Source organism: Panthera pardus, unplaced genomic scaffold (genome assembly GCF_024362965.1).
Source record: "Panthera pardus isolate Hobbes unplaced genomic scaffold, ASM2436296v1 HiC_scaffold_27, whole genome shotgun sequence".
NCBI classification, from domain to species: Eukaryota; Metazoa; Chordata; class Mammalia; order Carnivora; family Felidae; genus Panthera; species Panthera pardus.
In genome coordinates, this window is record NW_026526843.1 from 110,897,925 (window position 1) to 110,970,013 (window position 72,089).

Below are 72,089 nucleotides of genomic sequence, written 5' to 3' on the forward strand. Positions count from 1 at the left end.
AAAAGAGTGTAGGTACTGAACTCATACAAGCATGGTCCTGGTTCCACAACTGACTAGCTGTGTATCCTTAAGAGATTTAACTTGCCTCTCTGTGCTTAGTTTCTCATGTGGAAAATGAAGGAGAGCTATGGGATTTAGATAAAACCCATTTGTTCATTCCTTTATAGTCCACAAATATATTTGAGCACCTATAATGTGCCAGACACTGTCTAGGCCCAGCAATAAGGGAGATAGATAAGGTTCCTCCTCTCATGGAACATTCTAGTGAGTAGAACAGACAAGGAACAAGTAAGGCATCTTAAATCAGGTTCCCTGGAAACAGATTGTGATGGAGACCTGCATACAGGAAGTTTATTATGCCCTTAGGGATGACACTGGTTGGCAAATGAGGGAAGAGAGACTGAGCAAACACTGGTGGGGAGAGGTGGGTGTTGCACAGGCTCTGGCCCACCCCACAGAAGCTCTGGGACCAGCATAGTCCTCCAGAGTTGCCCCCAGGCAAGGCAAGTACGTGGGCCTTTATACTCCCACTTAAACTGTGAGGAAATGCAGGATGCCCCAGGGGAGGGGTGTGATCAAAGGACAATTCTTGAAGGGACACTCAGCTGAGAACACTCAGCAGCCATCACTCCCACTACCTGGAGGAGTGAGAACCATAGTCTTGAAAGGAAGATCTGGAGAGCACAACAAAGCATCTGTTACATAAATAAATACCTGAACATGATAATCACAGCTAGCAATAGGTGCAATGACGAGAACAAAACTGGGTAATGTGATAGATGGGGGAGTGGTCCATTTACATTAGATTAGGTGGTTAAATAAGGCTGTGGCACATCCTAACTGCTTAATAAGAATCGGTTTCATTGCCATCCCTTTTATTTTGTTGATAATGGTGGACACATGGACATCAACCCGTCATGAGAAATATGTGGTGCTATTTCTCTGGATGAGGCAGACTCCTAGATGCTGTGGAGGTTGCAGAAAAGTAAGGCATTATCTCTGACCCCAAGGAGCTTACAATGTAGTTGAGGAAGATAAGGGATATAGAAAATTAGCAAGCAATACCAGGTCATATAGCACTACTGTCGACAAATGGTGCAAGCAAGCAAGGATAGAAGTGTCCAGATCCTTTTAGCCTATGTGAAATTTCACAGGTGAGAAAGAGCCGGGGTGGGGGGATGGTGCTAGTTTTGGTCAAGAAGAATAACTGGAGCAAAAACCAGTGATCTAAGAATGGGCATGCAGTGTTGATGTGTTTTATTGGTGGACTGGGCTCAGCAGAGCCACGCTGTTGTCCTTTTGCATTGGCCTGTGATGTTACTGAGTTTGTCCAAAGGCAGATGATCACTAAAAGCCATTTCTTGGAGACATGAGATCTTGCAGTGCTTTGGTGAGTGGTGGCTGTGTGGGATGGGAATGACAGACTGGGACCAGACAGTTCCAGGAGCTTCTTGATAAGGAGTAAAATAAGCCTAAGAGTTTGCGTCCAGGCAATTTTGCAAATGGTGGAACCACCTGTGTAGGTGGGACTTGCAGGCAAGTGGAATATGGGATCAGATTCCTTAGGAGATACTGGGCATGAGAGGTAGTTCTGGAATAATATCTGTAGAGCTAACGCCTTGAAACCAGGAAGGAGAGCGAGAGCCCCATGAGAGAACTTACAAGCAATGAATGGAGGGCTAGAAAGCTCTGAGAAGCATATCTCTAGCACTTGGACGATGAGTCCTGTGCTACTACAAGACGTACAGTCTTGGTCCTTGAAAATATATGTTCTAAAGCATTTTCAGAAGATAAGGATGGTCAGCAAGACCATAGGCATCAGGAAGAAAGAGAAATGGCAGCAGTTTCAGAGCCTTGGCCCCGGTATGTTTTCTGTCTCCTTGGTTTGAAAGACTTTGTTGGTAGCAGAGATCTGTGCATTCCAAGGGTTTGAACTTGAAGGGAATGTCATTTTTGTTAACCTTTAACCAAGAAGGCAGTCCGGGAGGAGATAAATTATCTGCTCAAAGAGGAATAGTGGTTGCATTCAAAGGGGATAGGAGATTACTGAGGTGCTACTGCGAATGACCCCATGACCCTTCTTTTCTTTGGAGGATTGATGGAGAAAAGGCTCCCCCTACTTTTTCTCTGGGTATTAAAGGTGAAGTCCCAGGAGTCCTAAGCAAAGGATGACAGGAGAACTTGAAAAATTAAGAAGAATATGAATCAAGTAAACAAGGAGGCATTTTCCCAAGACTTCTAAAGCAACTAAAGAAAATGTATTAACCTTCTAATGAAAATATTGCTATCTAACTCATCACTGGAAACAGCTCTTGGGGTAACTGCTCCATTCATCATTTTAGGAAGTTGCTTAGCAGGATCCAAGCTCTTGGGATTTCATCTACAGTGCCTACCTGCTATTGGTCAAGAGGCAGTGACAGAAAGATTTAGATTAAAAGGAATAGAATTTTGTCTCACAGTTTTGAAATGTGCTTAGGGCAGTGATAGCAAGTGTTAAGTCAGAACCTGCTCTAATGTGGTAGACACTAAGATGTAGTGATCCAAGTAGCTAGTTTAGACTCCTCAAAGATCACTAGAGATGGGGAGAGCAGAGGCTAGAGGTATGAGGAGAAATAGAATGGAAGATTCTGGCAAGTCCTTAAAAAACGTAACTGAATAAGGTCACTAGTCAAGAGTATTGTACCAGTATCAATTTCCTGGTTTTGATATCCTACTACCATCATATTAGATGTCACCATTGTAGGAAGCTAGGTGAAGGGTACATGGGGCTCTATGTACTACTATTGTAACTTCTTGTGAGTCTATAATTTCAAATAAAATGTATAAAAAAAGTTGTGTGGCGGGGGAAGTGAGAACAATCCTCATGAACTTTAATGAGTATTTTTGTGGCTCTTTACAATTTTTAACATTTCCACAACATTTACCTCATTTGCACTTCCCAACAGCTCTGTTAGGTAGCAAAGGTGTACTATTATACCCATTTTATGGAGGAAGAAACTGAGGCTCAGAGAGAGAAAGTAACTCACCCGTGGTCACAGAGAACAAATTGCAAAGGCAAGGCTCAAATTCACATCTTTGAGTTCTGAATGCCGTGATTCTTTGAGTCCAAACTCATTGGGCCTAGGTTGGGTCACACAGACACAGACCCTGAGACAAGGATCTAAGGGCAAGTACCTTATTTGGGAGGTGATCTGAAGCTCCCGTAGGGGACCAGGGAAGCATGGCAGGAAAGTACATTATGGAGAATATTGCCTATGTGGGCAACTGGGGTTCACTCCTGCTGGGGAACTCTGGGAGATGAGATAGAACATGCCTTCGAGTTATACCCAATGAAGGGATGAGGAAGCTGGTGTATTGACCTCTCAGTCTATCCTATATTGAGTGAGGACAGTGCTCTTGGGGTTCTTACTCCATGGCTCCTCTAGATGAGTCCATTCTCAGGCCAAGAGAAAACCTTAGGCAGAGAACCGAAGATACTCCTTGAAGTTGGACTCTGTCAGCATATACTGGAAAGGTTAATGCACAGAGGATGTGGGCAGGGTCCCCACCAACAGCGACTGTCCCTTTATTTTATTACCCACACTCTCAACGTTCTGTCACTCAGACTGTTTCCTCTTATCCTAGAATATTCTCCAAACATGTGCATGCACGTGTGCACACACACACACACATAGGTTGAAATAAGGGAGGGCTGCCTTTTTCTTGCTTGTTGGGCACAAGAGTCAGCATCTAAGAGAGAAAGAGCAACAAAAGAGGGGTGTGTGTGTGTGTGTACATGGAGCCTTGATGCGTGCACATCCGTGGCTTATTGAACATCTCGATTGTTACGATCCACCAACTTATTCCGAAAGCAATTTGAGGCTGAGGAGAAGATATAAATGTTGATGTCCAGGGGGTCAGAGGTTAAGTCAAAAGTCAAAGGTTAGTTGGCGTTTTCCATCGTACCGATATAAGCCTAGCCCATCTCTTGGGACTCCTTTCCAAGGGTCTAAACATGACCAAAGAGAGCAATCGGCTGAGGAAAAGAGTTGCAGATAGCATTTTATTTAGTTTGGTGGATGCTACAGAGGACGGTACTGGGATTCTAGAGAAATGGGCTGGCTAAGTAGTCATGTGAAGGAGGGGTAGAAGCAGAGTCAGTGGAGGCCTTTCTCATAGATGTTGCTACACACTCAAGAATTGATTGGCTCATTCCTTATTCATATGGCATTTCTTCTCCAGGGTACACGCTGATATACTCTTCACCTCTGTGGGCTAATGTAATCATTATATGCACACTCTAGAAATTAGTGCCATTTCCCCCTGCTTGTGCCTGAAATAGATATTTCAGACATTTATAACTCTCAGTCATTTTAATCCAGGCGTTTGCCCCAAGTATGTTCCCAATTAGAGCCATTTTGCTCTGTGGTTGATACCATGAAGTGGAACACATGTTCTGATCTTAAAAAAAAATCTTTTAAATGGCAAAGGTATACTATGTTTCCCTCTATTATAATAATTGAAAGGCAGCTGATAGAATCTTTCTCAACCGTTTATCCAACCATAAAAATTTGACCCTTGAATTAAAATCATAAAAATATCCAAGGGATGTAATACCATGAAGTATAGAACTTTTTTTTTGTTTTTATAAAACGTCCACAGCTTTAATTCATTATATCTTCGCAGATTTTTTTCATATTTAAAAGCTGCTGTAGGATTGTGATATCAAGTCATAAATAATAAAAGTGTTCAGTTTTGGGACATGTAACATCATTTTATTTCCCAATTTAGTATCAATTCCTTCTAAATCATACCATATTCCTGCATTAATACTATCACATTTTGTAGGCCTACATATGAAGAAGCATAAAAGCACTTTAACATAGAAAATGCATTTGGATTTACTCATATTTTGATACCATGCTTTTTTGTGCTCTTCGAGCTTCAGGACTTTTTTTTCTCACCCATTTTCTCACCATAAACTGGAAACCACATCCACTGACAGCCTGATGCCCTTACATTAATTAGGTCTGCCTCCTTTTCAAGGGGCTGGTGATTTAAGAGGGCCTGTTTCTTGATGCTGGGCTCACTAGGAGCCCATTAGAGTTTCCCAGGTATAAGACATGAGGTACAGGTTTGCCTCCCTTCACAAAATAACATTTCTCTCAAATCTGTGAACAGAGAGGCACTTGGTAGCCCGTCAGCATAGAAACTAGGATGTGCTGGTTTTTCAGTGGTTTTTACTACCAAACGGATGCCCCTGAATTACTGGACACAAAATGAATACTCAAAGGATGCCCAAATGCATTGTTAAATGGTGGAGGCTACAATATAATTATGAACAAATATTAAGCAACACCAGCAGAGCCGGCCATTTAACTTAAGTTTAGAAAATAACTTGACATATGGTATGGCAATTTTGGCTTTGCCAAGAAAGAGCGATTCACAAGCAACCCGATCATCGACCATTGGAAGCATTTCGTCAAAGAAAGGCCATTTGAATTGTCAAAAAGTGCCAGAGGTAAAGTGTATGTTGGTGCCCATAGGTATAGCTGGGCCCTTCTAGGAAGGGTGGGCCTTTGTCTCAGTAGGACCCAGGTTCTTGGAGAAAGAGATGAGTGAGACCCACTATCTTAGCGAAAAGTAGAGACTGCACCCCAACCTCCACTTTTTGATTGGGGGCTCTCTACCTGGGAAACTATAATGAGTTCCTGGTGAACACAGCATTTTGTCTCAATCCAGAGGCAGAGGTCCTCTGAAATTGCCAGCACTTTGCAAAAGCCTCTTTATTTGGAATCTTCATGAATTACTTTTCTTTTTTTGAGGTATAGCTTACGGGAGAGTGCACAAATACGGAGTGTACAGTTTAATGGATATTTACCTATGTCTACACCCATGTGACCTCCATCAGATCAAGATGTAGAACATTTCCAGAACCCCAGAAGTCTTACTCCTGCCCCCCTTAGCCACTACCCCAGGGTAAGCACTATTCTGACCTCTAGCGCCATAAAGTGGAATTGCTGGATCATAGGGTATATGCATGTTTAGTTTTGCAAAAGTATTGAACCAATTTATAATCGTAACCAATTACTTTTTGTTTGCCCAGATTTTCTGTTGTTGGCACTGAAATTCGCGACAGCTCTTCTCTTGCTAGTGCTTGACCTAACCCATGACAAGTTTTCACTACCCCCCTGGGTTTATAATGGTGTATAAGCCAGTATGGCTGTCATTTGTCATTTGCTTGTGGTGGCAATCTCAGAATGAGCAATATGGTGACACTCTATGATTTCACACTTATCGTGGGTATTAGCATGGATTTCATGGTAAGTCTCCATAAGACAAAACAAGACCATTTTGGTTAAATCTCAACAAATCCTGACCTGTGTCATTACCTTCTAAGACCCCAAAGCCTAAACCACTTCTTTTGCCTCCCAGGCAAGGAAACACACCATTCTCAAAGGGCTTCCAAGAGCTCTTTGGAAAATAGTGGATTTGAAAACCTCGGAGTGTGAGAAGAAGCCAGGGGTTTTGCCAATGGGAGTGTCATCATTCAAGCCCCATTTTAAATCTAAACCAGCTGATGGTGTCTCTTTACATTTTCTTTTTTTTCCCCCCAAATCATAATTAGGCTTAAATTTTTTTTGTTTCAGTTTTTATTCAATCCATCTTGGAAAAATGTGTACCTTTAAAGGTCTGGGCACAGCTGACAGACCTATGACACGAATATTCTGCTTGGTATTCATGTCGTAGACTATTAGTGCCATTTGTTTAGAATTTGATTTTATTTTAAACATTACTCAAAAATAAATATATAAATGCCTACCAGAGAACACCTGTACGTTTTCTTGCCACCAAACAAGCTAAGAATGCATGCCCAATGGCAGGCATTGTTGTCTGGGGGTTGCTTTATGGACAGCTGGTGAAAGGAGGCTATCAAAAGGGGAAAGTAAATGAGGCAAGATTGACCAAATATAGATCGTTGTCGAAGCTGCATGATGGGTGCAGGGGGTCCTTCCTACTATTTTCTCTGCATGTTGGTGTTTGTTTTTCATAATAAAAAATTTTAAAAATCCTATCAACAATAACAAAAGCAATCAAGTTACTAATTAAGGGGGGTATGGAACTGTGGAAGAAGCAGAATTTTGAAAATAATTTATGGAAATATGAATGTGAACTGGTATTGTGGTTATGTTTTACAAAAATAATCCTTATCTTTTAGAGATATACCCGGAAATATTTATGGCTGAAATGATATTATATCTCATTTTTACTCAGGAAATGGGTGAGATTGGCCACGGGTGGATGGTTGTTGCTGGATGACGTAGCTATGGGGATTCATTTATACTGCTTGAGCCATCTTTGTGGACATTCAGGAATAAACTAAAAAGGAATTCACGCATATCTATTCAAAGGACACAGATTAGTACCAGCGATTGCAGATTTGGTTTTCTCTTCATACTCAGGTGTTGAAAAGCTTAAATGAGAATGTTTTCATGACACCAGCTATTGCATAAAGCACTTCTGAAATTGTTCTTACATTTGGGAAACCCATTAAAACCAATAAAAGTCCAAACAAAAACGTGGCTGTAGGGTTCAGATAAATGTCACCCAGTGGATTAACAATTTCCCATGGTTCCAAGGGTACCAGTGCCAGGTTACCTGGGGAGTAGGGTTTCTGTGTCTCTGAAGCACGTCCATCGAATCACCAGTCAGCGGGCTGGGTAGGGCAGGTGCGGGACACAGCTTCCCCAATCCTGCCTCTTCTAAAAGTTTACAGACCATCTTTCAAGGACTAATTGTTTCTGAACCAGTATCAGAATGCCTTGGTGTGATAAGTGTACCCCACGGGAACCATGGGGCTGAACACCGCAGTATGTACAGTGCTTAGGGACACTGGCTCAGAAGCCAGAGCCAGCATCTCTGGATTTAAATCTGGAGCTGTGTGACCTTGGGTAAGTCATATGATCTCTCTGTGCATCAGCTTCCACATCTTTAAAACAGTGATAATAATACTCCATCCCATGGGGTTATTGTGAGGCATAACTAAGGTCAAGCCCTTAGAACGGTGCCTGATACATAGTAAATGCTTCACGAATGCTAGCCACTATTATCATTATTTGTAAGTGGGTCTGGCCTAAAGCATGCTATTTCCCCATGGAGCAGCAGGCAAATGTGCAGATGACAAACAGTCATGCTTCCCATTCTTTTCTCCCCGAAGATTCCCTAGCCGGGGTGGGGGCAAGTAGTGTTCACTGCAAGGAACTCTGGGAGTATAGTCTGAAGGGATCCTGTTGCAAGTACGAATCTCTTTAAAGTTTAATATTTCAGCTTAAAAATCTCACATATTTTGCAGCCTGCACCACAATACAGCAACGTTTGTTTTATTATAGAAATGATATGAGCCACCCCGTATATTTTTGCATAGAATTGAGCATCAAGAGAGATGCTTTGTGTTCATCCCATGGCTTTCCTGATCCTCTGGATATGTCTCTCGGTTCACGAAACTGAGACACTTAGAGCCATTTGATTTAATGAACTTCCCAGATCTTCCTCCCAGACAATCTAGTGTCCTTCTCCTCAACAGCACTTTCTTTTCTCCAAGGAGTACTGCCTAACTTTACCTCATGGCCTTTTATGATCAGGGTATTAGGTCACATCTCCTCCTATCCTCATTTCCATTGGTTCCTCTGTGACTGTTGACTCCACTCTTTTTGAAACTCACTCAGTTCCTTTCTGGGAGGTCATGTGGCTTCAGGACCTCCTCCTACAGCTCTGGCCACTCCTGCTGCGTCCCTTTGGCAGGATCATCTTTTTTTCTATTCTCCCAAGTGTCATGCTCCCTGGGATGTTGATATCAGTGCGGGGTTCTCATTCTATGTGTCCTCCCAAGGTGGCCTCACTAATACCCAAGCCCTCAGTTTCCACTTATAGGGAACATTCTAGTCTTTGCCTGCTTGACAGCTCTTTTCCCACCTGCTAGTGCCAGAATTTCTCTTTCCTGGAGGAACACACTTGTGGATTTCATGGAGCTGACCCTGTCCCACCCATTGCCACAGGTCTGGGTTCACGACCTAGGCGATTGTCGATCAGAATGTTCCAACTTCAGGTTATAGGACTTGGTTCAAGAATGGGCATGTAGGGGTGCCTGGGTAGCTCAGTTGGTTAAGCATCTGACTCTCGGTTTCAGCTCAGGTCATGGTCTCATGGTTTCGTGAGTTGGAGCCTTGCATTGGGCTCTGTGCTGACAGTGTGGAGCCTGCTTGGGATATTCATTCATTCTCTCTCTCTCTCTCTCTCTCTCTCTCTCTCTCTCTCTCTCTCTCCCCTCTCCCCCTCTCCCCCTCTCCCCCTCTCCCCCTCTCCCCCTCCTACTCAGTCTGTCTCTGTCTCTCTCAAAATAAATAAATAAACTTAAAATAATTTTTTAAAAAAAGAATGGACATGTAACCCCCAATGGATCAATCACAGTCTCTATGGAGACTTTTCTGCTGGAGCTATCAGAAAACAAAAACGAAAACAAATCTCTTCTGAGTTATTGAATGAATAGATGTGAACTGGGGACTTTGGGGTTGCCGGAGGCCGTCATGCCCAAGAGAGTCCAAGAAATTAATTAAAAGAGAGACAGAAATCCAATATTGTCATTTAAAACCCTGAATCTAGCTATGCCTGAAGCTGAAGAAACAACCCTGGGGCTTTTTGGTGTCTTCAGCCATGAATTCCCTTTTCTCCCTGCACTAGCCTTCTATTCTATTCATTTTCTTGTCACTTGCATCCACCCATATGCTGATGACTCCCAAATCCACATCCGTGGCCAAGGCTTCTCTCCTAAGCAACAGACTCATAGAAACAACTTGCAATTAAGCAATCCCCACACAGATGTCCCACACAGACAACCCAGACACAACATGTTACTTGCTAAATATAATCACATTATAAATTTACATTTACTTGTTAATGCTTTAAAATTTTCCACCAGAATGTAAACTCTATGAGGACAGGAACTTTGCTCGTTTATTCAGTGTTCTATCTCCTAGAGGAACACACATGGTAGATGTTCAGTAAATATTCCTGAAATGAATGAAACAAAGGGATTTTCTTTGACTCCATTTGTAATATCAAATACCATATTCGGTCAGTTGCTAAGTCTTATAGTTTTAACTCATGAATATCTCAAATCTCATATCTCATCCCCTCATAGTACCCCACTGCTTACTTCAAGCTCAAATTGCTTCTTGCCTGGACCATGGCAAAAGTCTCCTAACTGGTATTCTGCTTACAGCTACTCTCTACACAATTGTCAGGCTCTTCCTAAGTTGCTTAAAATATATCAGTGATGCTACAGAGTTTTCTGGCTCAAATCCTGGCTCCTGCCTCCCTCTCAAGGCTCATTTCCTGGATCTCTTTCCATTCGGCTATGCCTAAGGAAGAGGGAATCATTTGGGGGGGGTCTCTCAAATTCATCAGCATGTTTCTTGCCTCTTCATCTTTGTACATGCTGTGGTCTCCTCCCATGCTCCCCCTTTCACCTTCCTGATTGTCTTGTACAACTCCTGTCCTGTCCTTCAGAAAGTCTTCTCTGGTCTCTGAGTCCCCATTCTTATTGGACGTCCCTGCTATGTTCACAAGGCTCCCTTTGCACTCCTTTGTGTACCAAAGCAGTTACGTAGCACAGACTGTTTTAATGCTGATTAGTATCTATATTTTATTTTCCTCTTGGCACACAGCTAGACTACATTTCCCATCTTCCTTTGCAGTTAGGAGTGACCATGTGTTTGATTCTTAACAATGGAATGTGGACAGAAGTGATGTGCATCACCTCCAGGCCTTGCCCATTAAAACCTCTCACATATGGTCCTCACTCTTTTTCCCCTCAGTTGAGTAGGGAGGACTGAGGGCGTTGGAGGAGGGAGAAGCCACGACACGTGTGGAACCACTGTCCAGCTCTGTGACTTGGGCTACTGTGGGGTCAAAACTGGGAAATAAAAGAGGAAAAAACCCCAGGAAGTCCTCTATCATCCTGACTTCTTTGACTTGCCTCCCCAGTCTGCCTGCTAATTATCTGCTTTTCAGAGTCTTCTGCCAGTTGTTGCTGCTGTTGTTTTGGTGTCCTGTCTTAGTTGTAGTCCCCGGGGGCTGATAGGATGTAGAGGGCGTATCCATCTTGGGTAGCATCCCCTGTCACCTTGCTTTTGTTGCCTACTCCTGAATACCTGGCTCATGTTTGCCAGGTGGACTAATTAATTGTCTAGATTCAGAAAACCAACCATGACCTACTCTTACCAGAGTAGTATTTCTCATTCTCAGCTTTACAATTTATGTAAGCGTGAAAATGTTTGAAACAGTTCTTGGGAGAACTGCAGACGTGATTAAGGATAGAGAATAGATTCTCCAAACAGAGGTTACACTGTGTGCTATTACTTAACTTTCCTGCTGGGAAAAGAATGAGTGGTGATGATTTTGCATGCAGATCTTCAGATTACTAAGGGATGGAAATTTGCAGACCACTGTTTTTTAAACTGAATGTGTCTTGTTTCTTGAATCTTATAGACACATGTTAAGCTGAGCTAAGAAATCTATATTCGTGTGTGCGTTGAGAATTTAATTTTCAAATTTTTGATTCCCTAAACAATAACATTTACAACTCTTTATTCTTATTTATTATAGACAGGTATATCAGTTAACACGTATTTGTTAAGACCTCCTACATGCAATGTTCAGGGGGACTTAAAGAAGTTTAAGTATTACCTCCTGTTTAAAAGAATAGTGATAAAGCTCACTGATGGGAACCTGACATTTTGCAAAGCACTTTTACTCTTCTCGCCAACGTTTTCCTCACAGTGTCCCAGTGAGGTAGGTTTTAGTCCCATTTGACAGTCTATAGAGGCTCAGGAAGTGTGAGGAGTCTGTCTCTGATCACATCATAATGGCAGAATTGAGTCTTCTACCCCGGTCTTCTGGTTCCACTGTCTGTTCCTTTGTCTTTATGCCTGACTCCAGCTGGGGAATAAAATATCCCCCCACGAACAGTTATCCAATGGTTCCAAGCCAGTTACGACACATGCCAACTTGAATGATCAACTGTAGCAGGGAGCACACATTCCTACCTCCTTGTTAGGGCAGGCAGCATTCTAGAAAGGGTACTGTGGGCCTGACTGGCTCACTCAGAGCACTAAACTATTGGTTGCAAGTGTTCTTACCAATACTGATGAGGTAGTGTTATTCACGACATAATAAATAAAGAACATGAAAAAGGCTGAAAGAGTGCTGGGGCCCAAAGTATGAGAAGTAGCCATCTTTGAGTAAAATTCCGCACGTAACAAGCTACCAATAATACACTCAGTGGTTCCATCTTCCCTGTCAGTGAAGGAACTGTGGAACACTTGAGCTGATCACTTCTTCCTTTGTAAGCAATTAAGTGTATTTTGCAAATTTAGATGTCAAATTAAAGATGTGCAGAGCGAAGACTAACCCTGGGTGAGAGTCAGGACATGGAAGATCACCTGCACAGGGGCCAGAGGGACGATTTTCAGGTTATGGAAATGTTCTACAGTTTGTTTTGGGTGGTGGGTTCTCAAATGCTTAAAACTTACAGGAAAAGAACATTTAAGATCTGTGTATTTTATGGTATGTTCATTATATCTCAGTTTTTTAATGTGGAAAAGAGGGGCACCAGGGTGGCTCAGTCAGTTAAGTGTCTGACTTCAGCTCAGGTCACGATCTCATGGTTCTTGAGTTCAAGCCCCGCATCAGGCTCTCTGCTGTCAGTGTGGATCTTTGACATTCTCTGTCCCCCTCTCTCTCTCTGAACCTCCCCTGCTCATGCATGTGTGTATGCTTTCTCTCTCGCTTTCTCTCTCTCTCTCTCTCTCTCTCAAAAATAAACATTAAAAAATGAAAAAAGATTTCACATGGAAAAGAGCATACAGTTTCTCAAAATTCTTTGAGGGGTATATTAGCAAAAAGTTTGATAACCATCGTTCTGGGCACATGTGGAACAAATCTCTTGTTTTCCAAGCTTATTTTTCCTTTTGGCTTCTCAGATCCATGTAGCTTGACTGTAATGTAAATGATCAGTAACATGTCTCATAATTTTTGTGTTTTGATTGTTAGCTTTAGTGTTTTTCTCATAGCCACCTTGGATTTTTGTGCCAAAGAACATTCTCCAACAGAATAGAAGAGAAGGGTGGGGAAGAAAACTAGGGAGAAGGTTAATCTTCAGGTAATTTGGTGAATGGAAGTATTTTTGTTTGTCTTTGTAGTTGCTCCCTCCCAGAACCTGTTTTTTAGAGGAAGAATGTGAGTGATTAAAGTAGCTTTTTCATGGAAATAGAGCCCCCAGATCAATGAGCTGGTTTTGAAGAATTGCTCTCCAATTCCTTATGAATTTAGAAGTGAAAATGTCCTGGCACAGGGACGTTTGCATGAAACAGGGAACGGATACAGTGGATCACACTGAGTGAAGATGCTCTGTACTGACAATTTTATCCCTGACCTGGCTCTGGTTGTCATTTCTCTGCGACTTGCCCATTCAGCTAGGCCATAAAAACCTTAATAACCAGCTGAATGTTCTTGCAAAGAGGGCATGAAGCCCCAGGATTCTTTAATCATCTGTTGCAGTGGAAACAAGTGACAAGGTGGCCTGTTCTTCCGGGAATAATAATTCTGTCTCGTGGCTACTTCTCACATATGCTACACAGCTTCAAGAGGTTTAGTCAGTCCTCTGTATTTTGTGTGTCTGGTCTCTGCTTTCTAAGGCCATCTGATTGTTCTCTGTGCTTGAGATGGTCTCCGGGCTTTCAGAACTGTGAGCCACATCTGAGAATTTCACTGAGCTGCAGGGATCAGGAAATTGAGGTTTTTCTTCCTTTTCTTACAGATCTTCAGATAACTGGGGCCAAAATGGTGCTTTGGCAATAAGGAACATTAGTGCCTTCACTTTCCTTCTTTGCAGGTGTGGCAGTGATAACAGGAATGAAGGGATGATGGGCTCACTTAGAACAGTCTAAATACTAATCTTTCAGGGCCCAACAACAGCAACACCTGTCTCTGGTCTAGAGAGTTCAGTTTCTTGCACTCAGTAACACTACCACTCATCCTCAGAAGCAACTTCTCCACCAGTGTCATTAGTTATGGATGTGGTGTCCTCAAGATCCTCTTTTTTTTTCCCACTTCAATCACTTTTTTGTCACTCATGTTCCCGAATTTTTCACTTGTTTGCTCAGTGTTCGCAGCTTCACCTTTAACTCCAGCACCTAAGTGCTCTAATACCGGCTCATTTAGAACCCACACATCATGTCGAGCACCTGAAACCATGGCAGCACCTAGCTCCTTCTCTAGGAGCTCAGTATTGACGTGGTGAGGTAGGCAGTATGGACACCATCCTCTCTGGTTCTTGTCCTGGAGTTGGAACTTTCCTCTGCACATTGCCTCAGATGATCTTGGCTCAGAGTATCTATGCTGCGGCCCAGGAGTGCTGACGACAAGACTCCTTAGCTTATCACAGACCGGGCTTGGATATTTCACAGAGACGCTCCGATGTCCAAATAGCTCCCGCAAAAGATCTCCGCCACAGGCTACCGAAGGCTACTTCGCTATCCTATGCTAGCCTAGATAATGCACGGCCGCTCCATTTCGCCTGTGCGCCTGCCACCTGCAAACTCTCCAAAAGCAGCAGTTTTATCATACTCATTGTACACGTAAAATCAATCTGATTGATTTGGTCTGGGGAGAAGCCGCAAGCACAATCAGATGTTGGACAGTGTGCAGAAGTTTTTAAATGATGTCCTCTTGGCACTGAAGAAATTGCAGTCTGTTGACCAAAACTTACAGCTATTCCACGGCTTGCTACACCTCAGCTGAATCTGGCAAGTGTTAGTCAGAGGTCCTAAGGCCTCTCAGCAGCATTTTGAAACTGATAGTAGCTGAGGATTTGTAAGAGACAGTTGCTGTCCTGCAACGATCTCTGTGCTCTCCTGTACTCTGTTGAATAGTGTCTCCCCCAGCCCTCCAAATTCATGTACACTTGGGACCTCAGAATGTGACCTTACTTGGAAATAGGGTCTTTGCAGATATAATAAGTTAAGATGGGGCCATGCTGGATTAGGATGGGCCCTGATGCAATGATTGGTGTCCTTATAAGCAGAGAAGAGGCCACAGAGTGACACACAGAGAAGTCCATGTGATGATGGAGACAGAGATCAGGGTGATGTGCCTATGTGTCTGTGAGCTGGTCACCACCAGAAGCCAGGAAGAGGCAAAGAAGGATCTTTCCCTAGAGCCTTCAAAGGGAGCATGACTCTGCCAACAGCGTGAGCCTGGACTTCTGGCCTCCAGAACTGTGAAAGAATACATTACTGTTGTTTCAGGGCACCCAGTGTGTAGTAGTTCATCATACCAGCCACGGTAAATTCATACATCTTCTTTCTCTGTCCCCACTCGGCATTATTTGCAAATTCTTCTGTAAGTCCCACACCAGTGAGAAGAATCTTAGCATTGTGGTTCAGTGTGGTGACTCCGAAGCCAGATTACTTGGGTTTGAATCTTGACCCTTCCACTTATTAGCTGTGTGACCTTGAGCAACTTATTCCACTGCTCTGTGCCTCAGTTTTCCTGCCTGTAAAGTGGGGATTGAATGAATGAATGGATGGATGGATGGATGAATAATGTTAAGGGTGTAGAACAGTACTTGGCACATAGGAAATGTTATCTGGCATTTGTTATATGAAAAAAAAAGAACGTCTGTTGGTTTGAAATGGCCACATGGAAATGGGAATGGCTCCATAGAGGAGGAATTAGGACAGGAACTTGACCTTCAGAAATTGGGTAAGGCTGGTCAAAGTCCAGTGAAGCAACAGCGTGAGCAAAGGCTTGCTGGGAGTATGAGGGAAGGGGGCAACAAGACTGTATTAGAGCAGGACTTCCCACTCTTTTCTCCATGATGGTCAGCAGTGAGACATGACATTTGCATACACATAGGGTCAGGGTCAGTGAGGCTGCTTGCAATAGTGCCCTGGAGGTCACCAACCAAATTTCTAAGAGCCAAGGGGAAGCAGTACCTTGGCACATCTGAAACCCACTCCCAGAACCTTTTGGCAGCTCAGGGTTTGAATAGGACTTCTCAAACTCAAATGTGCATTAAAATGCACATTCTGACTCAGTAGGTCTATGGACTACACTTTGCCTCAAAATCCTTTCTACCCCAAGTGTGATTTATGAACCAACAACATCAGCACCCTGAGAGCTGGTTAGAAATGCCGAATCTCTGGTCCTCCCATTCCCACCCCAAACCTAGTGAATCAGAATCTGCATTTTAATCAAGTTCTTAGCCGACTGAGCTAAATGCTAGCCGCACTCTAGCATTTGAGAAGCCCTGGATTAGAAGACTCAGCCCAGCTTGCTAGAGGGGAGGGTCTGGCCACCTTGTTCTCAGACCCAGCTATACATAAGACCCTTGAGGGAGGCTTTAAAAAATCCTGATGTCCAGGTCAAGGTGGCTCAGTTAAATCAAAATCTGTGCAAGTGGGGCCCTGGGGAATCAGTATTATCTTTTAAACTCCCTGGGTGATTATAATTGTGCCTTCAGGGTTGAGAACCGCTGAGCTAGGGACAAACCTCTAAGCAGGGCTAGGAAGACACTGAGGGCACACGGTGTTCTTGATGGAGGGGTTCAGGCCCTTTCTTCACAGCCTGCCACAGCAGTTAGAGACATGGGCTCTGGAGCAATTAGGGCCTTGCCTGGGTTCAAATCTGGCTTTGTGCCACTTGCCAGCCATGCAATGTGCAAGGTACTTAGCCCCTCTTTGCCTCCACTTCTTTACAGTGGGGATGATAACGATAGTGACCGTGCCATAGGCTGTTTATGAGGATTAAATGAGCTAAAATGTGCAGTGCTCATTGTAGTACTTGGCACAGAGTCAATGCCATGTAAGCGTTTGTCCATTTAAATACCTGTATCTTACTCTTTTTGATTTGGGATTATGGAAGGGTCCTCACTTTCCTGGCACCCCACCCCATCTTCAGTGCTAGGTTCTTGGGCAGCAATCACACCTCTGATTAGGCGCTCAATAAATGTTTGAGGAATGCATGACTGAATGGTTACAATGCCCCCTTGTGTATTCAGTGGGAAGAAATAACAAAACATACAGTTGGGACATGGGACTTGTACTGCTAAAACTGGTGGAATCCCAGGAAACCTGGGACAAGTTGGTTACCCTAAGTATGGACACCACTAAATGTCCCCTTCCTCAAAGTACTCTTTCCACATAAGCGCAAAAAGAGATTCCCAAAGTTAACTCATTTGTGTGCACATAACAAAAGTAATGGCAGTTCACTTCCTGGCCTTGGTGTATGTGTGCATACACACACACGTGCCCCAATAATAATAGTAACTAGAATGTAGTAATGGCGGCACATGATATACACTGTGGTGAACAGTTTTCACACTTAAAAGGGAGCATCGGATGGCCTGATTCAAATGCTGGTTGTCTCACTTAATACTTTTGTGATACTGGGCACGCTTCTTAGTCTTTCTGTCCCTCCATTACTCTATCTGCAAAGTGGAGACAATAATAGCACTCACATTTCAAAGCTGTTAGGAGAATAGATGTGTTCATACACGCAAAGCATTAGCAGAATGTTAGACATATAATAAATTTGACTGATAATAGAGATGATGATGATGATGATGATGATGATGATGATGATGATGATGATGATTGCTGTCATTTTTGACACTCGCAGGCAATCTACATCCCTCTTCGGCTTCTCTCCCTTTTTCATCTCCCAGCCTCTTCCCTTTGCTTTCCCAGAGCCTATATGAGCCCTCTGCATCCTGCCTTCTATTTCCTTTCCCTGCTCTCTCCCTCCCTCACCAGAGGGACCCCAACAATTGTACCCTGTTTAGAAGATGGACAGAGCCCCCAGTTCACCCTGAGACACACGAACTGAATACATGCCTTATATTGTATGCCACGACAGCATTATGAACCTGTGTTAAGCAGCCTTAATCTGGATATAAGAAACCAATACACTTATTTTTCTCCCTGTATTGGTAGATCAGAGCCAAGAGGTAGATGGCAATGGATATGAACATCAGCAAATATTTGGTAAGTTCTATGCCTACGACCTTAAAGATGACATGTAGAATCATAAGCCAATCACTATTTAAGTTGTTACTGTTTAAAGAAAGAATGAACAAGTGTGCTGAGCAATATAGGTTTCTGGTGGAGCAGGAAGGCATTTCTCAACTTCATTCCATTCACTATTTCTCATCCGCAATTTGAAAAAAAGTATAGTAGCCACATATCAGATATGCAGGAGATTAGAAAAATAACAAATACTTTCACTGGAGAGTAGGGATATAAAAGTAACATGACTCTTGCGGCGCCTGGGGGACTGAGTTGGTTAAGCATCTGACTCTCGATTTCAGCTCGGGTCACAATCTTACGGTTTGTGAGTTTTGAGTTCCGTGCCAGGCTCTGCACTGATGGTGCGGAGCCTGCTTGGGATTCTCTCTCTCTCTCCCTCTCTCTGCCCCTCCCCCACTCGTACAGTGTCTGTCTGTCTCTCTCTTTCTCTCCTCTCCCTCTCTCTGCCTCTCCCCCACTCGTGCTGTGTCTGTCTCTCTCTTTCTCTTCTCTCTCTCTCTCTCTCTTTCTCTCTCTCTCTTTCTCTCTCTCTCTTTCTCTCTCTCTCTCTTTCTCTCTCTCTCTCTCTCTATATATATATGTATATATATATATATATCTCAAAATAAATAAAATCATCTTTAAAAAAAGTAACATGACTCTTGAAGCAATGGGTGAAATATAGCCAGATGAGATTAACATGGATGAATGTAAGTCTTGTGCAAGAGTCCAAATAAAACCGCACCTGAACATATATAAACTAATATATATTATATATTATTACATTCCATAGCAGGTGATTAATGTATTAATTTTTGTTATTTATTATATTTGACTATTGGTATATATAATTATATAACAAATACTATAATAGCATATATTACCGCATATATAACATACAATTTTGCATATCCTTTGGACCCAGAAATTCTAGGAATTTACCCTAAAGAAAAATTATATGCATCGATGGGTGGAGGGAATGATAAAGAGAGAGCCTAGAAATTAAAGTCAGTGCAGAACTAAAATGATATTTAAAACTTGGAGGGCAACCTAAATACATGTCGGTATTGATTGGCAATAAATTATGGTAAATGTAAACAAAAAAAAGGAGGAATCCTTATATTTTGTGCTGAACCAACAGTGTTTCTCAAACTGGGATCTAAAAACATTATGCATTAGAATTTTCTGGGGTGCTAGCTAAGCATATAGGTTCATAGACTATCCCCAGAATATGGAATGAGTGTCCTTAGGGGAGGGTCCAGGGAAATACTTTTTTAACAAGCACCCTCAGATATTCTGATATACTCTTAAAATTTGACAATTACTGTATAAAAGAACATTTAATGGCACAGGAAAGTGTTTGTGATATAGTAAGTGACAAGACAAGTTCCAAATAATATGGTCCCTTTTATGTAAAAATACATAATTGTATAGAAGAAATTATGGAAGGATAAAGGCCAAAATTATAGCCATAGTTAATTTAATGTTATATGACATTAATGGCATAAATGTGCAGATGGATAGTTCCATTTTATTCTGTACTTGTCATATAATACCTGGAATATTCCATTTGAGGAGGTAAAATCTATTTAGATTCAAGCAGTGTGGTGTATAGGGGTGCCTGGGTGGCTCAGTCAATTAAGTATCTGACTCTTGATTTCACCTCAGGTCGAGCCCCACATCGGGCTCCACACTGACAGTGCAGAGCCTGATTGGGATTCTCTCTGTCCCACTCTCTCTGTCTCTCTCAAAATAAATAAATAAACATCTTTAAAAAAACAGTATGGTGTATAAAGACAATGGAGAGGAGGAGTCAAAGTTGGATCCAGTGTTTGGAAGAATGGTGATGCATTAATGGAGCAAGAAAGTCACAAAGGGAAGTTGGTTTAGGGAAGAAAGATGAGTTGGTTTTGAACATGGCAAATTTGAGGTATGGAGGCACGTCCAGCAGTTGGGATTCTGGGTCTAGAATTCAAGAAATTGAGCGGGGCTAGAGGTGTAGATTTAAAGACAATAAAAGGTGTAGGACTGGATTAATCAAGGAGGAAAATCGAATAGAGATAGAAGAGAAGGTGGCTAAGATTAGCTCCCTAAAGAATGCCCTTGATTAGTGGAAAAGAAAGGAAGAAAAGGCAAAGGAATAAAGACGGCATGATCAGAAAGTTAAGAGCATGAACCAGTACAATCCAGCATTACCAACCACCCCACAGAAGAAAGAGTTTCAGGGAGGAAGAGGAGGTCAAAGAGGATGAAGATGAAGCATCGTTGGCCACTGGACTGTACAGATAGGTCAGTGGGGACTTTCCACAGAGTTGTTTTGAAGAATGGTGGCATCCGTAGCCAGGTGGCAAGGAGTTGAGAAACAGTCATGTGGTGAGGAAGGCCATTGCTACATTCTGAAGTTACATAGTAGCCTCCCTCAGTATAGAGAAATGACTCCTTGCCTTTCGAGCTCCTTTTCAAGATGAAGCTGGGACAATTTCCCCCGGCATTCTTTTTCCCAGAAAGAACGAACGGCGATTGGGGTTCTTTGTTCTTTCATGGAACTTTAAATCACCCTTGTGCAGTGTAATTTTTGAGAAGTCATTAATTTTTCCCCTCCCTGCACAGTTCCCTTTCTTCCCCGCCTCTGTTTTCTTGTCATGGTGAAGGTTTGGGGCTGGATAAAGAGTAGAAGTTACCTACAACACATTTCCTTTCCTGGTTTTTGTTTCCAAAAGGCTCGATCCCTCCAGGGAATTGTAATGGTGTCCTAGAGTGTGAGGCAAGAAAGGTTAACACTTTTGAGGAAAACAAAAAGGGTTTCTGAAGGAATTCCTCTGACTTGGGACAGGAGAGATAAGTCTAAGAGCCTAGAGGGCACTGGGTCCCTACATTCTTCATCCTGATAGGACCAGGAGGAGGCAGATTTCAGATAAGGAAGCTGAGAGAAGGAGGACCAAAGCCTAAGCTTCCAGCCAGCAAGGGCTTTAGAACCAGCAGCCTGGGGAGGTGAAGGGACCCTGTGCACTGGATCTGTGACATCTCAATGATAATATCTCCGGCAGGTCCAGACGGTCATCCTGATATCTTAGCACTGCCTGAGACACAGAGCCTCGATGCACTTAGAAGAGTGGGGGAGGGGCACCTGGGTGGCTCAGTCGGTTAAGCATCAGACTTTGGCTTCAGGTTATGATCTCACGGTTAGTGAGTTCGAGCCCTGCATCAGGGTCTATTCCGACAGCTCGGAGCCTGGAGTCTGCTTCAGATTCTGTGTCTCCCTTTCTCTCTTAATGTTTAACAAATAAACATTAAAAAAAAATTCAAAAGAGAGAGAAGAGTCGTGGAGAGGACCCAAGGATGCCTGGGACTGAATTTCCAGCTTGGCAGGATGGGTCTGGTTGCTTTATAGAAAGTAAAACAAAATCGTGTGTCCTGCTTACCTGGCTTTGTGGATTGAGATTTATATCTGCTGTGCTAGAGGAAGTGAGGCTCATATTCTCAAGCAAGATGAATGTTTTCTTTACCTGAAGGTCTCCAGATGATGTGACAGCTGGTGTCTAAGTCATAGTCAGTGTGGTAGGGTGTCTAGAGGAGGGTAAAAATAGTGACCTCATTGTGTGAGAAAATGGATTCTTGTCCATCTCTGCTGCCTGAGCTTCCTATAGCTTTGGCCAAGATATTTCATCTCTCCAGGCCTGAGCTTTCTCATGTGTAAAATGAGCACATTAGATTAAGAGAGTGCTCAGGGTCCTCCCACATTCTGAGGCTCTTTGGCATGGCTCTCTCCTTTTGCATGGTAAAAGGACTTTCTTCTCCCCCCGAGGAGTGAGGTGGATGAACCTGCTGAGGCACAGTCAGCTTCGACTAGCGTGTGCGAGGAGACCAGCGAGTTGAGGCAGCTTGCGTTACTGAGGAGGCTACGAGTGTGTGTTTCAATCTGTGCAGTTGCGGCATTTCAGATACAGTGTGTGAGTCTCTGGGGATTTCACTGGGCCGGGCAGAGGGTGATGAAACTACCAAGTTTGCTTCTTAAGTCTGGACCATCCGTGAAGATGGGTTTTCATACTTGTCTCACAGGGCTAATTTATCACTCTGGAGAGCAATTTCTCATTAACACAATGTCAATACTGCTGGGGATTGGCTAGACCACCTTTGGAAGAGGTTAAATTACCTTTTAATCGGCGTATGGAAGAACAAAGCTCTGTTCCATTATGGCATTGCCGCCTTGCTAATTTGATATTTGATAGAAAAACCGAGGCAGTTCTAACTATACCTGTGTGATACAAGCAGGATTATTTCCAGAGTGGCGGAAGACAGGAAAGGAGGGTTTCTGCAGCTGTTATCCAAACTGGCATAATTGATGTGGGTGCAGTGGGTTATAGCTAATGGTCTGTGTTTAATTATGGAGGCAGTGACACCAGACCTCGAGGATGATAAGGCACTAACCAGATGATGTACCACTTTCTCAGTTATGAGCTTGCTGGAGAGGGTCAGTACAGTGGCAAGATGGTCTAAATTCCATGTTTCTCCTGGGATTCGGGCTTAGTCCTTGAGAAGCACAGGACTATATTCATAAGATGGATCCAAATTCACACTGACAAAGTCCCCTGGGAGAACAGTCACACAAAGGCCCCAGACAAAAGTGCTTTCAAATCCAGCGCTCTAAGAATTTATTCTCCATTGAAACCAGGATAATTTACATTGATATGTACCTAAAACTCAGCAGCCATAGTGGAAAGATGGAATTTTTCATCTTGTTTCATTCATCAGAGCAATCAACAACAAAAACACTTTTGTTCACTAGCTTATTGGACTGCATATCATCACACTATATCATTATTAATTTTTAGAAATAGAACTTTCAGGTTTTAGCTGGACACCTGGCTGCCCAGCTAGAGACTATGGTTCTCAGCCTCTGGGGCAAGAGTGTGAGACCACGTGACTCCCTTTTAAGCAATAAGAAAGGAGCAGAAGTGACTGTGTGTAATGTCTGGGTCATGCTCTTAAAGGGAACTTCATCTTCCACTTCTTCTTTTCCCCTTCTTGTGGGTGAAAGTGAGGTTGTGATGGGTGGTGGTTCAGTTTCAGTCTTGAAGATGAGGAAAACACCTATAGGGTTTTGTACATTTTCTCCTTAAAATTTTTTTTTAACATTTATTTCTTTTTGAGAGAGAGAGACAGAGTGCGAGCAGGGGAGGGGCAGAGAGAGGAGGAGACACAGAATCCAAAGCAGGCTCCAGGCTCCAGGCTCCAGGCTCCAGGCTCTAGGCTCTGAGCTGTCAGCACAGAGCCAGATACGGGGCTCGAACTCACAAACGGCAAGATCATGAGTGGATCCGAAGTCAGACACTTTAACCGACTGAGCCACCCAGGCGCACCATGTACGTTTTCTCTTTAAATTGCCCAAGCCGAGGGCACCTGGGTGGCTCAGTCGGTTAAGTGTCCAACTTCAGCTCAGGTCGTGATCTCACGGTTTGTGAGTTCTAGCCCCACGTCGAGCTCTGGGCTGACAGCTCAGAGCCTGGAGCCTGGAGCCTGCTTCCAGTTCTGTGTCTCCTTCTCTCTCTGCCCCTCCCCCACTTGTGCTCTGCCTTTCTCTGTCTCTCAAAAATAAATAAATGTAAAAAAAAAAAATTTTTTTTTAAATAAAGTGCACAAGCCGAGCCAGTGAAGTAGACAGGTGGGGAGTGGTTGGAGCATCTATTTGATAGGGAGGAGGCTGGAGCTCAGAGAGGCCAGACCTTTTTTCCTCAGTCACATACTATGTGAACTCAGAGCCACATCTTGAACCCAGGTGTCATGACTCCGATTCCAGTGCTCCTTTTACTATAAAATTGCCTCTTCATCCTTGGAGACCTTAAGACATAGCCCTATATGTTCACCAGAGGGAAATCTGCATTCATTGAAACTCCTGCTGTTTTGGTGGCTTAAGCATCCCCATGTAGCTCTTACCCTCTCCTTTCCGCTTCCTCCCGACTGCCCACCCCACAAACAGCAAAAAAGCAAAGCTCTGTAAAGCAGGGTTTTTAAAAATGGTCGATGGCCTTGGTTAATATCAGAACTTTCAAGGATCGGTGGGGAGAAGGAGTTGCAGTGGGAGGAGTATTTTATCAATGACACTGTTTAGAATTGCCAGCACACGGGGTAATAAAAAGCAGAACAACTTTTAGTCAGTGTTATTATTGTTTTAAAATTCTCTACAGGCATTGGACCCGTCATTACCTGTACCTGCTTTTTGCTTGTACCTTGGATGGACCACTTCTATTACCCGCCCCCTGTTTAGTATGCTACAAAATAATAGTAATGAAGGAAAGCAAAATCACAAAATGCAAAATCCAATGAGCTCTTGCCTTGCTGTGTTTGATATGTATACATGTCCAGGAAGTGGCTGGGATGTTTTTACCAATTGTTGCCTGTTACATTTAGAAGAGCTTCTGTAAAGAAAAGGAGAGCTTGTCTGTTTCCTTGGGTTTTTCCTTCCGTCTTATCTCCATAGTTACAAGAGTTGGTTCTGTGCATTTTTTTTTTTAAAGCTGGCATCTCGCCCAACTCAAATTGATTATAAAGGTTGGGAGGGACAGTCGAGATCTGCAGCTTGATTCCCGGTAAGTTGGCTGTTTGGGAGGATAGCACTGACAGCCGAAACAGCCTGCAGACAGGAAGGCAAGTCTAGAGATTCCCTTGTTTATTATGGAGCGCCGAATGACTCACTGGGTTGTGCTCTTCCTTGGAGGAACACAGAAAGATAAGTTTCTGAGTGCCTGGCAGAAATCAGCACAGATTCTTTCCTCAAAGGCTTTATAGCAGAGTTGCCAGATTAAAGACAGGACACCAGTTAAATGTGCATTTCAAATAAGCAGCAGCTATGTTTTAGTATAAGTATGTCCAAACTATTAAATGGAATATAGTCTACTAATAGATACAGGATACCCAGTTAAGCTTGCATTTCAGAAATGCAAATTTTAACAAAGCATCCTGTATTTTTATTTGGTAAATCTGACAGCCCTACTTCTAGAAATCTAGCAAGATTTCATGAAATAGTCTCTTTCAGCTCAGCAATAGCCAATGCTGTTTTTCCCTTGCAAGGTGATGCGGGCTGTTTGGATGTGTTTATTGGAGGGGTGGGGACATGTAGGGGAGAAGATCAAGGGGAAAGAGACTGGACTGGAAGACAGGAGACTGAGATCTGAGTCCTCTGCCAGCAACTGGCTATGTGAAGCTGGACAAGGCGCTTCACCTGTCTGAGCCTTAGTACCCTAAAAGGAGAGGATTAAATGGTCCCTCTAAGGATAAAATGATCCTGTAGTCCTGTGTTCTTCCCCATGCTACAAATATTATGATGGAATTCATTTTCCCCAGAGATGATGTAGACTGGTGCTGTCCAATAGAAATAAAATGCAAGCTACGTGTGTGGCTTTAGATTTTCTAGTAGCCACATTATAAACGTCAAAAGAAACAGGTGAAATTAATTGTACTAGTATATTTTATTGAACCAGTTATATTAAGATATTATCATTGCAGTATGTAATCAATATAAAAATCATTAATGAGATAGTTTACATTCTTTTCTTTGTACTAAGTCTTCAAAATCTGCTGGGGATCCTTGTGGCGCAACTCACTTTGGACTAACCACATTTAAAGTACCAAGCCACATGTAGCTATTACACAGCACAAGTAGAGACTAAATAACTAAATAGATGGATAAATGAATAAATTGTAGAGTTTAACAAGCTCAAAAGTGAGAAATCTGTAGTGGGTTATGGAGAAAACTTAGGCTATTTAAGAACATATTCATAAGCTTTTTAAAATTACCATACAGTTGGCCCTTATTATTCATGGATTCCATATTTGTGAATTCACCTGCTTGCTACAATTTATCTGTAACCCTCAAATCAATACTTGTGGCATTTTGCAGTCATTTGTGAATGTGACATATGTGCAGGGTGACAAATTTGAGTTGTGCAATGCACATGTTCCCACCGGGGGAGGAACAAGGTGATGTTCTGCTTTCTTGTATCAGCTCTCATACTGCACAGAAGGTCCTTTTTGTGGTCTGTTTAGTGTCATGGTTTTTGCATGTTTTGTGCCTTTTGTGGGTGATTTCACTGTTTAAAATGGCCCCCAAGAATAGTGCTGAAGTACTTTCTAGTGCAAGAAGGCTGAGCTGTGCCTCATGGAAAAAATGTGTGTTAGATCAGCTTCTTTCGGGCTTGAGCTGGAGTGCCATTTGCCATCAATTCAATGCTAATGAATCAACTCTGTAGTAAATGAGGTTCTTTAAAGAGGAACACACATAAAACAAGGTTCCGTATTGATCCAGAAGTGTTGTGACCTGAGGTTCACGGCCAAGGGTAATGGCTCAGTATTCACCAATACCAGTTCACCCCATGACTACCGCGAATAATGAGCATCAACTGGACTTTGTTTTTTAGAATTGTTTTAGATTTACAAAAAAGTCGAACAGATTGTATAAAGATTTCCTGTATACCCACCTTCTGAACACAGTTTCTCCTATTGTTGACATGTTACATCAGTATGGTACGTTCATTACAATTAATGAACCAATATCAATACATTATTACTAAGTGAAGTCCATAGTTTATTCATATTTGCTCGGCTTTTACTTAATGCCACTTTTCCGGATATCAGGACTCCACATTACACGTAATTGTCACACCTCCTTCTTGGCTGTGATGGTTTCTCAGACTTCCCTTGTCTTTGATGACCGTGATAGGTTTGAAGAGTACTGGGTAGGTATGTTGTAGAATGCTCCCCTTGCTGGGATTTATCTGATGTTTTTCTCATGATTGGGCTAAAGTTATGGGTTTGGGGAGGAAGATCACAGATGTAAAGTGCCATTTTCATCACTTGATATCAAGGGTATGTGCTATCAACATGACTGATGATATTGGCCTTGGTCACCTGCCTAAGGTAGTGTTGCAGATTTTTCCACTGTGAAGTTAGTCTTTATTCCCCTTTCCATGCTGTCTTCTTTAGAAGGAAGTCATTATGGGTAGCCCACACCTAAGGAGTGGGGAGTTGTGTTCTACCTCCTTGAGGGTGAATTATCTACATAATTTATTTGGAATTCTCCTGCACAGGAGAGTGTCTCTTCCCCTCCATTTATTAAGATATTCGGTGATTTATTTATATCAGTAGGGACTCACGGATATTTATTTTATATTTTGGGTTAGAACCCAATACTACTTTATATATTTTGTTGCTCAAATTCGTCCAGCTTTGGCGATGGGGAGCTTTCTCAGTTTACCCTTCTGACCAGTTAACATACTCTATCGTTGTATATGTGTGTGCATGAGGGGGTGGAGGGGAGAGGGAGAAGGAGAGGGAAAGAGAAAGCACTTCCTTACTTTCTGGCACTACAAGATACTCCAGGCTCATTCTGTATATTTCCTGGAATCAACCATTTCTCCAAGGAGCCCTGGTTCCTTTTATTGGAGACTAGTATTAGAAACAAGTATCTGGGAAGTAGGTTTGCTCATTGTTACTGGGGTATTGTGGCTCAGCTGACAGAGCAAAGAAATATAGGTGTGTATACTAACCCATACATACATACATCTCTCTAAATATTTCTATATATATCTACCTGTATCCATATTAAACTAAACCTAAATTCATACTGATGTCTCCAACTAATCCATTACCACATGGATCGTTCTAGCCTCCTCCCCTTGCTGATCTGTAAATTTCCACTCCAACAGTGAGAAATCTGGCTGCCACCATCTGCCATCCATGTACTTAATTGTTCAATTCCAGTGTGCATGCATTGAGGTATTTGCTATACAGGAGTACTATAGGCTTGTGTAAAATGAATTTATTTCCATTATAAAATTGCCATATGTTTAATAAAGAAAATAGGAAAACTAGATACAAATTGAGAAAAAGCATCAAAAGTAGGCCCCATCACCCCAATACAACCTTTGCTGATATTCAGGGTTATTTTCTTCCCTTCTACCTTCTCACTGGCTCTTTAAAACCAGCCAGACTCTCGCCACACCCCCTAAAGCCACTAGTAGCCACCTCTCAGGACTCTTCCTGTCTCCCACTGTGTGGGCACTAACTCCAGTCTCCATACCCAGAGGCTGACCTGCTCTTCACCCTTGGCCATCCCAAGGACACCAGCATTGCCTTATTTCACCTCTTGAAATGAGACACTGATTTGTCTCAGACCCTACTCCCTAGCCCCCACACCCCAAGACCCAACTCCAGCCTTGTCCTGGTTCCAGTCTCGTTCCTACTATCACCTTTTGGTCCACTTTTCGTAGTTGTAGTCATGTTTTAGGTATGATTTTGAATGTTACTTTTTCTGTCTTAACATTATGCTCATAAGCATATTCCATGTTATTGCAGTTTTCCTAATCACCATTTTCCTATGTTTGTTCCATCAACAGGATTTACCATGTTTTTTTTTTTAAACTATATCTTATCAGAAACCTGAGCAGTCCCAATTTCCAGCTATTATAAGTCCCCCTGAAATGACACCTTAGTACCCTATAGCCTTTTCTGTATTTAGAACAAATAAGACACATTAGAATATATTTAGAGTCACTCCCAGAAATTGAGTTATTAAATCAAAGAGTGTTTGAAATTTTCAATGTACATTAGGAAATTTCTTAAACCTGTGTGGTACTAATTCAGCTTAGGTTTCGTGTTGAAAGAGGCGGCCTCAGGTTTCCCACTCCCTAGCCCCAGAGGGCTGCCTTTGGGTATTCTTGGAAGAAACAGAAAGGACCCCAGATCTGACCCAGTGAGGCGATTCTTTGGTTTTCTTTTTATATTATGATATGAATCCAGATATGCTACAGACAAATCAGGGCCTCAAAGCATTGTAGTAATGGTAGCTGACATTTACTGTGTGACGGGCACTCTTTCTGACACTTTTACCGGTATTCAAGAATTTCATTCTTGCAACACCAAAAGGTGGACATCTGCTGATCTCCATTTTATGGATGGAGATACTGAGGCATAGAGAAATTAAAGAACTTGCCCAAGATCACTTGGTCCATACCTGGTACAGACAGGATCTGAACTCAGGCAGTCTAATGCCAGAAGCCATTCTCTTGATGCCCAGTTCTGGCTATGTGAGATGAAAACTATTTATTTGTTTATTTATTTATTTATTAAAAATTTTTAATGAAAACTCTTTTTTAAAAATGTTTATTTGAGAGAGAGAGAGAATGCACAAATGGGGAAGGAGCAGAGAGAGAGAGAGAGAGAGAGAGAGAGAGAGAGAGAATGAGAGAGAATCCCAAGCAGGCTCCACACCACTGGCATGGAGCCTGACATGGGGCTCGAACCCACGAACTGTGAGTGAGATCATGACCTGATCCGAAATCAAGAGTTGGAAGCTTAGCCATCTGAGCCCCTCAGGCACCCCACGATGAAAACTCCTAATAAAACAGTCACCTTTGGACACCTGAGTGGCTCATCTGGTTGAACATTGGACTTCAGCTCAGGTCATGATCTCACAGTGGGTGAGTTGGAGGCCCCCATGGGGCTCAGCGCTGATAGCACCGCAGAAGCTGTCAGCGCAGAGCCAGCTTTGGATCTTCTGTACCCCTCTCTCTCTGCCCCTCCCTCACTTGCACTCTCTCTCAAAAATGAAGAAACATTAAAAAAAACCCAGTCACCTCAGTGCTGTGTATTATATACTCTTTCCCAATATCAGCATTATAAAGGGTGCGCCCTTGTCATTCTATGTGTCTTTTTTTTAAAGTTTCCATTATAGAAAAACTTACTTAAATGGGTCAAAGAGCACTATGAATAAAGGTTACTTTCTTTACTGACAAGCTTTCCAAAAGAGAAATTTGCATTTCTTCTGATTAAAAGTGTACCACAGATATAGGTAATGGTTCAGTTTCTAGCAAAGAAGGAAGTGCAAGGTGCTGAGCTGAGCTTATCAACTAACTCATGGGCTTTCCTTGTTCCGTGTGGACTAGTCTTTCCCCACTGCCTCAGGGATTCCTAGAAACAATCTTGAAAAAGGTGCATGAGTGTAGAAAATGTTTTCTTATTTACAAAAAAAAAATCATTTCCTTATTTTTCTGCATATAATGTCTAAGAATTCTCCTTCCTATACAAGTAAGGGCATCTGGTTGCTGTGGTCTTCAATAGCTGGAAAAAGCAAAGGAGATGATTTTAAAAAATGGCCTTTGAAAAGGTTAAGATTCCCTCCACCATCCCTGGTATAACCATGTTAGTTACGGTAATACTAGAATCTCAGTAGATGAATCCAGCAGCTGTTTATTTCCCACTAATGTCAAGTTCCATTGGCAGGGCCCTTGTTCAGCAGGTGGCCTTCCATGGCCTCCCTCAGGGCCCAAGCTCCCTCCATCTTGAGATAGGTTCTCAGCGTCAGTGAATGGGGAAAGAGACCCTGCAGGAGGTACCCTTGCTTCTTAAGCACCTCAGCCCAGAAGTGAGATGTGTATTTCCACTCACGTTGTGCTCATAATGAGCAGTCAAAGAGCCACCTGCCGCCGGAGTGTGGGAAATGGACTCCCTGACTAGGCAGCTGCTTTCCAGCCACACCTCAACGTCTTGGAGGGAAAGGCCAATCCTGATGGCTAGTGCATCATCTCTGCCATGAGAACCTTAGATGGAATGAGCCAGGTCCTCAAAATGTTGAAGCCAGCAGAAATGGTGCAAGACTGCCAAGGAAACAATCAACAGAACTAAAAGGCGACCAACAGAATGGGAAAACATATTTGCAAATGACATCTCGGACAAAGGACTAGTATCCAAAATCTATAAAGAGCTCACCAAACTCCACACCTGAAAAACAAATAATCCAGTGAAGAAATGGGCAGAAAACATGAATAGACACTTCTCTAAAGAACACATCCAGATGGCCAACAGACACATGAAAAGATGCTCAACGTCGCTCCTCATCAGGGAAATACAAATCAAAACCACACTCAGATATCACCTCACGCCAGAGTGGCTCAAATGAACAAATCAAGAGACTATAGATGCTGGCGAGGATGTGGAGAAACGGGAACCTTCTTGCATTGTTGATGGGAATGCAAACTGGTGCAGCCGCTCTGGAAAACAGTGTGGAGGTTCCTCAAAAAAAATTAAAAATGGACCTACCCTATGACCCAGCAATAGCACTGCTAGGAATTTACCCAAGGGATACAGGAGTGCTGATGCATAGGGGCACTTGTACCCCAATGTTTATGGCAGCACTTTCAATAATAGCCAAATTATGGAAAGAGCCTAAATGTCCATCAACTGATGAATGGATAAAGAAATTGTGGTTTATATACACAATGGAATACTACGTGGCAATGAGAAAGAATGGAATCTGGCCTTTTGTAGCAACATGGATGGAACTGGAGAGTGTTATGCTAAGTGAAATAAGTCCTACAGAGAAAGACAGATACCATATGTTTTCACTCTTATGTGGGTCCTGAGAAACTTAACAGAAGACCATGGGGGAGGGGAAGGAAAAAAAAAAAGAGGTTAGAGAGGGAGGGAGGCAAACCATAAGAGACTCTTAAAAACTGAGAACAAACTGAGGGTTGATGGGGGTGGGAGGGAGGGGAGGGTGGGTGATGGGTATTGAGGAAGGCACCTTTTGGAATGAGCACTGGGTGTTGTATGGAAACTAATTTGACAATAAATTTCATATTTAAAAAAATAAAAAAGAAATGGTACAGGAGGGTGCTCCGTGGAACCATCTAGAGAGCACCGACCCCACACTCTCTGCTGACCTGTGCCACATGTCCCCCAGCTGCCACTGGCTACTGAAATGAGAAGAGAGCTATCTTCCTGAGCACTGGACACAGAAATCCTGGAGAAATCTTGGTGGTTTGACTACAAACTGAGCACAGAATAAGAAGAGTTAATGAGGCATGTGGAACAAACAAATGGAAGTGGTAATGTGGGCTGGTTTATCCATGGGCACTGCCTTAGTTAAGCAACATCAGAACTGCCTGATGTTTTAAAATAAAACAAAACCAAAAAACCAGATGCTCTCTAACTGCATGGCCTTGTGCCTGACATTGGCCACTCTGGGGCTTAGTTTATGCAAAAATAATGATGTGGGCCCAATTGTTTCCAAAGCATCTTCTATGATCCTATGACCTATGAACTACAGAATGGTAATGAGCACTTCCAGAGCCCTGAGCAAAGCCCCCTGTAACATATCTTGATCTGGCTGCTGGTTGCACAGATGTGTTTACTTTGTAAGCATTCACTGAGCTGTACACTTAGGATCTGTGCACTTGCCTTTATGTATGTTGTCCTTCCATTTTAAAAGTTTATAAAGGAAAACAAACCCTTGTCACCTTATCCACCTCTCTTCAAATAAGAAGCCTAAAATGGTTTTCAAAGTCCAATTCAGGCCATGAAACACGCACAGGATGTAGACATCCTTCGCTGGGCATGTCCCCAAGATCTTCCCCCCTGCACTCGGTGTCTCTGGGATGGGGGAAGGGCAACTACCTGTTTCTTTTCTATTATTAAAAATTTTTTTTAATATTAAAACATTTTGTAATCAAGTGTATTTATTTTGAGAGAGAGAACACACGGGAGGGACAGAGAGAGAGGGAGAGAGGGAGAGAGAGCTCCACACTATGACAGCGTGGAGCCTGATGCTGCGTTTGAACCCACAAACCATGGGATCATGACCCGAGTCGAAATCAAGAGTCCGTCACTTAACTGACTGAGCTACCCAGAAGCCCTGGCAACTACCTATTTCAAATGCACTCAGACTTTTCTGGAATCCCTGCTCCTCATAGACCTCAAGTCCAGGGAAGGAGAAAGTGAGGCCAAACATGTCCATAATCTTTAAGCCCACTGACTGGTTTTCAGTGACTCTTGGCAGAATCTTTAGCAGGTCTCCTTGGTACTGGGCATGTCACATCTCTGGCCATCAGCCACATGTTGTAGGCCCCTCTGAATGGTCCCTGTTTTCAGGCAGTTCCTGAGTCAGAGGTCATTCTTATGCATGTGACCTCATCTTCAGACCACACCAGATTGGGCAGAGATGGACATGTGTCCCAAGAACAGCAGATCTAGAGGTGACCAGAAGCCAAGTGGTGGCCTGGAGTAAAAGTTCCACATCAATAGAGATGATGGAGATTAACTGGCACAACTCAATCATCCTGGGGACCTGGGTGTGTGTGACAGATACAGAGTCAGCCAGGTGGGGGAGAGCAGAAGAGGAGAGGTGCCTGACAGAAGCCCGGCAGAAGGGCCTTGAGGAGGAGGAGTCACGAGCGGCCGTGTCCATGAACAAGCTTTGCACAGGCAGAAGCCAAGAGATTAGCCGGCTAGAAGCTGAGGCAGTTGATTGGCAGGAGCAGGCACAAAAATCCCAACGATGAGGACACTGAGTCACAGAGATGGCAGAGCCTAGAGAAGGCGGCCATGGAGCCATGAGCTGCCAGCAAAGAGGCCCCACAACTCCGTTCAGGCTCCCCTGAGGCCACCCCTGCTGTTCTTTCCCCGTGTGAGCACAAGGTCAAGGCTACTGTCACCTTTATTTAATCTCTCAGTTCCCACATCCATAAAATGGGGCCAATAATAATGCCTCCTCCTCAGCATTTTATGGAGTTTAAGTAAGTTAATACATGTAAGACACTTAGGATAGTGCTTCCCACATACTAGGTGCTCGATAAACATTAGTTATATTGATGGTGAAGATGTTGATTATTGCCACATGTGTTCTTAAGCCCTCAAGACCCAAGGCAATCAGAGTGACTCTGCTACTTGAAACAAAAGGGCCTAATTATTTTAACTGGTATTTTTAATTCCAAAGTATGGGGGTCAATATTCACTCAATTCTGGCCTTACCTCCACTCATAACTTTGCTTTCAGACACAGCCCAGTTTCCTCTCTTGAGGCTGTCCTCTAAAAGAGTTGTTTCCCGTCACAGCTCTTAGTGGCATCACCATCATCTGAAGGGACCCTGTGCATCTGTTAGGCACTAGCGAACTTGCCACAAGCTAGAAGCATAGGAACCTTGCAGCAAGTCTGACCCAAGGAGTAAGAAAGAGAGATGTGCACGGTATACCGATGTGAGCTTGGAATGCAAGACTGGCTTTTAACACCAACAGTAAACTGGAAAACGTGTGCCCACCTGACGCAGCATTTTAATATATGTCTTCCTCACCAGATGTCTCGACATCTTGAAGCCTGCCAAAATGTTCAGTTGCAGAGACCCCTGGTAGAAGAGAATTAGCTGAGCTCGGGTTCCTCCAGAGGCTGACTTGGCAACAAGGTCTCAACTACACAGAGCCGGCTTGGGAATGGGTCTGAGGAAACACCGCAGGGGAGCAGGCAAGCGAAACAGGGAAAGGAAGGCAGCCAACTGGGCGCTGTCAAGCCTGTGATCGCAGTGGGCAATTAGCATTGAGCCCCTAGCACTTCCGGCCTGCCACAGAGGAGAGCCATGCAGATTTCAGAGGCCGGGAAAGGTTGAGAAGTGCAGGTCCTGGCCCGGGGAAGTCAGGCTGGAATGCACACAAGTGGTCAGGACCAGGGGAGATGAGCACAAGCCTGGCCGCGCCTGCTGCGAGAGCCCAGGCCTCCCTGGGAGTCGTGGCCGCGTCTGCACTTCTGGGGATCAGGTGGTTGTCTTACAAGCCACACGGACAACCTGCAGTTCGTCAGTTTGCAAATCATTTGGGTTGAGACAAATGTAATGGTTCTCCTAAAATGGTAATTGCATTTTCCTGGAAATCAGCACAGGTTTGTTTATCTGCCACTTGCGTGTTACAGCACATAGCACATGCAGATCTTGAACATGTTGAAAAAGCAGAACAGAGACCCAGCACAAGTCTGTTCACAGACCTGCCCGGAGGACACCAAATGGCATGTTATTTCCTCCCCTCAACTGCATGTCACCAACAAAGGAACCCTCCAGGCCGGAGGTGGTGCTTTTCAGAGATGTCGTAGGAGGCAGCAGATGTGAGGTTTCTGTCACTGGAAGGTCTGGCAGCCTTTCTACAGTGTGCCAGTGACTCGGGTGAATACTCAGGATGGGGAAGGTTGCTAGTTTCATTTACATGCTATTGCTACTCGTTTTGGCTGGCTTACCCACAATGCCCCAGACACCTATTTGAATGGGAAGTGTTCCATATTTGTGAGACAGACCATCTTGTGGAAATTGGTGTTTTGTCACTCTCCCGAACAGTGTGAAGTTAGGAAAATGGCTTGTGTGTCTTGTTTGTGTTGTAAAATTCCAGCATTTTTTTTCTCCATCTTTCTTTATTATCAACATTTTTCTCGAGGGAGCTCACAAAAGCCAAAAGGATCCTTTTTACAATTTTTTTTCAGAACCATGCAACATGAAAAATAAAACCTTCTGTTATGCCTTAATTATTGTTTGCAAAAACTACGAGTACTTTCATGCCATGGTTTCTATATACCACTAACATTACTTGGTAGAAATGTGAAAGTTATCAAAAATCATTTTGAGAATTCCTTCTTTTTCTTTTTCTCTTGGAATATTGATATATTAAACCAAAGTGGCTCTTTGTCCAAGGTCCAATATTATGGTCTTATTTGCCATAGGTATTTACTTTTAAAAGCCATATAATTTCTTTTATATCCTAACTATTATTTTGCGGTGTATTTCTATGCATTATTGAATTATTGTATTTTTCAATTTCATTTCTATACAATGAATTTTGTTTATAGAACACTCAAATTGCCATACATAATATACGTGTATATTAAAATGATAGAAGCATTCAAAATTCCAACAAGAGTCTCATATAATTGCAGTGGTGTAATGTAATATAATGCAATAAAAATGCAGTTTATCCCAAGGACATATTGGACAGAATGGAAAGGTCACTGTTTTCTGACCCTGATTTTCAAGCTTCTGTCTGACATTTACATTGTATATCATTAAGAGCATACACAAGTATATCATGTCTTTTTCAGACCAATTTTACATAAATTATGTGTCTCTATGATTTGTTTGCATAATGGGGTATTCACTCTTTATTAAAAATGTCCCATAGACCAGCCCCCTGCCGTCACAAGAATGCTAGAAGTAAATCAGAGAAAAGAGGTTGGAGAGTTCTGAGACATTCTAAAAAGAATCAACAGGAGGCTTCTTCCAGTGATAAAACAGACTGAGCTCATGATAAGAACTCTCTTCTATTACTAATATGTAGAAATTCTCGAAAAACATATCCCCAGAATTTAAATATATACATGAGCTCAGAAAAGGATAAAGGAAATCCCCAAGTGCCTGGACAGGAAGAACGGAATCAAAGTCAGAGCACTAAGGCCAAACAGGTACCCCAGGACCATGAAGATCTCACCTCAGACTGCTGTCCTATCCAGGAGCTGAAAAGGGACATGGCAGGCTTGCCAGGAAAGCAAGCCTGGCCCAGGGATGATGAGGAGGCTGGTGGCTGGGCCCCTGGGTGGAGGGAAGCCCTGTGCAGGAGGTGAAAAACCCAGGATTACACCCTACTTGGTGTAGAATTTGAGTTTATATTACCTGTATGGCACAGGAACACAAGCCAAACAACTAACATAAAAGTGGATCTGGAACCTTTGAAAACTCCAGAATTCCCAACTGAAACAAATGCAAAACCACTCTGCGGGTCCATTTTCACAGCTAGTGACTCACAGGACTCCAGGAAAAAAAAAAATACAGCCCACTAAAGAAGAATTCACAATAAACGATTATGGTTGTATAGAATAATGCACCTATTGTGAGGGACAGTTAGAAAGTTCAGCAGACAAGAGAATAGACACCCCAAATTGGGTATTAGAGAATCATCGTAACAACACAATAAATATATTTTGAATAGTTGAAGACATAAAAGAGAGAACCAGAATGAAAGCCCAATGTAATATGAAGAAAGACCAGAGAGATTTGAATGAGAACCAAATAGAGTTTTTACTAATGAAAAATAGAGTCATAGAAATGAGTGGACAGGCTAAACAGTAGTGTAAATAATGGCAAAAAGAAAATTAGTTAAATGGTATATGTGAGGAAATTACCCCAAATGTGGCCGAGTGGAGGGGGAGCGAGCGAGAGAGAGAGAAGTAAAGAAAAATGAACTATGAAAATAATTCGAGGGCGCCTGTGTAGCTCAGTCAGTTGAGTGTCTGCCTCTTGATTTCGGCTCAGGTCATGATTTTGTGGTTGTGAGATCAAGCCCCACATTGGGCTCCACGTTGGGCTCTGTGCTGAGCGTGGAGTCTGCTTAGGACTCTTTCTCTCTCTCTCTCTCCCTCTACCCCTCTCCCCAACTTGTGCTTCCTCTCTCAAACAATTTTTTAAAAGAAAGTTAATTTGGAGCAAGTTCCAACATATGTCTAATCAAAGTTGCAGAATGAAAAATTAAAGGGAGACAGGGGCGGGCAGAACAATATTCAAAGAGATAACAACAGAACAAATTCTGGGACTGAAAAAAGACATGAGTTTTTAGATTAAACAAAGCATATCTTTTCCCAAGCAAGATAAAATAAATCCACACCTAGAAAAATGTGGTAAAACTACAGAGCACTCCAGTAAAGGAGAAAATCTCAAAACCAGAGGGGAAAAGAAAAAAAAAAAAATAGCCTGCGAAGAAACCATACACACTATAATTCAGTCACATGACCAAACCTAACTGCACAAAAAACTGGGAAATGTAGTCAGGCTATGTGTCTGAGAAGATGGCAACATGGCTTTCAGAGACCAGATGCCGTCTCTGCCACAGTATAATTATCACCTTCTGAGTGTTGAGCTCAGAACTGTGGAAGAAGAAGGGAAGATTAAAGATGCTCTTGGGAGATGAAGCCTTTTTAACTATCCTCAAATCACACTACACATAGCACTGGAACTTTCTTCTCTGATATTATTTTGGCTTTAACTGTCGTGAATGGCAGTGAAAGAATTCCCTCACCCAGATCGAATATAACATGTTCTGGAAATGAATCTTGTCCAACTTAAACTCACAGAGAAGGGTGAAAATTTGGGTTTATTTCTCAAACACTGAGTTGGCCACTCATAGAATAATAAACTCAAGAAGATCTCAGTGAGTATCCCAGGTTAGCCCCTGGCCAATGCACTGCTGAGTAACGAGGATCTCATTTGCGTGTGGCACATGACAAACTCAGCAAAAGCCTGTTGAATCCATTTATTCTTAAATTCAACAGACATTTTTTGGATGGCTACACTGAACCATTGTTCTCGATCTGCACTGTCTGATAGGATAGCCATTAGTCATATATGGCTACTTAAATTAACTAAAATTAGAAATTCAGTCGCACTAGCCACATTTCACATGCTCAGTAGATACATGTGGCCGGTGGCTACACTGGACAGCACAGATACAGAATATTGTCACAGAAGGGTTTATTGGGTAGATGCTGGAAGTACCGTAGCAAACACAACAGACACATTTCCTGTCTTCATGAAGCCTAAATGCTGTGTCAGATGATCATAAGTCTATGGAGAAAAATTAAGCCAGAGTGGAAAACAGGGAGTGGGAGTGGAGGAATGGAGGGGAAGCAGTTGCAATTTTAAATACAGTAATCTAGGAAGATGTCCCTGAAAAATGACTGTACTAGTTAACGTAATGCTAGCTGATATAACAAATAAGCCCTCAAATCTCAGTGGCTAAATACAAGAGTTTATTTCTTGCTCTGATCACTGGGTTGTGGGGAGGGACTATGGGATCATTAGGTGGCATCTGTTCTAATAGAGGCTCTGCCACCCACTACACGGAGCTTCCAGAGTTGCTCTGGGTGTTAACCTCAGCTCAGCAGATGGGAGAAAAGGAGAAATGGAGTCTCGTTTAAGAGGTTCCCATGGTCTGTGATGCAGGCCTGGAAATGGTGTGATCGTTTTCACTGGCATTCACTTGGCCAAAACCCAGCCAGCTTAGCACATATCCTTATCTAGATGTACCTATTGTCCCAGCAATAATTCTACAATATGGACAGGGAGCATACATTTTGGTAGGTCGCTGTCTACTACAGCCACAGTCCCTCAAAGAATTGAGGGAGCCAGCATGCAATATGGGGGGAAGGGGAGAAGAACAGTTTACCCAGAGAGGACAGCAAATACAAAGGCCCTGAGGCAGGAGTGTATCTGGCATAGAGAGGGAAAAGCAAGGGGACCAGTGTGGCTGGAATAGGGAGGGGAGCTAGAATATCCCAGGGGTATCTTCTCAGGTTCCCGCTGACCCACCAGCGAGCCTCTCGGAGTGTGCTTGTTCACTTCCATCTGACCGGCCATAATTTGTTTATGAAAAAACTATGACGATCTTGGCCAACTCCTTTGCCAAAACCCAGTTACACAGTCCATGGCCTTTCCCTGGCTTAATAGTTTGATAGCCTATCAAAACAGTTAACTGGCATGGGCTACCAGGGCTTAAGCTTGGAGGCCCCTCGCCTGCAGAGACCCCTCGTGAGCCCCTGGAAGGGGCCCTGACAACATGTTCACATGTCATGTGATTTTGCAAAATTTGCAAAAATAAGACGTTCTAACCACAGTCGGTTAAGTCCTCTGTGTCAAGTTTACTTCCTCTCTGCCATACATCCACCCTACACCTGGCTGGGTTTTGGTGAATGCTGGTGAAAACGATCACACCATTTCCAGGCCTGCACCACAGCCCATGGGAACCTCTTAAACGAGACTCCATTTTTCCTTTTCTCCCATCTGCTGAGCTGAGGTTAACACCCAGAGCAACTTTGGAAGCTCCGTGTAGTGGATGGCATAGCTTCCTTCAAATCTGCTGGTATCAAAGTGGCCACAGACGTTTTTGAGATCGGGCTGAGGGCAATTTGAGTTAGGGGTGCGCTCAGTGTACTCTTAGCGGGAAATATTTATGTGGTGCACAGTGACTTGTGTGTGTAGTTAATTTATTGTGAGCCGTCCCAATACAAGGGTGTCTCTGGAGTCGTGCTTATTTATTGTGCCAAGACATGTGGCATTGTGACAAAGTGTCCTCTGGCCATATTGAGATATCGGCTGGACCTACAGCAGCAAGTACCAAAGATATGTGCACAGTGGAGGAGGAAAAAGGTCTGGAAAGTATATAGCGTGATGTTGTGGAAAACCTTTCCCATCAGCAGACACAGTGGGGGCTTCGGTTCTCATTAACGCCTAATCAAAATGGAAGTTCTCCTGCCAGGGGTATAGTTGGTGTGCTGGGGTGAATAGTGTCCCCCAAAACTCATGTCCACCTGGAACCACCTAACACGGACCTTACTGGGAAATAAGTCCTCGAAGATGTAATTAAGTTAAGATGAGGCCATTCTGGATTAAAGCGAGCACTAATCCAATGGCTGTTGTCCTTATGGAGGAGAGGGCACACAGAGACACAGAGAAGGCTGTGGGAAGATGGAGGCAGATGCTGGGGTGATGTGACAGGCCCAGAAATGCTAGGAGCCACAAAAAGCTGGAAGAGACAGGAGGGATTCTCCCCTCCAAGCTTTGGAGGGAGCATGGCCCTGCCGACACCTTGATTTGGGACTTTTGCTTCCAGAAGTGTGAGAGAATACACTCCTGAGGTGTCAGGCCACTCAACTTGCAGTCATTTGCTGTGGCAGCAGTAGGCAATGAATACACTTATTAATGCAGCATTTATGGGGGCGCCTGAGTGGCTCGGTCGATTAAGCATCTGACTTCGGCTCAGGTCATGATCTCACAGTTTGTAAGTTCAAGGCCCACATCAGGCTGTGTGCTGACAGCTCAGAGCCTGGAGCCTGCTTCAGATTCTATGTCTCCCTTCCTCCCCTCCCTGCTCACACTCTGTTTCTCTCTCTCAAAAATGAATAAACATTAGAAAAATTTGTTAAAAATAAATAAATGTAGTATTTATAATTGTAACCACCTAACGTGTCTTTTTTCTTTGATTAATTGGAGCAAATAGAAATAGAATTCTCGTGCTTGTGTGTACAGACTTGTAGCAATACTCTAAGCAGTAAGAACATGTGTGTGTGTGAAGTTTATATGTTAACAGGCATCCCCTCTATCGATAAGATAGATTGCAATCAGCTACGGTGGATGTAAGGCTGAATTATTTTTATTTATTTTTTATTTTTTATTTTTTTTCAACGTTTATTTATTTTTGGGACAGAGAGAGACACAGCATGAACGGGGGAGGGGCAGAGAGAGAGGGAGACACAGAATCGGAAACAGGCTCCAGGCTCTGAGCCATCAGCCCAGAGCCTGACGCGGGGCTCGCACTCACGGACCGCGAGATCGTGACCTGGCTGAAGTTGGACGCCCAACTGACTGCGCCACCCAGGCGCCCCGTATTTTTATTATTTCATTGGAAAATGACGTTGTAAAATTATTGTCATGTAAAGATGTTATCAGAGCATCTAGCCAGAAAAAAGGGAAAAATATTGTAAATATAATTCAGGAAGCTAATTCACAGAAAATACTATTATTTTTATGATTTTTGTTTGGGAAATTTGTCAATTTTTTTTTGAAATTTACAATTTGTTGCAAGTTTTGTTCTTACTCTAAGTAAATATTCGTGTTGGTACCTAATTTTATATTTGTTATTTTGTATGATATCTAGTTATTAAATGTTTATTTATTTTTGAGAGATAGTACAAACAGGGGAGGGGCAGAGAGAGGGAGAGAGAGAATTCCAAGCAGGCTGCACTCTTGATGTCAGTGTGGAGCCTGATGCAGGGCTTGAACTCACAAACCGTGAGATCATGACTGGAGCTGAAATGAGGAGTTGGATGCTCAACCAACTAAGCCACCCGTGTAGTTTGTAACAGAGCCTTCTCCCACCAGATGCTACAAAGCTCCAGGCCCCTCAAAGCCTGGTCTGTGATTGGGCACGAGAAACTGACTCCAAGGGAATTTTGCATCAGCATCTGTTCACTGCATGATTTTTTGAAATCTATGGGCAAGTTAAGCCCTCTGGAAGCTTGTATCATAAGTGAACCCAGTAATCTCTAGATTTACAGCTATCCTGCACAAACAGGATTTCTATGAGGCAGTGAAAACAGCTCTAAAATTGCTCGTGCTTCTGGTGGTTTCTCCACAGCAGTTCAAATGGCATTTGGGCAGAACACAAGTTTGTTGTTCTAGGCTGTCCCGGGCACTGCAGACCATTTGGCATCCCTGGCCCCTGCCCGCTGGATGCCAGCAATAGGCTCCAGTCGTTGACAATTGGAATCATCCTCAAACATCTTGAAACTTCCCCGAGGCCTGTTGTCGGGGGAGAGGTACTGCTCCCATTGAGAACCGCTGCTGCACAGATGGCCCTGAGATATTCTCTGTAAATCCCACTTTATCAGATTAAAATTAAATTGGAACTTAATGCGAGGGAAGGGCCCCTCGCTTTGTGCCTCACTTACGGGGCAGACCCTCCTCGGCTCTCCCACATCAGCCTGTCACCCCCACAAGTAAGCCTGGGAAACATATTATGAAAATGTGAAATCATGAGATTCTAACATCCACTGCAGCACTGGTCCTCAAATGAGAGTGATTTTGTCCCCCAGGGGGTATTTGGCAATGTGTGGGAACAGTTTTGGTTGTGACAGCTAGGGAGTGGGTGCCACTAGCATCTAGGAAAGGGAGGGCAGGAATGCTTCTGAACACCCTTCAGTGCATAGGACAGCCCCCATGACAAACATTGATCTAGCCCCAAATATCACTAGTACCAAGGTTGAGAAACCCCGATCTGGACCTTAGATGGATTCCTGAAATAGTCTATGTAAGACCCATTTTATTTAAAAAAAAATCAAATTCTATTTTAATGTCATTGAGACTTTGTGTCTACCAAGTCCTAAGGCTTTCAACGAGGCTGACTTGCCTGGGAACCATAAGCAGTGTGCCCGGGGCAGTCCAGTCATCCTCTGAATTGTTGGGAACCTTCGGGCTTTGCCTCCTTTCCCTTTCCCATACCTTTCAGGCTGCCCCCAGCCCTTCTCGGGTCCGACAGGGTTTGCCTGAGCCCCCAGGGAGTCCTGGTCTCACCTAGCCTCTCTAGGCAATTATGACACAGCCGGTCTATAAATACTCACCGGACCTTTCCTTTTTGGGTACACAGGAATCTTACATTCCCCAGCCTCTCTTGCAGTCAGCTTGAGGACCAAGTGCTGGCTCATGAAATGTGGGCAAAAGTGCTACATGCTATTTTCCTGGATGCCTTCACTCCGGGGTAGCAGGGAGGGCACCCAGAAGGGCCCTATCGAGGGAAGCCAACAGTAACCATAATGCTGGCCTGTGAACCCACCAGAGGAGGTGCTACAGGGGCACAGAGTGACCTCAGGGTTGAGGGCTGCAAGGTGAACCTGGGGGCCCTGGGGAGTCCCACCTGGACTTCAGGAGGATACACAGCATGTATAAGAGAGAGCCAGAAGAGAGAAAGCGGGGCCATGAGGAGCTGGGTGCCACAGCTCTAGGAGTTGCCAGCTGTACACCCCAGCAGGAGAGACAGCAGGAGGCACAGGGGCGAATGGACAGGGACACCGTTGCTACTGAAGCCTGCATGGACCCAAAGAATGTCAGGAGGACATGGCAGCCTCCAACTCTATGTCCACACCCCTGTCTCTTGAGGATGCTGGGTGGAGCTCAGAAAGGGATTTTTCTCAGATAGTCCCCTAAATTTTTTATTTTTAAACTTGTTAAACATTAAGAAAAGTTGAAAAGTAATACAGTCATCATCTGTGAACTCTTCAGCAAGAGGTACCTAACATTTCTCCTGACCTTATTCCATTATTCTTTCTTTCCACTCTGTTCTTTTTCTGCCTCCCTCTCTCCCCCTCTTTTCTCCCTCTCTCCCTCCCTCCTTCTCTCTCTCTTCCACCCCCTCTCCGCACTCCTCCTTCCCTTTCTCTCCCTCCCTCTCCCTCTCCCTCTCCCTCTCCCTCTCCCTCTCCCTCTCCCTCTCCCTCTCCCTCTCCCTCTCCCTCTCCCTCTCCCTCTCCCTCTCCCTCTCTTCCCTCCCTCCCTCTCTCCCTCCTTTTGCTGAAACCTTTGCAAATAAGTAGCATAAACTGTGTTACAATCCATTCCTCCCATTAGGCTTTGTGATGGTCAATTTTATGCATCAACTTGACTGGGCTAAGGGATATCCAGACAGCTGGTGAAACATTACTTCTGGGTGTGTTTGTCAAGGTGTTTCTGAAAGGGATTAGCATTTGAATCAGCAGACTGAAGAAGAGCTGTCCTCACCAATGTGACCCGGCATCACCTAATACCTTGAGGGGCTGAATAGAAGAAAAAGGCTGAAAAAGGGAAATGTGCTCTTTGCTTGAAGTGAGAGAACCATATTCTCCTGCCCTCAGACATTAGTGCTCCTGGTGCTGGCCTTGTAGACTCAGACGAGTACTTACACTGTTGGGCTTCCCTGGTTCTCAGGCCTTCAGAACTGAATTACACCAGCTTTTCTGTGTCTCCAGCTTGTAGACAGCAGATCAAGGGGCTTCTCAGCCTCTAGAACTGTGTAAACCAATTCCTATAATAACTTTCCTCTATCTATCTATCTGTCTGTCTCATCTATCTATCCATCCATCCATCCTTCCATCCTATTGGTTCTGTTTCTCTGGAGAACCCTGACTAATAGGATTTTGGTGCCAAGAGTGGTTCCAGAGGAACAAATTTTTAAGGATGAATATTCTGAATTGGTCCTGGATTTCTGGAATTGGCTCTCTAACCTCATTAGATTTAAAGATATTAATGAGTCTATTCTCAGCAGTAAGCAGAGTGGAGATAATTTTGTTACATAGCGTCAACCCCCCTCCACAGTGGCTATGGGTGCTTTCCCTTCCAGCAGGAATGTTTGCCAGCAGCCTTGCCAGCAGAGGGTTTTGTCAAGTCTGTGAATTTTTGCCCAACGGATGGATGAGAAATGTAGTCTCACTGTAGTTTTAACTTATTGTGAGCGAAGATGAGTGTTATTTTCTTATATTCAAGAATCGTGTATTCTTTTCTCCAGACTGTCTATACTTGTCCATCTAAAAATTTTGCTTTTGGTCTTTTTCATCTTGATCTTTAAGAGCTCTTTATATCTGTGAGGGAGATTAGGCCAGAAAGGGGCATTTTTAAACTGAAAGAGAAGTTTTAAAACTGGGAGACATGAAGGCACGATGGATTGAAAAGTTGAACTTGCTCTGCTTATAAGCAGGAGGGAACACGAATATGATTAGGTCCTACCCAGAAAAACAAGTAAGAGCTTTTTCCTTTCTTTTTTTTTTTTCCTGCATAGAAGTCTCGCGTGAACAGAGCTGTGATGCACCACATATGGCTAACACTCCAGAAGAATTTCAAATCAAATGGGCTTTCCCCCTGGACTTCCTAAAAGTGAGACCAGCTGCTGATACATGTAGCCAATTTGCCAACCAGCTCCTTTTTAAAGAACAAGATGCTGATGTGATCTCAAAAAGAAAAGTCTTCCAGAAGAGGACAGACACAGTTCTGGTTTTTGAACACTGTAACTGGTGGCATGATTAGGGCTGGCTCCTCTATCCACGAAGCCAGGTGTTTCATAACGAACAGTAACACTCTCTTGGCCCTAATTTGAATTTGGGGCGTGTGTTTAAAGTAGAGAACAGCAATAGAAAAATGTGGAACTCAAGCTCTTGCTCTCCAGATAAACATCTTGTAGTAACGATAACTTGAGAATGTCCTGAATAGGAGAGTTGGCCATGCAGTGTCCACACGGCATTCTCTTCGATGAGGAATGAAAAGGAAAGGAAAAGAAAGCAAGCGCCCGAAGGGAAAGCATCTTGATTCCTCCCTTGAATCTTTGCTGTGGCTGAGATGTTCTCCAAGAAGAGAGGCGTCAGGCAGGACAGGTCCCGGAGAGAGTGTTTCCGGTCCTCTTCTCAGCCTTAGAGAGACAGCGTCAGCTTGTATGTGGACGCGCAGCGGTGCAGACTGACCCTTGCAGGGATGCTCACTCAGCAGGCTGCTCACCCTGACCATCATAAGAGGAAAAGGTAAGCGGAGAGTCCGGAGGGAATAACAGTGGCATTTTAATGTGATAATAGACAAAACCTGATTGGAGTGTGGTCGGAAAAAGAGGAGAGCAGGTGAAGATGACAAACATAGCTCATTCTAGGAATTTGAGTGCAAAATGGAGTAAATACATGAGGGCTGTCCGTGGCATTGGATGTGGAAGCAGGGGATATATATGTGTTTTTAAAGTTTTGGAGTTTCTCTTTACCACGTGTTTGTAAGCTGGTCCGGCTTTCTCCAGTACAGAGAGAGAACTTGATGAGCCAGTTGCTGGGGTGAGTCCTTGAGGAGGCAAGCAGGTAGGACTGGCATCACACACCCACGACCTGGGTCGGCACTCAGGGCCCCATGCTCTGAAAGGCCCTGAACTCTCTTTAATGCTCTGTTGTTGCCGTCTGGAAATTCTTGATAATTTTGCCTTTGAAAATGAAGTCCAGCAGAACTTAGGAACAAGTACCAGGGGCTTGGAGCCTCAGCTCACACGCAGTCCTGCCTCCTCTACCTCCTTGGGACAGGCTCTCAGGCACCTGCTCCCAAGATGTCTGGTGCCCCGGGCCCCACCTGGCCTCCCCCTCACCCGTCCCCACCCCATGCCTGGGACAGCAGCTGGGTGGCAGGTAGGAGGAGAGAGGGTGGAGAGCCCGATTGGTGCCGTCAGCATCCACTCCCAAGGGGGCCCGGGTGCAGGCTGCTTGAGCTCAGGTGCGCACACCCTGGGAAGTTTCAGGGCAGGCTGTGTGGTAGTTGCCCTGCCCTGGAGTTGGCATTGCCACGACATGTCCAGGCAGCTTAGCAGAGGCTGCATCCTGGGGGAGATGAGCCTCTCGTCCACCCCGGATCCAGGTACCTAGCGTGCCCTGGTGCACAGGTTTAAGGACCCCCAAGCATCGTCCATCTGCCATGGATTGGGGAGAGACACCGGTGGGAAGCAGAGCTCGACCTGCTCAGAGCTCACCCCCAGTCTCAGTGCAGCGGCTAGGCAAGGTGGCTGGTGGGAGGGGAAACCTGGTAGCCATCAGGCCCAAGTGTGGGCAGTAAAATTTGTGCTAATAATATAAACCTTGAATTTTTTCTCTATCATGACCTTACATAGCAAAAAGAAGCCCCATGACAAGTCAAGAGAGAAACTGAGAAAGATAGGGTTTTATATTTGAGTACTGTTTTCCCTGTTTTTTAAGCAAGGTGCTCCTCATTTTTGTGTTACACTGGGCCCTGCGAGTTATGATTGAATACCTCCTCTAGGCCAGGCACTGCACTAGATGTTTTTACACAAATGATCTCATCTGACTTTCCTGGTAATTCTGCCCTAATGACACTGTTCTTAGAGCCGAGGGAGGGCATCCTTGAGCAAGCATGATGGCTGAGGAGGGATGGGAACTCAGGTCTGTTCTTTTCCTGGAAGCACCTTGAAGTTCTCCAGGCGGCAGAGATGATGCAGTTTCTTGAGATAAGCCTTTATGTTAATATCAGCGCTTATCAACTTCAGTAGCTGCTGATCTCCAAATAATTCTGTTCTTAATTCTTTCCTTTAAAAACATATAAGGGTTCAGATATTTCGAGAGGCAGGGGGGCTTTGCAGGTGGCCCAGTGCTACAAGATCCAGAACGGTAGGTGTTTGTGGTTGGAGAGAGGATAGGCAAGATGGCCTGATCTGCCCTCACTTCTCTCCAGTGGGATGCCGGGAAATGGTAAACAACCAGCTCTTACTCAAAATTAAAAGCTTCTTCTGTGGCATTTGCCAGTCTTCATGGTGTAAATCCTCTCACCGTAGCTGATTTTAAGCTCCCAACGTGATGAGGAGTTGGGAAGAGGTGCGTGGCAATACAGCATTATATGGCGTTTCCATGGTACAGATGTAAGACCTAAAACCTGCTCAATGTCGTAGATACTATAAGATATAGTACAATACTTAGTAAATTATTTTGTTTTCACTGTCATTTATGTAATTGTATGTTTATTTAGCTCTTTTCATATTTCAAGTGTTTAATTTTTAAAAGTTTATTTTTGAGACAGAGAGAGAGAGAGAGACAGAGTGTGAGTGGGGGAGGGGCAGAGAGAGAGGGAGATACAGAATCCAAAGCAGGCTCCAGCCTCCGAGTTGTCAGCACAGAGGCCGACATGGGGCTTGAACTCAGTAACCATGAGGTCATGACTTGAGCTGAAGTCAGACGCCCTTCAAGTTTTCGTTTCAATTCCAGTTAGTTAACATATAGTGTAATATTGGTTTCAGGAGTAGAATTTAGCAATTCATCACTTCCATACAATACCCAGTGCTTCATTCTTCATAATGGCTGTATTTAAATCAACCAGCTCACACAATCCTGAAAACGTAACAATCAGCTCTCGTGAGCCAGTGTGAGCTAGTGTAAGCAGCGTGGGCTGATAGGAGGTGATATGAGCCAGTGGAGGCCAGCTGTAGCACAGCGTTGCTTCTGAGGAGCTGAGGAAGGCCGTCCTGTCCCTTGAGCCAATTTTCTTTCTTGTTACGAACATCCCAGGGCAGGGATAGAACCCCAGAGTGGGAAGGGCTCTGGGAAGCTGCTGGGTCCCTGCCCATTTTACAGATATGGAAATGGAGTCCCAGAGGATGCAAGGGGCTTGCCCTCGGTACGCTGGATACTTGTGGACCTCCAGGGTCTTGGACACCCTGCATGTCTTTTCCCCCACACAGTCAAGACAGTTTCTGAGTGTCGATTCTATACCAGGCAGACCTGGGTCTGAGTCTTGACTCCGCCATTTAGTAGCTGCAGGACAGGTCACTTCAGTTCTGGGAGCCTCAGTCCTTCTTTTCTTATATGGAGAAAATAGTGCTTTTCTTGGGTGGTTGTTGTGAGACTTTGACGGGGTGATGTATGTGCCTGGCCTGGGGCAAGGGTTTACTGAATGTGGAGGGAAGAGAGGCACCCATGGGAACATCTGCTTGTTGCTGCAGCTTGCCCAGCATCCTGGGCTGCCCTGAACTATGTGGGGTGAAGGTGCTAGAACCCACTCGTCTTGCTGTGCCTGCCAGGGACTGACAGCTCCTGCTCGCAGCTGCCCCGGGGCCTAAGGTAGTCTGTCCTCCTTTCTGCCTAATGCTGGGCCCCATCATCTTATCACTGGAGCAGGGCCTGGCACCGGCCATGTTCCTGAAGGCCCTGCCCGTTCTCCTTGACCACGCAGTGCCTGCTGGGGGTGTTCAGCCACATGCTTCCCTAGAGATGGGCAGCCTGGATTGGGGCAGCATGCCCTTTGTCCTTAACCCTCCTGCTGTGGCCCAAGTGGCCCATCCCTGGCCAACTCGGACAGCCAGTGGCCCCAGTGCTGAGCGTGTACACCATGGGTACTCCACCTGTCCTGTTGCCAGGCCTGGGAAACCCAGGTAAGATGAGTAAGCCAGCATGTACTGTGCCTGCACTGTGGCCAGGACTGCCCGAAGCCCAGCTTTTTGGAAAAGCACATCCAGTCCTACACACACAAGAGACCCTTCCTGTGTGACACCTCTAGCCTTGCCTTTATGACCCAGAGCAACACATATAAGCACAGGCAGATCCAGACACATCTCAGCAACTCCCAACTGTCCTCTGAGTCTGATGGGAGTGGGACAGCCTCCTAGTGGAGGGAGTGAGTCTGGAGAGACACTCGGAAGAGAGGGAAGGTGACAGGGCATAAAGCAATTTCCTTCTCCAGGCACCCAGGGTATTGGGCTGGACCCAAAGTCCACCATGCATTTGTCCCTTGCTGCTAAGAGCCTAGACATGAATCAGAAACTGTTTCCTGTCCAGGTCCACATTTAGAGACTCCCAACAGGGAAGCCCCTTTGGACTCCAAAACATGGCTTTCCCTGGGTTCCTGCCGGCATAAAATGCCAGAGTAGAAGTCTCTGACTGCCATTAAGCTTGGGCTGCTGCAGTGACAGCAGGCACTCTCCTTGGAGAAGTCCCAAAACACCAAGGCCTCTGAGGACAGGCTGAGAAAGTGTGAGAGCACAGTCTCAGGCTATCTGTCCCCCTCCAACAGCGCAGGGTTGCTGATGGTTCCCGCCAAGTACCCTGTGCCTACAAGGACTCCTTCCGTTTTGACATCTGGGCCCTGAGCTCAGTGGAGGAAGCACACCACCCTCTCCACAGCCCCTTCCACCTTCACTCCTCTGGACAAATCTAGGCCCCTCTTCTTTTACTCTGTTTCCACTCAGTTTGCCACCACTGCAAAATGTATGCTGATCATCAGGAGCAACTTGTTGCTTTTTATTAAGAGCAGCAGAGCACAGCACGAAGAGGGCCAGAGCCCGTGGAAGCCTGCCCCAGGAAGCAGAAGCTTCTGAGCCCCAGACACTACCTGGCCCTCTTGGGCTACAGCTTGGACACAACCTTAGTAGGTGTCCCCAACTGTCCCCCTTGAGCCCATGATGCCACAGATGGCCTGCCTTTTAACCTGATGGAGATATCCTGACCACCACAGAAAGCCGAGATGGAAAGAGAAACGCCACAGGGGAGGAGGCTGCCGGCCAATGTGGCCAGTAAAAAAAGTGCAGCCGGGAGGAACTGAAGGTGTGTTCCCAGGAGAAGTGGTAAGATGTTGAAGAGCATCCACTAGAAAATGAAAGGCTGACACCGTGGAGGCAAGAAGATGAAGGAGGTGAGGATGGGCAGTGAATACAACTGAACCTGCCTCCACAGGAAGAAGCAGTAGGGAAGGAGGGGAGGCAAGTGGGTGCAGCCCAGCCAGGGGATAGGAGGACCCATCTGTGTGATGCCATTTTCCCTCCCGACACCATTTCTGTTGGGGAAGATGGGGCTTCACGGAAGTCAGCCAGCCCAAGAAGTCTCTTTGGTGACTGAGTCTCCCAAGCAGAAGGCTAGAGCAGTCAGAACAGAAACTGGTGACCAGCCCATGGGGAACAGAGCCATGTCATTTCCCCCCATCCTAAACTGCAGAGACCCCCTGCCAATCTGGACAGTAAGAGTCCTCTGATTCCTCCATACGGGAGGGTGGAGCCAGAGTGTCAGCTGCCACCAGCACCTGGCCTTCAAGAAAGGTGACGCAGAAGCCCTGAGGCTGGTTTTGCCAGACCCCAAGCGGGAAAGAGGCCTCCATGGTGATGACAGGAAGGAGATCTATCAGGGGGCCCAAGACATCCCCAGGTTCCCCAACTGTAGTTCCAGCAAATTCTATCCCATGGAGGATAAGCTCCCTTCAGAAAAGAAGAAACTGAAGTGGACTTGCTGAGCAGCCAGGAGAAGCTAGATGTCCCCAAACCAGGGGACACGATCCCAGGGAGACCATGATCCCAAGGAGAAACGGAGTGCTGACTACATGGAGTGAGTGAGACAGGTTGGCAGATGTGTCCTTGGAGTGCTCTGGTGTTTCCTTAGCTTCTCTGTGGGCTGTCCTGAGACATGTTGGGCCGAGGGCAAAGGAACCCCAGTTTCAGTGTGTGGGCTGTGGTTACCAGCCAGTGTCTCAAAACCTAGGTGCAAGTGGCTCCCTGCTGGCTCCCTAGCCTTGATTTCCTGGTTTGCTCGCTTCTCTGGAAGACCATGCCTGTTCCCTGAAGTACCTCCTCAGGTTACCTCAGCAAGAGACCCACTCACCACTGCCAGGATTCTTTCCGTGGGAGAAGGTGGCTTAAGGAATAAGGCCAGGTCAGGGCCAGGGCCCAGTTTCATGGACATGTGATCTGTGCAGTCACCCAGGACCATGGTGTCAGAAGGGCACCTTGCTTGGTTTAACACTCTGCTGGTGGGGTCTTGGGATTCTTAACAATTTTTGAATAATAGACTCTCCATTTTCATTCTGTACTGGGCTCCCCAAATTATGTAGTTGGTCTGATAAGTGGGGATGGGAACCACTTCACAAGTAAGAGGTCAGCCTTAGCTAAGAACAGACAATTCACTTGTAGTAGAGGAGGGGAAGGCACAGTCACAGGTAGGTTGTGGCTGTGGTAGTGGGAACCTGAGGGACTATTCTGTGACTGCTGTTGCATTTCCAGTGGAATAAGAACCAAGGTCTCAGTGAGACCTCAGTGAGAGTGAAGAAGGAGGAGAAGTTTTTGTGGTTTGAGCAAACAAGATAAGGTATGGAATCGTAGTCTATGAGGGTGGGCTGATTGAGTCCTTCCCAACATCTGGGATGATTCATGAACCCCCTCATGGGGCACTATGTTTAGAGGGTCTGAGAGGGTCAACTGGCTAGAAGGACTTCTATCCCACCCAATAAACAGGCTTTTGGAGCCAACCTTGACAACCGTTGTCCAGTTTGGGGGAGGAGCTTAAAAAACAGGCCCACCCAACTGAGGTGGGGGCTGATAGAGCTGTTTTAACAGCCTCCAATATTCCCTGAATGGGGAAAAAAATAATGGTCTGAAGTGTAGGTGATCAAAGATAAATCACTGAAACTGCTCTTATGAAGGATGTTAATGGCCCCTCTGTTACCAAATCCCATGGTCAGTTCTTAGGCCTCATCCTGCTTGAACCATCAGCAATAGAAACAATGTTGATCACCATCCCTTCCTTAAACTCTTTATTTGGTGCCTGAGACACCACCCTCTCTTGGTTTGCCGTTTTCTTACTGGCTTCTCCTTCCCACCCACCTCCCCTATACTTCCTTATCTTCCCAACCTCTAAGCTTTGGAATACCCTCAGACTTGGTCTTCATGTTTCTTCTCATTTTCTCTCACTCCCTAGGTGATTTTATCCAAGCCTATGGCCGAAAACACCACCTGTATACTCATGCTTCCCAAATTTGCATCTCTAGCTCAGCCCTCTCTTCTAAACTCCATACTTATATATCCACCTGCCTACTGGTCATCTTGATTAGGAGGTCTAATACACATATCAACTTAACATATCTAAAACAGAGCTACTGATATCTCTTACAAACCTTCTGCCCTACAGACTTCTTCCTCTCAGTGAACACCAAAAGCTCTGCTACTCCTGTGTCCCAGAAAGATAGATCCTTCCACCACCAACCACTCCTCAACCAACTCCCCATGGAGCTCACCCACTCCCACTTTAAATTCCAATTGGTAGAGCCTACATTGCGTGCCTGCTCCCCAGCTACAAGGGAGGCTGGGAGAATGAATTCTGACTTTGACCTTGAAAAGGGAAATTCTCCAAACATAGGCAGAGTTTTCAAAGATGCTGAGTAGCCACAACTTATGATTTCCTCATATTTTGTGAGGAAATATCAGTACTAACTCTTTCTAGAATTTTCTGATGTTCATCTATTTTATACCTGAATCTACTACATCCAGACCAGTAACTTTTTTTTTTTTTTTTTTTACCTCGAGCAGTTTGCCTTAATCAAGTCTATCCAATAACTCTCAAGCTTTTAATAATCTTTTAAATATCAATTTAGGTCACATCTAATTAGGTTACAGAACTCTGATAACAACTATATGCATAAACAGGTTTGGGAACAAATTTACCTCGTTCATGGCTAAATATACAACTCAGCCAGTGGTAACAAAAGTATTCTGGCATTTTACAGAGTAGTCTTCTATCCCTGAGCAGTTTTAGGACCTGGGCATCAATATTGTTTCCAGTGGTGAGTATTGGTTAGTAAGGTGAATCAAGTAAGCAGAGACGGGTTAAGAGAACTTCTGTGTGCTTTACGTATTACTATTGTGAGTGATGACTTCATGTTTAGTGTCTATCCGGATTCCCTTTTGACATTGAACACATTGGGCTCTTATATGTTTCCTGCCCCCACACTTAGGGAAAGGCTGGTTCTTCTCTCTTCCAGACACATCAGTCTGTTGTTGACACATCATTCTGTTGCCCTCTAGAAAAATAAGTTGCACCTTCAGCCCAGTTCTGAAAGTCTGACTGCAAGGAGGAATAAATTTTATAGATCGATAGAATCAAATATTACATATATCAACTATTAAATATATATGTATCAACTAACCAGACACTTTTGCGAGTGAGCAAAGGGGGCACTATTAAAAACTAGGATGGGACAGTAAGTGTTAACAACTGAGGTATTTTGTCTTGGTAAAATGAAACATCTGATAACCCTGATGCATAGATGCTCATGCAATGGTAATCTTCTCCAAAGTTCACAGAGAGGGTCCTAGGGATTGTCAACATGGTGAATTTTGTTTATTATATGTCATATGGGTAATGCAGTGATTTTAGGGATTGAGATAAACCATTTTGGCTGTAGTAAGTAGCATTCCAGAAGGATAGACTGCCTGGGATAGACACACAGGGATAATATGATCCTATCTGGTAAGATTCTGTTCCGTATCTGGAAAACCAACATCTGGTTCTGGTTCCAAACCACTGAATTCTGGTATGTACTTAGACTGTGCCAGCTTGGAGAGCTGGATGGTGATGGATACCACTTTATTTATGCTTAAAAATGCCATACCCTGCAATCGCATTGTGTATTGTATAACTCCAAGATTGATGAGGTGTACCTGGACCAATGCTTTGAGTCTTCCCAGCCTAGGTGCCAGATTATGTGAGTGAGTGAGTTTTCAGATGATTTCAACTCCAGCCATCTGCATTCATCCGAGAGATCTTGGGCCAAAACCTGCCCAACCAAGTCAGTCTTAAGTTCCTGACCCATAGAAACTCTGAGAGATAATAAATTATTGTTACTGTTTGAAGCCACTAAGTTTATGGGTGATTTGGTAGGCATTAATGAATAACTAGAACAGGTACTTATATGCTGCCACAACAGAGTGTCCCAACAATCAATAGATTTTATGAGTTAGAACTTCAAGGAGGGCTCAATGCTGAAGACAATTTAGGGGAGAACCTGAATATATATGGTGGTTAAAAAGGCTGAATGTGAAACCAGAGGTCAGTGCATCCATGAAAAAGGTCAAAGAAGGACAGTCAGAAATTTAAGCCTGTTTTCCCAAACCCCACTTTCTCATGGCTCTTCTCCTCTATCTCACTGGCCATTGCTTCTAAGTGTCTTTGCTGCTTTCTCCTCATTCCTCTGGCCTCTAAACTTTGGAGTTCTAGGGCTCAGACCGAGGCTGCTTCTCTCCTATACATATTTCATAAGCAATCTTATCTAAACTCATGACTAAATACTATCCATGTGCTGATGACTCCTCTCTTTGATTCTCCAGATCTAACCTCTCTTCATAACTCCAGACATATGTGCCCAGCTGCCTGCTGTACATCTCCACTTGGAGATCTACTAGGAATCTCAAACTCAGCATATCCAAAGCCAGACTCCCAATTTTTCCCCAAACATGCTCCTCTTTCAGTCTTCCCCATCTCAGTAAATAATGAATCCATCATTCAAATGGCCCAGGAAAAATTTGGAGTCGTGTTTGGATTTCTCCATTTATGTTTGATCCATCAGCAAATACTTTCGGTTCTACCTTCCAAATACACCCAGAAAGTGCCCATTTACCATTTTTACCACTTCCTCCCTAGTCCAAGTCAGTATCAGCTCCCATCTGGTAGATGAAGGTAATGGAGATGGTGGTACAGCCAGAAGATAATGATTCAAAACAGGAGGGTTTTTAAAAATGTTTTTTATTGGGGTGCCTGGGTGGCTCAGTCAGTTAAGCATTCAACTTCCGCTCAGGTCATGATTTCACCATCCATGAGTTCAAGCCCCGCATCAGGCTCTGTGCTGATAGCTCAGAGCCTGGAGCCTGCTTCGGATTCTGTGTCTCCCTCTCTCTCTGCCCCTCCCCCACTCACACTCTGTCTCTCTGTCTGTCTGTCTCTCTCTCTCTCTCTCTCAAAAATAAATAAATATTAAAAAAAATTTAAATGTTTTTTATTAAATTAAACTTTTTATTTAAGATAATCGTAGATTCTCACGCAGATAAGAAATAGTAAATAGAGGTCCAGTGTTTTCCCCCAGTGGTAACATCTTGTAAAACAATAGTACAATATCACAACAAAGATATTGTCATTCATATGGTTGAGATACAGAACATTCCCATCACAAGGATCCCTCTATTGCCCGTTTATAACCACACCCATTTTTCTTCCACCCTTCTACCCCATCCCTAACCACTGGAAACCATCACTCTGTTCTCCATTTCTAGAATTTTGGTCATTTCAAAAATGTTATATAAATGTTATCATACAGCTTATAATCTTTTGGGATTGGCTTTTTTCCCCACTCTGCATAATTCTCTGTAGATTCATCCAAGGGTTTTTTGTATGTGTGTATCTCAATAGTTTATTCCTTTTTATTACTGAGTAGTACCATAGCTTGTGTAACCACTCACCTGTGGTAGGACATCTGGGTTGTTTCCAGTTTGGGGCTAGTATGAATAAAGCGGCTACGGACATTCATGTACAGATTTTTTCATGAACGTAAGTTTTCATTTTTCTGGGATAAATGCCCAGTAGTACAATTGTCGAATCATATGATACTTGCATGTTTCATTTTTTCAAATAATTGCCAAATTATTTTCCAGAATAGCTATGCCATTTTACATTTCCAGCAATAGTTTGAATCAACCAGTTTCTGTGCATTCTTGCCAGCATTTGGTGCTGTCACTGTTTTTAATTTTAGCCATTCTGATAGCTGCACTGATATCTCATGGAGGTTTTAGTTTGAGTTTTCCTAACAGTTTGTGATGTTGAACACTTTTTCTTGTGCTTACTTGCCATTTGTGTATCCTCTTCTGTGAAATGTCTCTTCATGTTTTTTGCCCATCTTTTAATTGGATTGTTTATATTTTACCATTGGGTTTTGAGAATTCTTTATATATTCTAGATACTATCCTTTGTTCAATAAGTGCTCTGCAAATATTTTCTCCCAGTCTGCAGCTTGCCTCTGTGTCCTTTCACAGAAAAAAGTTCATAATTTTGATAAAGTCCAATTTATCAGTTTTTCTTTTTATGGATCATGCTTTTGCTGTCAAGTCTAAGAATTTGCCTAACTCTAGCAAAGATCTTCTGCTATGTTTTTTCTAAAATGTTTTATAGTTTTATATTTTTCATTTGTGTCCTGACACCATTTGTTTAAAACGCTATCCTTTTGAACTGTTTTTGCATCTTTGTCAAAAATCAGCTAGGCATAGTTATGTAGGTCTGTTTCTGGGTTCTCTGTTCTGTTCTACTGATCTAACTGTCTGCCAACCACACTATTCGGATTATGGTAGCTAAGTAGTATGCCTTATTACTGGGTAAAGTTATTTCTCCCATTTTATTCTTTTTTAAAATTATTTTAGCTGTTCTAACTTCTTTACCTTTCCATATATATTGTAGAAAAGTTTTGCCTATATCTACCAAAGATCTTGCTAGGATTTTGATAGGAATTGCATTAAACCTGTATATCAGTTTGGTGAGTGCTGACATTTTTTCAATGCTGAACCTTTGAATCGTGGGCTTAGTATGTCACTGTTTACCTTGTTCTCTTTCTTTCATCAGTGTTTTGTAGTTTTCAGCATACAAGTCCTACACACATTTTGTTAGAGTTACACATATGTATTTAATTTATTTTAGGTATTGTAAATGGCATTGTATTCTTAATTTCAGTGTTTGTATGCTCATTGCTAGTGTACAGAAATGTCATTGACTTTTGTATGTTCATCTTGTGTCATGCCACTTTGTTGAACTCACTTATTTGTTCTAGGAGTATTTTGTAGATTTCTTGGAATTTTCTACCTAGACAATCATGTCATCTGCAAATAGAGAGGGTATCATTTTTTTTCTTTCCAAACTCTCTGCATTTTATTTCTTTTTCTTTCCTTATTACACTGGCTAGAACTTCCAGTACTATGTTGAATAAGAATGGTAAGAGCAAACATTCCTACTTTCCTCCTGATCTTAGGGGGAAAGCAGTCAGTCTTTTATCATTAATATATATTAGCTCTAGCTTTTTGGTAGATGTTCTTTATGAAGTTGAGGAAGTTACCCTCTATTCCTGGTTGTGATTATTCTTTTATTATGAATGGATATTGAATTTTGTCAAATGTTCTTCCTGCATTATTTGACATGATCCTGTGATTTTTATTCTTTATATTGTTATTATGGTGGATGATGTTGATTGATTTTGGAATATGAACCAGCCTTGCATCCTTGGAATAAGTCCTACTTGGTCATGATGTATAATTCTTTTTGTATCTTGGTGAATTCTTTTGCTAAAATGTTGTTAAAGATTTTTGTATCTACATTTATGAAAGAGACCATTTTTGTTTTGTTTTGGTACTGTTTTTGTCTGGTTTGGTATCTGGCTAATACTAGTGTAATAAAATGAACTGAGAAATGTTTCTTCCTCTTCCGTTTTCTGGAAGAGATTGTATAGAATTGGCGTTAATTCTTTAAACATTTGGCAGTATTCTCCAATGAAACCGTTTGGCCCTAGAGATTTCTTTCTGGGCAGTTTTAAAATTATAGATTCGATTTCTTTAATAGTTATAGGACTGTTCAAATTATTTGTATCTTATTGGGTGAGTTGTACTACTTTGTACTTTTTAAAAAATATTTTATTCATTTTTGAGAGAGAGAGAGAGAGAGTGCACACACAAGCAGGGGAGGGGCAGAGAGAGAAGTGGACAGAGGATCTGAAGTGGCCTGGGGCTGACAGCAGTGAGCCCGATGCAAGGCTCAAACTCACGAACCAACTGTGAGATCATGACCTGAGCCAAAGTTGGACGCTCAACTGACTGAGCCACCAGGCACCCTGTACTACTTTGTACTTTTTGAAGAATTGGTCATTTTCATCTAAGTAGTCAAATTTATGTATGTAGAGTTTTCATAGTATTTCCTTCTTATACTGTTGATGTCCGCAGAGTCTGTTGTGATAATCCATATTGAATTCCTGACCTTGGTAATTTGTGTCTTCACTCTTTTTTTTCAGTCTTGCCAGTGGTTTGTTATTTTTACTGATTTTTTTTCAAAAGACCAGCTTTTTGTTTCATTGATTTTCTCTATTGTTTTTATGTTGTAATTTCATTGATTTTTTTTGTACTTATTCTCACCTTTCTTCTGTTTGTTTTGGGTTTATTTTGTTCTTTTTCTAGGTTCTTGAGGTGGGTACATTGATTTGAGACTTTTCCTCTTTTCTAATGTAAATATTTTATGCTATAAATTTCCCTTTCAGCTTTAGCTAGGTCTCATATATTTTTCATATGGATATTTTCATTTTTATTCAGTTCATTGTATTTTTTAAATTTTTTTTAATTGTTTAATGTTTATTTTGGAGAGAGACAGAGGGAGAGAAAGTGTGATCAGGGGAGGGGCAGAGAGAGGGGGAGACACAGAATCTGAAGCAGGCTCCAGGCTTTGAGCTGTCAGCAAAGAGCCTGATGCAGGGCTTGAACTCATAAACCCCTGAGATCATGACCTGAGTCAAAGTCAGTCACTCAACCAACTGAGCCACAGAGGCGCCCCTTGTGTATTTTTTAAATTTCCCTTGAGACTTCCTCTTTAATACATGGATTATTAAGAAGTGTGTTTAATTTCTTTTTTTTCTTTTAAACAGCTTTATTGAGATATAATTCACATTATGCCATTTTATGCCATTTTGAATTCCATACAATTCACCATTTTTTTTTTTAATTCTCAAGTTAGCTAACATACAGTGTAGTCTTGGCCTCAGGAGTAGATTCTGGTGATTCATCACTAACACATAACACCCAGTGCTCACCCCAACAAGTGCCCTCCTTAATACCCATCACCCATTTTCCCTACCCCCATCAGCCCTCACTTTGTTTTCTGTATTTGAGAGTCAGAAGTGTGTTTAATTTCTATCTGTTTAGAGATTTTCCTGTTATCTTACAGTTGTTGATTTCCAGTTTGAATCCATTATGGTTGAAGAACATATTTTGTGTTATTACAATTCTGTTCAATAAGTTGAGGTATTTTTTAATGGCTGGGCTATGGTCTATCTTCATATATCATCCATGGACACTTGAAAATAATATGTATTTTTCCATTGTTGGGCTGAGTGTTGTATAACTGTCTATTAGATCTCATTGGTTGGTAGTGGTATTGAGTTCTTTGACATCCTTCTTGATTTCCTTTCTAGATGTTCTATCAATTCCTGAGAGAAGGGTATTGTAGCTTCTAAATATGATGGTAGATTTTTCTATTTCTCCTTTCACTTGTATCATTTTATTGCTTCACAGATCTTGCAGCTCTGTCATTTGATGCATACATATTTAAGATTGCTATGTGTGCCTGGTGGGTTGACTGTTTTATTGTTATGTAATAAACCCTTTGTGTCTGGTAATTTACTTTATAGTCTCACTTTATCTAATATTAATGTAGCCATTTCTGCTTTCTTTTGACTGTTTATGTGATATATCCTTTTACTTTCAACCTACCTATGTCACTATATTTAAAGTTAGTTATAGTTGCATTATGTTTTTTAATCCACTATGCCAATTTCAGTCTTTTAGTTGGTATGTTTAGACCAGTTAAATCTGATGTAATTTTTGGCCTATTAAGTCTTAAGTATCCATTTCATTGTTTTGTTTTCTGTTTGTTCTCTGTGTTTATGATGTCTGTCTTGTTTTTCCTGCCCTTCTGTGGGTTAAACATTTTTTAGAATTCAACTTTGGGTTATCTATAGTGTCTTTGAGCGTATCCCTGTATAGCCTTTTTAGTAGTTGCTCTAGGCATTATATTACATATACAAAGCTCATGCCAGTCTACTAGAGATTTTACCACTTCCAGTGAAGTACAGATACCTTACCTCCCTTTACCCTCCTTTGTTTAGAGTATAATTGTCTTAAATATTTTCTCTGCATACATTTAGAAACACATTAGATAGTGTTATAATTTTTGCTTCAATCATGAAACATAATTTGGGAGACTAAAGAGAAGGAAAATGTATTTGCCCCCATTTTTACTCTCTGTTGTACTTCCTTCCTTCCTGATGTTCTCCTTTTATCATTTCCTTTCTGTTTAAAAATTTTACTTTAGGCATTCTTTTAAGATAGGTCTGCTGGTGACAATTTCTTTGAGTTTTTCTTCATCTGAGAGTGTCTTGATTTCCCCTTTCCTCTTCATTCCTGATGGATATTTTCACTGGATATAGAATTCTAGATTGACAGTTGTTTTTTCTTTCAGCACTTGAAAAATGTTGTGCCACTTTATTTTGGTCTCCATGGTTTTGGATGAGAAACCTGTTGTTAATTGAATTATTTTCCCCGTATAGGTAATGTGTTGTTTGTCTCTTACTGCTTTCAAGATTTATCTTCAGCTTTAGCTTTCAAAAGTTGGACTATTATATGGCTTGGTGTGGATTTCTTTGGTTTTATCCTGTCTGAGGTTTGCCCAATTACTTGAACCTGTAGACTTATATATCTTAACATATTTGGAGAGTTTGGGCTATTTTTCTTTAAGCACATTTCCAGCCCCATCCTCTCCCCTCTCTATATGGGGCTCCAATGACCCAGATGTTAGATCTTTTCTTAATTTATTTTTTGGAGTTTATTTATTTATTTTGAGAGAGAGAGAGAAGGGGAGAAGCAGAAAGAGAGGGAGAGAGTGAGAATTCCAAGCAGCTCTGCACTGTCAGCACGGAGCCTGATGCAGGGCTCGAACTCATGAACTGTGAGATCATGACCTGAGCTAAAACCAAGAGCCAGGCGCTCAACTGACTGAGCCACCCAGGAGCCCCAGATCTTTTATTATAGTCCCACAGTTCCTTGAAGCTCTGTTCATGTTTTTCAGTCTATTTTTTCTCTGTTTTTCAGATTTGGTAATCTTTAGTGAACATTAAAGGTTCTTCAGGTTCACCTGTTCTGTCTTCTATCCTTTCCATCCTGCTATTGAGCCCATCTATTGTTTTGTTTTTTTTTTAATTTGGGTTACTGTATTTTCAGTTCTACAAATTCCATTTGGGTCTTCCTTATATCTTCCTTTTCTTTGCTGAGACTTCCTATTTCTTTGCTGATGTTGTCTGCTTTTTTAACATTTGAATTGTAATTGCTCATCGAAGCATTTTTATGATGGCTGCTTTGGTCTTTGTCATATAATTCTAACAGCTCTTCCATCTTAGTGTTGGCATCTATTGATTGTCTTTTACATTCAAATTGAGATTTTCCTGGTTCTTTGTATGATGAGTGATTTCTTATTGAGACCTGGACACTTATGCTATGATACTCTGGCTCTTGTTTAAACCTCCTGTTTCAGCTGGCTTCCTGACACTGCTCTGGTAGGAGAAGTAGGAGTGGCACTTCATTCCTGCCAGATAAGCATAGAAGCTCAGGTTCCCCACTCAGCCTCTGTCGTCATCCTAGGGGAGTTCCAGCTCCCTACAGAGCCTTCACTGACACTGGGGCTGGTTGTCTCATTACCAATGGATAGTGGTGAAAGTCCTGACTCTCCCCTTGGACTCCTGGTGGGGAGGAGGGAAGGGAAGGTGGGTATGGGGGTGCAGACTTCCCACATGGTCTCCACCAGCACTGCAAGGGATGTGTGTTTGTTACCGCCAAGCAGAGATGAAAGACATGGCTCCCTACTCAGCTTCCTCTGACCACTCTGGTGAGAGGAGGGGCTTGTTACAGCCACGCAATGGTGCAAGTCTAGAGTACAGCTCTTTCTGTGGTGTTTGGCCAGAGTAAAGTAGTTATTTTCTAAAGGTTCTGTCTTGCAAGGCTGTCCCTTTCCTGGTACTTGGGCTGGAGGTAGAAGGCTTTTGTTCAGGGTTTGTTTTTTTTTTTTTTGTCTGAATCTGTTTGTGTTCCAGATTGTCCGCTTCTTCAGCTCCAATTCTATGATACATGAGGCAAAAAGAAAATCCACAGAATTCACGACCTTGTTGTTCTTCAGGTCCTAAGGTCCCTAGCCAGTCTGACTTCCTTTCTCCACCTTTCAGAATCTTTTTATGTTTGCTTTATATATAATGTTTGTGGTTTTTAGTTGTACTTAGTAGGAGGAATAAAGAAAAGTAGATCCATTATATCTTCCTGAAAAGTAGAAGTTCCCCAGAAGTTTTTTATATAAAGGTTTTCTTATAAAGATGGGGAGAGAATAGGTGAATGATGATCATCATCTTCCTGAAACCCAGCAGAATGGACAACATCTGCCTAAAGGAGCTTTAGGAAGTAGAGAGCTTCATGGAAAAGCCAGGTTTCAGTTAACACTAGATGATTAAGGAATGGCCATCCACGAGATTGCTTGCCATGGAAGGGGGCATTGGAATTCCAGTGGACACTGTATAAAGGATTGGGAGGGACAGGAAGAGCAAGAGAGGTGATAAGCAAAGCAGAGAAACTTGGCTGAGAATATGAGACAGGAGAGATGACCTGTGGGGTTTGTTTGTATTTGAGAGGTGACACAGGTGTGACAAGCAAGATTGGTTGCTTTAGCAGTCACAGAGAAATTTGGTATCACATCAGAACCTGAGCATAGTACACCCTTAGTGGCTGGGAAATGGGGTGCTATGATGAGCAGGTAGGTAGGAGCAGGAATGGCACCTGCAATATTTGGGTTCCATTTTCCCAAAGGCACAGCCAGCTCTGATGTAAATAATCTCTAAAATGAAGAGTTGAATTTCCAAAATGTTTTGGAAGAGTGACAGACCTCTCATGAACGCAATCTCTACCCCTTATTTTCTCATTCTAATAAGGTTCTCAGGTAAGCCAGTATGATTCCTTTGCAGCTAGGCATTGTCTGGTATAAATTTTTCGAAGATTTGAATATTAGGGTTGTCACTTCAAAATAAATTGCTGTTGTATTGCAACAACTATAATAATAATAAATGTATTGAGTGCTTATTAGGTGCCATGTACTGTCCTAAGTGCTCGGCATATTTTAAGTCATTTAATCCTTACAACCACCCCATAAGGTGGGTACTAATTACTGTATTAGCTCCATTTTATGCATGAAAACCTGGGGATGTGTCAAAGGAATTAGAAATATGTTCTAAACCTTCACTGAATTAAAAACTGGGATAGCCACCTTCTCTGTCACCACATTCATTACACAAGAATCACAAAGAATGATGTTTTCCAGTGCTTTCCTAAATAATTGCAACAATCCAGTTCTTGTATTTATTTCAGTTACTGGGATAAAAAGTAACGGGTGCTAATCTCATTCATTTCATCTCTGGCAAATCACTTAATCCATTATCCTTATTTTCCCTGCCTTTAAACTTGGGGCAGTCATACCAGGCCACCACCCCTCTAGCCACAGAGAACAAAAGCGGTAAGATTTTATTGCAAAACAGTTTTTAAAAATTGAACTTGTACTAAATTATTATTCCACCCATAGGGAGCTGGGTGGTGACTACAGAATGAGAAAAGCAGGAAATGGCAGAAAAACCACAGAGGAGAGGAGGGTTGCCTAGCAAGGTGGAACCCAAGAGAAAAAAGGTGCAGGAACATTTTGAGATGCCAGAGGTTTGTTTTGAACTGTACCAACCCCATGTTGGCTCTAGGCCCCTTCAGGCAGGGCCCGTGGGCTTACCTTGGGGCCTCCCAGATGTCTGTATCCATGTTAAGTAATGACTTGAGTTGTCAAAAGAGCTTCCTTGGATGGTTTCCCAAGTCTTCACCCTTGTCTCTCACCTCCTCTTTCATCTACCTTTCCAAAAGTTCCCAACAGATGGTTTTCAGTTTCACCCATATTGATTTTGCTTCATGCAGAAATATGCCCGAGCATCTCTCTCAGTGCAGAGCTCCCAGCCAATACAATGTGGGGTGGGCATGTATGTGCGTGTGCCTTCAGAGCACAATTCCCTTGCCTGATGTCGAATCAGTGTCAAACATGTTGCATTTATTTTCACAGAGGAAGAAAAGAAAAAAAAGAAAATTTTGGTATAATCATATTATAAACCATTTTAAACACTGAATATTTCCTCTTAGTGATGCACTTTCAGGGTGGGGCAAATTTGGATCTCTTTTGAGTCAAGACTATAAACAGAAAATTCCTCACTCCTGGGTTGAAGGCCACCACAGATCAACTTACTGCTTGAAAATCTGCAGATTCTCCCATCAAATTGGCTCAGATTCCAAGCAGACTTGAAGATTTCCATGCTGCCACTTTTTAGGAAAGTTTGAATAATGGAAGACCAAAACTCAGATGCCATTTGTTTGCCTCATTCTTCTTTTCCGAGGGGAATGCTGGCCCAAGTTTCTCATCAAAATGCAGTCCCCCAAGAAGCACTTCTTTTCTCTCCTCTGTTTGGAAAGAATGGTATACAAAGTAGACTTTATACAACTTAAGTAAATTTACAAGCTCTTACATATTTGTGTCCACCTCTTCCCTTCCCCTGTTCACACAATGGAATATACTGTAAACAAACAGTTCTAAAATAAAGTTTCCATCATGTCATGTCACTACCCAAACACATTCAATGACTCTCAGTTGCCTACAGGATAAATTTCAAAATCTGCAGACAGGCCTTTACATTCTTGTCTCTGACTCTTCTGTTATACAATCTCTTCACTGCGGAATCCTTCTAAACATGGTTTCTGCTTTTCCCTGCAGAATAAGGTAACACCTTCCTCATGAAAGCATTCTTGGACTATTAAAGTGTAGTTAGTACGTGTGGGAGAGACCAGAATGCTAGGGACCTAACACACCCCAGGAATGACTCTTAACCAATGAAAGACAAGAGTCAGTGGATAAATACTCCAACTTCCTTGCACCTCAGAAGGACAGTTTTGGTCTACACAGGCCCTCAGAGGGTCCTGGGTGCCCAGAGTAGTGATCCATTTATCAGCATACCCTTTATTGGCTTTCCTGCCTTTGTACGTCACTCTCCTACTCCCTCAATGTGCTTCCTGGAATCACCTCCCAGATAAGACACTTGCATCTTAATCCTCATCTTGGAGTCTGTTTTGGAGGGACTCCAAGCAAAGATAATTGTTAACAACATATTTTAAATGGTCTCCTTAATAACTTCTATTTTTAAGTAATCTGATTTGAATTCATTATTTTATAATAATGCTGATCCTGAGCTACTAGGATGGAAGAATTGTTAGTGCTGACATTTCTCTTACACTTTTGTGAGTTTGTACTAATGGTCATATCTTGATCTATGGTTTCTTTGCAAGGATTTTTTAAGTTCCTTGCCAAATTTGAGAGAGTTATTAGTTAAAACTGAGTAACTTAATTTGTAATGCCACCTAACCAGGAACATATCAATGGTAATACTTGTCAATATGCTGAAAGAAATGATGATGTGAAGTCTCCATTGTCAACTATTCCCAGTATGGAACATTCACTCCTTCCCCAGGATACCTTGAAAAACACATAGCCCTCTCATACAGACTGAGGGAGGGCACTGGTGGTGATCTATATGTTAAATAATAATAAAACTGAATCTGCCTATCTACTGATTCTGACATTTGCTCTCTATACCCCAGTGTGTTATCTCACTTACTCCTGGGGTGTGACCACCTCATTTTGGAGACCACTGCTCTAGAGAATCCAAGGCCATGTCAAAACATGGTGGAAAACCAAGTGGAGGATTGAAGGCAATGAAAGATATACTATCTCACAGAGAATCACTTACCACTGGCAGCAGAGGGGTTTGGTAGGGTGGGCAATATTTCTCTGAATTGAGAAATGCATCCTTGAGTTCTTGACTTTTGCATCTGAAGGAAGAAAGAGGAGTTTGATGCATGTATTACACAGGTAGAGAAGGGTGGAAAATTGGAAATGAGGGCCAGAGTGTACAACACAAGATTATTGTTCTCGCCTGGTTTGATACAGTGGTTTTGAGCCTTGATGGAGAAAGGTATTATTGATATATAACATGGAAGGAACTATTTTATGAAGCACTCTGAGACTGAACACACGGATTTTTGCTTTGAGGCTCAGGTGACAAAGAATATCACATGGCAGAGAAGAGAGACATACTCTAGACTGCTGCCCCCAAATGAACATCTCTCTGCTACTGCATAATGGACCATTTAAGGAGCATAGCAAGAGAGCACAGTCAGTGGGGAAATCGAAGTTCTTACCCTCAGCAGAAGTACTGGGAAGAGACCTCATTCCACTTTTGAGTAGATGACACTGACAAGAGGAAGCCATTGCGGGAGAGGAGGAAATTTTGATTCTAGTGGATGTGTGGAAGCTGTGGCTATCGTATCCATTCATGAGCTCCCTGTGAAAACCCTCCAGGGACACCCAGGAATACTTGCTTGGGAAGGGGCTTTTCTAGAAAGCTGTCTGTTCAGGCTGCTATAACAAAAATGCCATAAACTGGCTGGCTCATAAACCAACATTTATATCTCACAATTCTGGAGGCTGGAAGTCCAAGATCAGAATGTCAACATGACTGGGTTCTGGTGACAGCCCTCTTCCAGGTTGCAGACTGCTGACTTCTTGTTGTATCGGCACATGCTAGAAGGAGTAAGGAACTCGGTGAGGTCTCTCTTATAAGGGCACTAATCCCAATCATGAGGGCTCCATCCTTACGACCTCATCACCCCCCATAGGCCACCACCTCCTAATGCCATCCTCTTAGGGGTTAGGATTTCAAAAGTGAATTTGGGGAAGGGTGGCCCAGATATTCAGACTGTAGCACTGGTGACTCTGAATAAGCAGGTGGAGTTAAGATCCAGGGAGTTTGGATTAATTTGACCTCATTCATATCCCCCAGGAGACATTTGGGTTACAATAATAAGTTGGGATTTTTTTTACTATCAAAAAAGCAAATGATTACTTAACATTAAATAAGTATTTGTCCAGTTTGCCTTGGCACTTGCAGAGCCAGTCACTACTGCAGTGAAAATAACGATGGCTTTTTACCAGTTCAATTCACATGAGGACAGTTTTTGGTGCAGGGGAATATTCTAAAGTATCAGTTGATCACCTGATATTGCCAAACAAATGATTAGGAAAACTAATAATATCAGTGCTTCTAGGCAGGTTTGCAAGGGCAGACTTGCTTCCTGTTGCCTAAAGTAGCAGGATTATAGATGTTAGAACCTGCCCTAGAAATGAGCGCCATCGCTCCTCTTGGTGAAATCATTTGTACATCATATTTTGTGGCTCTGACCCTTAGATTCTTCCAAGTTGAGTAATAATTTAAATTATTGGATGAATTCTTGCACCTGTAATTTATAAACCTAATCATTCCTACTCAAATCCTTGCCATCTCACCTCCTCATAGAGTCGTGATTTAATAGCTCAGCTGTGAGTTGAGGTCTCAAATTACCAAAGTATCATAACTTTTCCCACAAATACTCTAAGACACGCAGGAGGAAGCCAAGACCCTTGAAATCAGTTGCACCTCAGGCAGGAGTGTCAGCTAACTGCAAGATGAACACTTTTGGAAGCTTGTTTCACTTTTTCCGGATGCTGGGAGGCTATTTAATGTGCTGGAGGAAATTTGGGGTAGGTGAGATGGCATCCCGACATCTTGAAAGTGTTAAGAGATTTTCCAAAGATACCTTAATCTATTTCCAGTGAGTAGTTTCCCATGGCTCAATATAACAAATAATCACAGCCCAATTGCACTTGCCAAAATACATAAACTTTTTGTATTGGGTAGTGAATTTCATCCAGAATGCTATCTGTAGTTTGGTTTCATTTGGAGATAGTTTTCCTGGAGGATTTTGGGGGGAAGGAAGTCTCTTGTCTTACATTTCTTTAAAAACAAAGTTCTCTTTGGAAAAAACTCCTAAATATTATGAATTTATATATATATATACATATATATATACATATATATACATATATACACACACACAAATTTATAAATATATAAATTATATATGTATATATACATATATATCTGAAAAAACTCATATATGTGTGTGTATATACATATACATATATATGCATATATTTGAGTATACATATATTTGAGTCTTTCATTAGATTTCTAAAAATTGACCCTGAAAAAGTCAGGAATATAGATTTCATTATATACAGAGATTTAATGAAAGACTGAAACACATTTAATCAGGAAGTGGTCAGCTTTTATCTGAAACCCTGCATGTACTATTGGGAATAAAGGTTTAGCTTATATGGAAGTGATCATGGGCAAAAGAAACTTGGAGAAATGTGACATATTAGAAATTGTCACAGATGAATTTGAGAAATCAGTTGCTTGAAGAAAGACATAAGAAATGGCTTTACAAACTTACCCAAATGCCAATTAGAATTTAATACTCCTCCTCTAAAAGTAAGCACTCCTTTGGTAATCATTAGCTTGAAATGAATTCATGAACATTAATTAAGCCCCCTCCATGCAGGATGATTAAGAGACAATTAATAACAGACATTTAATACCAGTCAAATTTAGTAAACATTTTTCTTTTGAAAGTTTTTGTTCATTTGCCAGATAGGCAAAAAGTACTTGACTCTTGTGGTGTATCTTCTAGAAAATGTTGTGTTTGGAGTTTGAAAGTGGCACCCTGGGAAACAGTGTGCTGTTACCATGGTCTTGGAATGTCATAATCCTGAATTCTGCAACCATCCTGCAGCCAAATGCCAAAGCAATTTTGGGCAAGCAACCTAATGCTTCAGATCCTCTGGTTTCTAATCCCATCATAAAGCAAATATAATAATAACCTCTCTCAGCTTCTTAACACTTTCCACCCTTGGCTTCAAGGCTGTTTCTCACAATCTTTCTAATCTCTCCTTTTACTTTCCTCACTCTTAGTGACATAGCTAGTATATTATACACCTGGAGCAGATAATTTTTTTTTAAATGCCTTTTATTACTATGCCAAAATTATTTCTAGTAGCAATCACATAATCATAATGATACTCTCTTAAATTGTTCTTTAGTTTTAAAATAAATAATTAAAAGTTAAAAAGAAATTTTGGTCTGGACAAGATGGCTTAGACACATTTCTCCCTGCTCCCCCCTGCTAAGTACAACTATAAACCCTGGAAAGGACTAAGAGGCAACCAAAGGAGCCCTCTGGAAGGTGGGAAGAGAAAGCCAAGCTGGTTTGAGATCCTGGGACAATAGGAACAACACAGCAGCAGGATGTCTTATACCTCCCTTTCTTCTCCCCACCCAACAGGAGAAGGCAACCCAGACCCAGCATTTTCAGACCCTCAACCTAGCGACACAGGGCAACCCAGGTGGGCTCATTTCTCTACCAGTTCAGACAGTAGGCCCTCTGACAACAGCAGGTGATCCTGACAATACTGGCAAAGGGGATCCATTAGGAACCTGGCTAAAAGCAAGCAACTAAAGGAAGTGCTGTCTTCCCTTGCCAGACCTGAGACTCTCCTTCCTTGCCAATAGACACCTAGTGGTAGGTTGGCCCTCAAAAAGAGATTCTGCTATACACAAGTTGCCTGGCCCGGGAAACATTCTTCATCCTTGTGGGCCAGAGACTTTCTTCTTCTACCTAGAGACATCAGGCAACCCTGACTAGGGCAACTCCTTTGGTCCCCTCAAGCAGCACCCCAAGAGACCACTGGGAGTTCCTGCAGCACCAGATAAACCAAGCACTCCAAAAAATACTGCAGAGGCTCTGAAAACTAAGCTGTCATTCAAGCCACACCACAAAAATAGGTCAGGACCTGCATGTTAAACCTAAGCAGGTGACTACCTACTGAAATAAAAGATTTAAATGGGACGTAGAGTCTCACAACATAGTAAAAAGTCCAGGATACAATAAAAAAATCACCCATCATATCAAGAGCCAGGAAAATCACAACTTGAATGAAAAAAGACAAAACCTATGCCAACACAGAGATGAATCAGATGTTGGAATTATCTGACGAGGAGTTTAAAGAAGCCATCACAAATAAACTTCAACAAGCAATAACAAATTCTTGTGAAATAAATGAAAAAAATAGAAAATCTCAGAAAAGAAATACAAGTTATTAAAAAGATTAAAATGGAAATCTTCAAATCGAAAAACACAATATCCCAAATTTTAAAACTTGCTAAATGAACTCAATACCAGAGTAAATATGTCAGCAGATAGAATCAGTGAATTTGAGGACAAATAATAAAATTTACCCAATCTGAATGACAGGAAATATATTGAAAAAAAATAATAATCAGACTGTCAGGAACTTGTGGAACAATAAGGAAAATATTCAGAGCATTGGAGTCCCAGGAGGAAAGGAGAAAGAGAGTGAGACTGAAAGAATATTAGAAAAAATAATGACTTAAAACACTCCAAAGAAAGAGAATGCACAGATAAAAAAAATATAAGCAAGCCCCAACAGGATAGAAAATTTTTTAAATCATATTAAAACATCATAGGTAAACCTCTGAAAACTAAAGGCAAAGAAAAAATCTTGAAAGGAGCAGAAATGACACATTACCTATCGGAACACCAATTTGAATAGCAGTGGATTTCTCATCTGAAACCATGGAAGACAGAAGGAAGTGGTATAATATTTTTTAAATTCTGAAAGGGAAGAGTATCCTTTAGGTGTGAAGGGGAATCGGGACATTTGTAGATAAAGAAAAATTAAAAGAATTTGTCGTTACTAGACTTACTCTTAAATAATGTCTGCAGTAAGTTCTTCAAGTTATAAAAGAAGGAATCTTGAAGCATCAAGAAGGAAGAAAGTTAATTTTGTGTCCGGCAACTTAGCTGAATTCGTTTATTAGCTTTAGTGGGTTTTTTGGTGGAGTCTTTAGAATTTTCTGTGTATAAGATCATGTCCTCTACAGAGACAGTTATATTTCTTCCTTTCCAATTTAGGTGTCTTTTATCTTTTTCTTGCCTAATTGCTCTCACTACAACTAGAAGTAGGGAAAGTGAGCATCCTGATATTACAGGAAAAGCTTTACCTTTGTACCCTTTGTACCCTTTGTACCCTTGCGTATGATGTTAACATGGGCTTGTCATATATGGCCTTTGTCATGTTGAAATACATTCTTTCTATACCTAATTTGTTAAGGGTCTTTTTTATCATGAAAGGATGTTGAATTTTTCTACATTTATTGAGATGATATGGCTTTTATCCTTCATTCTGTTCATGTTATGTATCATGCTTTTTGATGTGTATATGTTCAACCACCTTGCATCCCAGGGTTAAATTCCACTTGATCATGGTGTATGATCATTTTAATGTGTTGTTGAATTCAGTTGCTAGTATTTTGTTGGGGATTCTTGGATCTATGTTCATCAAAGATATTGGCTTATAATTTTCTTTTATAGTAGTATGCTTGTCTGGCTTTGGTATCAGGGTAATGCTGGCACAATAAAATGAGTTTGGAACTGTTCCCTCCTCTTCAATTTGCTGGAAGAATTTGAGAAGGATTGGCATTAATTC

The 72,089-nt window shown here is 42.7% G+C and overlaps 2 pseudogenes; one reads left to right on the forward strand and one right to left on the reverse strand.

Moving 5' to 3' along the window:
* Positions 1-13,511: 13,511 nt before the first annotated feature.
* Positions 13,512-46,904, reverse strand: LOC109260797 (protein Mdm4-like; annotated as a pseudogene).
* Positions 46,905-49,076: 2,172 nt separating this feature from the next.
* Positions 49,077-49,597, forward strand: LOC109260796 (zinc finger protein 831-like; annotated as a pseudogene).
* Positions 49,598-72,089: the final 22,492 nt, after the last annotated feature.